Consider the following 67,554-nt stretch of genomic DNA (forward strand, 5'->3'; position numbering starts at 1 on the left):
CTTTTGCCCAAGGTCAGTCTGACTTCAATCCCTGATCCCCAGGAGGCCTTATCTGGGCTGTCCTGGTTCCTGAATAATCAGTGGGTTTTTCAAGCTGCCTGCATACATCTCGTGGGTGTGTCTAGTGGAGAGGCGGTAAGATGAAGGGCTCTGAGGGCCAAGGGCTGGCAGGCAGTTACGTAGCTCATCTCAACCTCATCTTGCCTTCCAGCTTCCTAATCCCAAAGTCCCAGGCCCAGTCTTCCAGACTGGACTTTAACCAGGTGACACAAGCAGTACGTCAGCATCCGTAGATGTCAGCCTGAAACTGGACCTGCGCCTGATTCATCCAGGAAGCTAAACCCAAACAGCAGAATAAACACCCCTAAAGCAGCTCCTGCCAGGCCTGGGGTGAGAGGTTGTCTGGCCAAACAGACAGCAACTTTGTTTGCTTTGTACTCCTCTCTCCCATCCCCACTTGCCAGACTCCCTCATTCCTTTCTCTCTGCCCACCTCTGGGTCAGGAGTTCTGTGGGTTTTTTCCAGATGATGCAAAGAGGCTTATTTATTTATTTATTTATTTATTTATTTATTTATTTATTTATTTATTTATTGGTGAAGGTGATTTCTGAGGAAGAGACTTGGGCGTTGAAAGGGGTCCAGCAGGAGCTTCTGTGAAGGGAAGCCAGAAGTGGGAACGGGTTTGGATGGGGATTACAGGGAACAAAGGGGTCAGAGATTTCTGGGACCACCTCCTTCTTAGGGGTGCCATCTGTCTATAGTTTAGGCAGGTCTTGCTCTTCTGGGACAACTCCAGCTTGTCCTCACTTCCTGCACTCATGACTAGTTTATTGTTTTTGACACTCGTTGGTGGACACTCAAGACCATTAAATTTTGCTTCACATCTCCTCCCCCCTCACTAGTACAAATACACAACAACGTGGGAATCCCCTTTCAGAGGAAGCAACCATGCAGCTTTAAGAGAAAGGGAAGGGAGGGAGAAGGCTCTGACTCAGATCCTCCTGCCATTGGCTGCTGGAGGGGATCCCACCTCAGGGATTGGCTGTGACAGGGTCTGCCTCCTCTTGTCATTGGCTCAACCTGGGATATATAAAGCGGCTGTGCCGGCGTCTCTCTCAGTCGGAGAGAGGCAGGGAGTCCGGCTTCCGTGCGTGCCAAGGCGCTCCTGGCGCAGCCCTCTCCTCTCTGAATCCTAGTGCAGGACCTGCGGAGGCTGCAGCCATGAAGGAGAGACGGGCCCCCCAGCCAGTCGTGGCCAGATGTAAGCTCGTTCTGGTGGGGGATGTGCAGTGCGGGAAGACAGCAATGTTACAGGTGTTGGCGAAGGACTGCTATCCCGAGGTGAGTTCCCCGCCCGCCGTTGGGCAGCTCTGCTCCCTGTCTGCCTGCCTGCCTGCCTGCCTGCCTGCCTGCCTGCCTGCCTGCCGGGGTAGCTTCCCACCTGCCCACCGGCTCTGTCTCACCTCACCCCACCCCACCCTCAGCCGCTTTCTGGCTGGTGGATCGCTTTCTGGCTGGAGGACCGCCCTGCCTTAGCTTCCCCTGAGACCTGTTCCACTTCTGCAGCCCCGCTGGCTCCTCCTTACCTCTTCACCCGTGGGCCTCCGATCAAATCCCCTCCTACCTCCCTTCATCCTGGAGTCAGCTCTTGGGAGAGGGAGGCATTTGAGAGTCTGGGGTTTCTTCTTGACATAATACCTTCCCGTGCCTTCACCCATCCTCAAGGGATCTATGCGCTTGTCCCCAGGCAGGCTTCTGTTGCTCCTTTCTGCTGCCCTGCTGGTCCAAGGGGCTTGTGGGGAGAAGATAAAGAGCTAGAGTTGTCTGTGGCACTGAAACTGGGAGACAGACAAATCTGGGGACAAGAGGAATCTGTGTGTGTGTCCCCAACCATCTAGGATATGGGGGGGCTTGTCCCTGGCAGGAAGTCATTCACATTTCTTACTTCAATGGAGCAAAGTGTGCCTCTACACTCTCCTCCTCCTGTCATATGTGTCCCTCCTCTCCTTATCTCCTGCCACTTTAGTGTACTAGGATGGGTGGCTTCTTGTGTAGACAGCACTAATCGGAGGGTTACAAGTGTTGGCGCATCCAAGGTGTGAGTAGTACCTGTCTTTTCACAGACGTATGTGCCTACTGTGTTCGAGAATTACACAGCCTGCTTGGAGACAGAGGAACAGAGAGTGGAGCTCAGTCTCTGGGACACCTCAGGTAAGGCTGTTGGCTCCAAATGTCCTCTTCTCACCCCCACTGCTCTGCTGTAGCTGCTGTCTTTTAGAAATTGTTTCCCTCTTTGATGAGGAGAAGGAGTATACTGCTTGCCAGGAAACTGAAAGAAGGGGACCCGAAGATTCTTTAGTTGGGGATGGGGGTAGAGTTTGGCCAACTCAGTTGGCTGATCCAAGGGTGCAGAGTGGATGAACTCCAGAAGCCACTCACTTCTCCGAATATAGCTCTGTCCTTCAGAAGGCTGGGATGGTGAGGTGAATGGACCCCAGAATACTACTGGGGAGGCAGTCAGGGTTTCTCTGTTTCCACTCCCTGCCACTCAGCACACTCACGCAGCCTTTACTGCCAGATAAAAGGCAGGAGGGAGTGTTGCTGGAGGCAGTGATGGTTGAGGCAGGGAGACAAGCCTGCTTTGGGGAAATATTGCTCCTGACTCAGTTTTCTCTCCTGCATTCCATCTCGGGCCACTGCTGCCTGTCTGCTTGCCTGCCGCAGCTCAGCCCCACTGTCATACCTCTGCGGCTCAGGGATGAAGCAATGCATCATCGATGTTTTGGAGGGTGGGGGCTTAATATGGGGCACAGTCACATTGTGGATAGTCAGGGAAGCAGCGGTGTTGGCTCTGACCATTCCCCTCTTCCTCAGGACTGGGCTAAGGTAGAAGATGCTCTTGTCTTTCTGGAATGTAGAAAGCAATATGTTTCCAGCCTCTCATCCCTAAACCTTTAGTGCTAGGCTATCCTCTGCTTTGATTCTGACCCCTTCCCATTATCTCTTTACCCTAGCCCTTTTTAAATAGACTGAGCTCAGAGTCATAATTAAGGACTAAAAACCAGGAATAGGAGAAAGAAAATAAAATCTACTCCTCTCCAAAAATGCATATTCAGGCTGAGTTTTGAGAGGAACTATAAATCACTAGAGGTTTCCTGTTACATATAAATATGCCATCCTACTCCTCCAGAGAGCTGTTGCTCCCATGATCCAATCTTGAGGTCTGGAAAGACTGGAGGTAGGGGATGGGTAGACGGAAAACAAGCCTCCCCTTGCTCCCCACCCCCCCAAACAAAACGAAACAAAAATTCCTCAACCTGGTTGGTATGCTTTCCTCCGTTGCAGTTCCAGGGGTGGGGAGGCAGGATTCTGGTTATCCTGGACTGTGCTATGCTGGCTGGATTGGACTGGAATGCAGCTTAGCTGCATGATGTATGGTTTTTCATTTGCTGTACTCAGCTCACCTCTCAGTCTTCCTAGAATCTTACTGCAGCTCATCTCTTTTCACTACCACCGCCCCAGAGAGCCCCCTCCCACCACTGCTGCTGCCTCCCCTCTCCTCCCAGTCAGAATGCAGCCGTTGAATCCCAGTCCAGATAATGGAAAATCAGCAAGGTGGTCTCTGTTCCCTGTGTCGCATCCCCAGCTCCCAAATTCTGAAAGGATGCAGGCTATCAGTCAGCCTCAAACTCCCTCTTTCAAATTAAGTGCCCACAAGGAAGGAGGACTGGCAGGGGTGTGTGGGATGGGGCTTCCCAGCACTGAGGCCAGGGTTGAAGCTGTTCCCATTATTCACTTGCTGGTCTTAGGGGAGGGGGATCGCTTGGAGCCAGAACAGAAGCCTCCTCCCCTCCCCCGTCCCCAGTACTGCAGTGCTCCCTTTGCTCAGCACTGCTGAGATAAGACCCCACCTCAGAGAGGGATGGGGACCGAATGCTGAAGGAGCAGGCAGCTAACCCAACTCCCCTTTACTCCCTTTTGTTTTTACAACCAACCCCCCACCCCCCGCCTCAGCTTGGATTCCCCCCCAGTCTCCATGGCGATTGCGGTGCAGGGAGAGGGGCTGCTTGCTATTCTGAGCACGGATTGTCTGGGTTCCAAATCTGCTACCATTCCTTCTCCAGGGTGGAGGGGGCCAGGCTCAATCCTTAGCTTTCTCCCACATTGGACCACCAGGGTCTGCACTGCCTACTCCCTTCCTAGTGAGGGGCCCTTATTCGAGCCTCTAAATCCCAGCTATAGGTGCTGCTGTCTTTGAGTCAGCCTCCCTGAGATCTCAAGACAGGGGCTACAGCTTTCCTTTTGCTCTTCTCAGGATAAGCTGATTTGGGTGGGAGGAGGAGTGGGACCCTGAATCATTGATGCTCTCCCTCCGCTGCCAGCCTCCAGAACCTCCTAGTTCTGACCCCACGGCAGAGAAGCAGGGCAGCCAGTTATGTAACAGGCAGGTTTGTTTCTTCACTGGGAAGACCCTGGAGCAAAAGAAGGGAGCAGAGGTTGGGCAGCAGGCAGACTCTAGAAAAGAGACCTTAAACAAGCGCTGGTCTTTCTGCAGGGGCTGGGAGCATCTTCCTCTGGGACTCGGAAAACTGGTGGATCTTAAATTAAGCCCACTGTAGGAGACCCAGACAGACAAATTATGCTCCACCACCCTTTTATTTTTCCCCCTTTCCCTTTTTCAGGACAAAAGTAGATGATCTTCGTGCACTGCCTTCTGGTCCCAAGCTTCCAGGTGGCAGCACATTCTCCTGGGAGATGGGTGGGGCCAAGGGACCAACCTCAAGGACCAAGCATGGTAGTCCCAGGACTCTCTAGGTTTGGGCCTGCAGGGGAGGGCAAATGCCATGGCTCAGCATCTGCTCTTCCCCCCACCAGGGTCTCCCTACTATGACAACGTCCGTCCACTCTGCTATAGTGACTCGGATGCAGTATTACTCTGCTTTGACATCAGCCGTCCAGAGACAGTGGACAGTGCACTCAAGAAGGTAAGGCTGGCTAAACTCTGTAGTCTCTAGCTCAACCTGAGAACAAAAAGGAATCTTGGGGACCCTGTCATCTAATCTCATCTTGTGTAAAAGGAAGAGACTGAGGCCAGGGAAGGAAGAGATTTGCCTGAGGCCACACCCTTAGCTACAGCTTTGGGACTAGAATCCAGATCTCCAGTCCCCTCTGCATCCCTGCCTTTCCCCCCATCCCGTACTGCTCTGCCAGATGCCCAGCAAGGAAGGTGGTGCTGGTAAATCAGAAAGTGAAGGATGGAGAGTAGAGAATTTCCTGCTGGTATGGTTTGAGGGTCGGGGATAGGGCCTTTTGGCGATTGCTTTTATAGACCTTGATCCCAGGCCTACTGGGACTGGGCAAGCCAGGCGGGCCTGAGCTGAGCTGCTGGTAGGAAATGCCTTAGTCTGGGTGGCAAGGTTTGTCCATACTGAGGGGTCCCAGGATACCTTGTGGAACTCGCCCAGTTTCTCAGAAGACTCTGGGATTATCTCCTTCCATTAGAGAGACTGGTTGCCCTCTTCCTGGATTTCTGGACTTGTGAAGCCCTGTGACTGGGTTGAGGCAGCAAACCCATACCCTGTGTGCTTGGCAGAGAGAAGGAGATTTGCCCTGTGCTCTCTCTGGTGATTGGGCTGTTGAATGGGAGGACAGACTCTTGGGTCAGCACTCCTGTGGCCCCAAAAGGCCTCATGGGCAGGAAGATGATGTAATTAGTGCAGTGGCGATGCTGTGACTCAGAGGGAGAGCTGGGCTGGTGATAAGCTGGATGGTGTGTTTGATGCTGCCAACTGGGCTTCTCCGGGTGTCCGTCAGCCACTGACTCCCCTTCCTTCCTCCTTCCCATTTTGCATGGCTCTTCAGTGGAGGACGGAAATCCTCGATTATTGTCCCAGCACCCGTGTCTTGCTTATTGGCTGTAAGACAGACCTGCGAACAGACCTGAGCACTCTGATGGAGCTGTCCCACCAGAAGCAGGCACCCATCTCTTATGAGCAGGTGTGTGTGTGGGCGCGGGCACCTGTATGTGTATCGGGGGTGGGTTGGGGAAGGCTACAGGAGAGGGCTTGAAAGGTGGCCCTTGCTCAAACTCCCACTATGGCAAGAGAGAATTGGTATTCTGTGGGGCCATCTATAGTCAGCAAACTAGTTACCTGGATAGACGTGGTGGGTACCAGATTTATGCTGTAGTCTGGCAGGTGAGCCATTCCTGTGCGTGCCAGTGTTTCTCAGGTGGTTGTTTGTTCATCGTGGATCACCTGCATTAGAATCACTAGAGTGCTTGTTAGAATTCTTGACTCCTTCCCTACAGAGTCACTCTAGGAGAAATGTTTGGGAACTGCATTTTAAATTAAATCCCTGGATAATTTCTGATGCACATGGGAGAGTAAGGATCATTTCTTTTAAACCATTGTTTCACATTACAATCATCTGGGGAGCTCTTAAAATACTAATGCCTAGATATACCTCCAGGAATTTGGATTTACTTGGTCTGGCATCAGTATGGTTTTAAAAGTGTTCAGATGATCCCAAGGTGCAGTCAGGCATCACCTTCAGAAAATAATCAGCAGAGTGTGGTGGTGGGAGACTGGCAGTTGGGTCCACTGGAGCTGCCCTGGGGAGGACCACTAACCTCAGAAGGTAGTGTTTCAGAGCCATTTTGGATCGTGGTATTGATGACCTTGCTTCCCCTGCAGGGCTGTGCAATAGCCAAGCAGCTGGGTGCAGAAATCTACCTGGAAGGCTCAGCTTTCACCTCCGAAAAGAGTATCCACAGCATCTTCCGGACAGCGTCCATGGTGTGTCTGAACAAGCCCAGCCCAGTGCCCCCGAAGAGCCCTGTCCGAAGCCTCTCCAAGCGACTGCTCCACCTCCCCAGTCGTTCCGAACTCATCTCTTCTACCTTCAAGAAGGAAAAGGCCAAAAGCTGTTCCATTATGTGAAGTGGGGGTTGGAGAGGGGAGACAGCCTCCCACTTCCTCCCTTGGGTTGCAGAGGCACGGGGAGAGGGAGGAGGAGACAATTTAGGACACTGGACACGAGTTTTTCAGACGGCCACGGTGAGGGCTTGGAAGGAGACAGGAATGGGACAAGGAAAGAGCCAGGCCCGGCTTGAGGACCTGACACTGAGAAAGAACCATCACACCCCAAGCCAGGCACTAGGTGGTGGAAGGGGCGGCTGCCCCAGTGCCCTCCGCTCCAGAGGAAGGAAAGGTGTGGGGGTTTGGGGGGCATGCTGGCCTCTAGGCTTTGGTTGGGGGCCTACAGAAGCCTCACCTTCAGCATCATGCCTCTTCCACACAGTGTTTCCATGCAGGCCGGGGGATGGGAGGGGTCCCTGAGCCCTTCCCTTCCCCTCATAGGAGGCCGCAGAGGAGTGGAGAGTGGGGAAGCCAAGAGGCAGCTCCTTGGGGAGCTGAGCTCAGGTGCTTCGTGACTTAAATCAGAAAGGCAGGGGCTGGTCAGAGCCAATGAGAAGGAAACCTCATCTTTGCATAGCCCATGCCTCATGGAGAGGTGACATCATACATTCACATGCTTCTCACCTAAGTCCCCAGGGTCCAAGGGAGAAGCCCCAGACCCCCTTCTCTTGCAGTGTGGGGGTGGTGGTGCTGCAGGGGGCAGGGCTGGGTGGGGGTCACCAGACTTTCTCTGCCCTTAGGGCAGTATAGCTGGCATTTGTTTTATAGACTCTTGTCTTTGGAATTGGGGGGAGGGGGGAGTGTTTCAATCTGTTATATGTTCTGTGTTTAAAGAAGAAAAAACCTATTTATTAATGAAAAATATGACATATAAAGAAGTTGGCTCCATTTTCTTAGTTTCTTTCTGTTTCCTTTGGTCTTTGTTAATGAGGAAAAAGCTGTCCTGGGGCCCTTTCTGTGGGTTGCAGAGTGGCTGCCTCCATTGTTCCCTGGCACCTCTAACAAGGATCTCCTCCCTCTCCCCCGACCTCCTGTCTCATCCCCTTCCCCACCCAAGTCCTGCTAAGCCAACGAAGATCTCCTCAGCCCTAGAGCAGGGTTTCTCAACCTCAGAACTAACGATATTTTGGACTAGATAACACTTTATTGGGGCTACCTTGTACCTTGGAGGATATTTAGCAGCATCCCTGGCCTCTACCTGCTCAGTGTCAGTAGCATTCCTGAGTTGTCACAACCAAAAATGTCTCCAGATATTGCTAAATGTCCCTGGAGCAAAACTGCCCTAGAGAGTCTAGAGTAGAGAGAAAAGGTAGTGAAATCTCAGGAGGGGATCCAAGCTGCTGAGATCCCAGCCCCAGCAGAAGGTGGACAGACTGAAGCCAAGGTTGGGAGGTTACTGGGGTTCTGGTCTCTGAGTTAAAGGAGAGGTGATGCCTTCTGCTTTCTTGACCTTCCAATTCCACAGCCTGTTGATGGCAGCTTAGCAGCTTAGGGGCCTTAACATCCCTTGTCTTCAGCTGCTATTAGGTCTTTTTTCTAAGTTTCACACTGTGCTGGGAATAGTTCCTGTGTATTGAGTACTTACTATATGCTCAACACTGTGTTGAGTGCCTTACCTACAGTATCACATTTAACCACATAAATTAATAGCTAACATTTGTTAAATGTTTACTATGGGTTGGGGTGTGTACGAGTTTTTTGTATGTTACTTATTCTTGTGATAACCCTATGGGGTACCACCGAACTCATTTTAAAAACAAGAAGACTGAGGTTCAGAGAGATTAATGTGCCTGAGGTCACACAGCTAGAAAATGATAAAACCTGGCAAATCAAGGCAACTTTCACTGCTCTGCTATCCTAGCGTGTGAGACAAATGGTGTTATTATATCCCTATTTTATAAAGAGGAAATAGAAAAGCCAGAGATGCCCTATAACTAGCACAAGGTCATACTCTGGTAAGTAGTAGAGATAGGATTCAAACCCAGTCTCAATGTTAACTATAATTCCATGGGCCCCTTACTGCTAGCCATGTTGTACCTGGATATGAGACTCTATCTCGGGTCCTCACTAGAACATAGTCCCTCTGTTTTTACCTCCAAGGATGCATGTTTGCCAAAGAACTGGCAGGGTAGGACAAACCACACAAGTATCCTTTAAGCTCAATGTCTTACATGTGTCATAAAAGGTGTGCACAAATCATAGGGGAACTCTGCCACTGTGAACTTGGACAAGCTTCATCAACTTTCTGGGTCTCGAATTACTCATCTTTAATGGTGATGGAGAATGGTAGCTTGGAAATAGGGAAAGAGCATGGATTTTGAAGTCAAATGAACCTGAAGTCAAATCCTGGCTCCATTCTTTTCTTAACTACGTGGACTTTGAAGGCATAATTAATCTTTCTGGGCCACAATCTCCTTATCTGTAAAATGGAGATTAATATCCATCTCATACTGTTACAAGAACAAGTAAAATAAGTAATGTAAGTTAAGTGTGTAGCACAGAGTTGGGCACGCAGAAGCTTCAGCTGCAGCTCTTGAAGATTCCAGTCTACACTTTTGGTCTGTTAGTTCTATTCTGTGAGTGGAGAGCCCTCCAGTGTTCACTGGGTGAATTACACCTAGCAGATCTGAGACATCTCCCTTCAGTTCTCTCTCTGGAGTAGAAGTGGGCAGCTCAAAGGCTGCAGAGTTCTAAGAGCCGAAGTGTGTCTCTCCCAGGGTTACTACGTGCCATTGTAGTGATACTCAGAGCCTTAGTACTATTTGGGTCTATCCCCAGGCTCTGCCTCAGTAGAATTGAACACATATTCTGAGAGAAAAACCAGACCTAGAACCATGTGGGACTGGAAGCAAAAGCTGATGATGGTTAAAAGGGAAGGAAGAAGGCATTAGCTACTTCCTGGTAACTAAAACATCCTAGAAGTTGCAAGGGTTTTTGTTTTTGTTTTTGCTTGGGAGTGGATGGGTGTGTAGAATTATGATAAGAACCATAAGACCAAAGAGAAATAAAGTGAAAGTACAATTTGGGGTTTAAAAAAAAAGCTCATTTGAGGACTGAAGAGAGGAAACTAGGAAGAAGAAAAAGTATAAAAGCAGCCCAATAACTGGCCAGATTCTAAAGAGCCAAACAGTGAGGAAGCTAGGTCCTACCTGTAATGTTGAGAAAACCAGGTGCCATAGCCCAGGAGATACTATCTTTCCGGGAGGACTTTGGAATCCATTGTGTGGGCTCATTTCGAGTTGTCACAGTAACTAGGGTGTTGCTGGGCGGGGCGAGGGGGTGGGGTGGACAGGTTTGTTAAAATGTCTTCCTAAACCTGGGATCGTCTCGCACAGTGAACTGTCCCATTCTCATTGAGAAATACTAGGCTGCTCCTGTAACTTAACTTTTAGTTTGTCCACCTGTAAAATGGGGCTAATAATCTATCTCACAGACTTTTTTTTTTTTTTTGTAGAATCGCTTTTCCACAAATGGTAAAATGTTACTGTAGTTGCAAGTTATAATACGTGCTATTGATATCTAAGGAAGGCCTTAAATTACTCCGTTGTAAGCAGTAGGCCATGATAGTCGTTAACTTCAGTTTCTAGGAAGGCCAGCATTATCTAGGAGGATTGCACCCATGGAGAGAAACGCCTTTTGAGGAGAACCGACCCACGAAAAACTCTTCCTCTTGCAGACTCAAATGTTTGGCGAACCACATTGCCCAGCGGCCCCCGCGGCCCGGGACCGACGCTCGCGCCGTGCATTCTGGGATTGGCAGTTCTTCGGCCCCTTTTGTCAGCCTTCGCCACCCAGCACCAGGAACTCGCCTTCCCAGCTTGCCGCGCGGCCGGGGGAGCAGCCCGGCGACCAGGAAACGGGAAAGATGGCGACTGCTCGGCGACGTTGAGGCCGCGTTGGGCGGTTCGGACTCAAGAGTGGTGAGCCCCGGACGGTGGAAGCGGTTCCTACTAGCTTGCAGAGAGGGCAAGAGTGAGGGCACGGCGGTGGCCCCTGCCTCCAGGACGAGGCGGGGAAGAATGCCTCAGGGAAGGGGCACGAGCTTGGAAAGCTCTGGCGGGCTGGAGCGAAGGGGCGCGGGCCCCAGGGGTAGTGTTGGCTCCTGGGGGCACAGGGCAGAACCTTGGACAATGTTCCCTGCCAGACCTTTGCCCATGGGCACAGTACCTGTGATACCCTAAGTCCGACCTTAGTCCTTCATGTTTCAAGTGGCCCTTGCACCAGGCAAACTGGAACTCTGGCTTTTCTCCCAGAACCAGTCATGCTTTCCCGCCTCTGCGCCTCCCGTGTTATTTCTTTTGCCAGGAATGCTTTCTTTCCGGCACCTTCAATTACACATCTTCAAATTCTACCTATACTTAAATGTTCAAGAGTCACTTCCTCTACAGCTCTTTCCAAATTTCCTTTTCCAAAGAAAGGAAAGTTCTTCTTTCAATTCCTGGTATAATTCATCTGAATTTTCATCTTGGTATGTGTTTCATACCCTCTGTTGTTCTCTAAGCTTCCAATGGACAGGATCTTGATTTGCTTTTGTAATGGACACAGCACCAAGCTTGATGCCTTGCATAAAGTGGATGCTTGATAAGTACAAACTTCATTGAATGAAAAAAAGACTCTGCCCCTGCCCTATGAGAACTGAGGAACTCACAGATCTGGAGCTTTGCAAGGGAGGCTGCTGGGAAGCAGTGGCCCGGCCAGGCCTAGTTATCTGCCCCCTGTGATAACTAGAACCTATAATAAAAGTTGCCTGTATTTGCTGTCTTCCTATTCTCACTTATCATTCTCTTCTAAACTTACTCCCCTCAGGCTTCCACTCTCTCTATTCCATTGTAACAGCTGTCAAGGTCACCAACCATTTCCGTTTTTCCAAATGCAAGGGTCACTCCTGTGACTCCTAGTCTTTCTCCACTTGACACAGATAACCACTCTCTCCTTGAAACACATTTTTTGCTTCTGTGATGTCATACTTTACTATTTTTTCCTTCTTTCTCACTGGCTGTTGTTTCTTTCCAGTTTTTAAATCTGGCTCCTCCTGTGCCTGACCTCTAAGTATTATAGTGTTCCAGAGCTCAATCCTGGGTCCTCTTTGATTTTCTTCTTTAACTATAATGGCTACTTAAGTAATATCATTTAATGTCCCATGACTTTAAAAGCTATCTGTACATTGATAACTCAAGTTTTTGTCTTCAGACTCTCTCCTGGGTTCCAGAATTACATTTTAAACGATCTTCTTGGACTCTCCACTTCGTTTTCTTACTGACATCTTAGCATTCAACATGGCCAAAATGAAACATTTGATTTCTTCCTAAATCTTTCCCTTCCTCAGTCTTCTCTGGCTATGAATGGCACCAAGAACTATTTAGGTTGATCAAACCATAAATTAAGGAACTATCTTTGTGTCCTCTTTTTATCAGTAAGTCTTGTCAACTCTGCCTTCAAAATATACCCTGAAGCTATATATCTTTCCACCGCCATTGCCACTTTCCTAGAGCAAGCCACTGTCAGCTCTTGGCTAGACCACCATAATAGCATTTTTAGTCATTCTGCTTCCACTCCTGCCTCCCTACTGTGGATTTCCTTCACATCACCAAAGTAATTCTTTGAAAATTTATAGGATCACACCACTTCCTGCTTAACACCTTTCTAAGGTTCCCACTGCAGTTAGATTAAAATCCATGTTCCTTTATCCTGGCCTAAAACACATTTCCATGATCTGACTTCTGCCTACCTCCCTGAACTCATCTTGAATCACTCTTCCCCCTGGGTCACTGCCACTGAGCCACACAAGTCTCTCTTTAATTGTCAGACATGCTAAGCTAGTTCTTGCCCCAGTGCCTTAGCACTTGCTGTCCCTTTTACCAAATAAGTTCTTTTCCCTGATTTTTACAGGCATTCTTTCCCATCATTCAAGTCTCAGCTCACATGTCATCTAAAAAATTCTTCCCAGAGCCATCTATCTCTTGTTCATACCGCCGCCTGTCACATCAACCTGTTTTAGTCTCCTTATTAGCGCTCATTACTGTTTGAAATTCCCTTATCTTTCTGCCTCACTGTTGGCTACTCCACTGGAATTTAAGCATTATGAGGCCAGAGACTTTGTTTGTTTACTCCTGTATCTCTCATACTAGAACAGTGTCCGGCACCTATGAGGTACTCACTGAATATTTCTTGAAAAGATGATGATGTCCAGGGTTCTATATAGAGAAGATAAAATAAGATCTAAGAAGTAGATCCTGAGGTTTAGGGATGATAATGGTGATGGTGGTATAGAGGCAGATTCATACTTGCTGTCATTTCAGCTCCTGGTTGAAGTATATTTTGTAGTCTGAAGGACAGTTGACTTGTGGCATGGTGTTCAGTGTCTCCCCCAGGCAGGATGGGGACAGAACAGATTCCTGCCCAAACTTTTTATGAGACTGGGTAATGATCAAGGCTACGAAAATCACAGTAGGAAATGTCAGTCAAAATATGTGTGACCTCTAGGTTTTGGTACACTTCTCCTCCCTCCTTCTCTTCCCCCCTCCTTTTTTTCTTTTTTAATTCTAAAATAATTATAGACTCACAGGAAGTTGCATAAACAGAGTGCATGGAGGTCCTGTGTACCCTTCACCAGTTAGAAGCACATTTCATTTAATCTGAGTAAAAGGAGTTTGTTTCTCTATTTGAATTTAGATTTTCCTTAGGGTGCTGATTATAAATTCAAATGTCAAAGTTACACTTTGTTTTTCTCTTTTGAGTTTTCTTTATGAGCTCAAGAGAACTTTCCTCCCTTAGATGTGTATGTGTTGACTGATGCTGGTGGATTGGCAGACCTAATAGACTCCTAAGATAAACACTACAGGATGTTTTTAGAGATAGCTAGTACACTATCATTCACTAACATTTTTTTCATACTCTTGCAGTCTAATTATAAAAATAAGGTGTACTCATTGACTCATTGTATACTTTTAGAAATGAATATATACAAAAGAAGAATCCCAGAGAGACAGTATAGTATTAATGAATAAGAATGGGTCTCTGGAGCCGGACTGCCTGAAACTCTGACACTTAACACCCGCACGTCTGTAGGCAAGTTACCGGAGCTTCAGTTTGTTCATCTGTAAAGCAGACATACCAGCATAGCTACCTCAGAGGGTTGTTTTGAGATTAAGTAAATTACATGTAAATCCTTTAGAGCAGTACCTAGTACATAATAAATACTTCTTTTTCCCATGACAGATGGCAGGAGAGCTGGCTGATAAGAAGGACCGTGATGCATCACCTTCCAAGGAGGAAAGGAAGCGATCTCGGACTCCTGACAGAGAACGGGATAGAGACCGGGACCGGAAGTCTTCCCCATCTAAAGATAGGAAACGGCATCGTTCCAGGGACAGGCGTCGAGGAGGCAGCCGTTCTCGCTCCCGTTCCCGCTCCAAGTCTACAGAAAGGTAAAGTGACTTTCTATGTTTGTTACAGTTACATGGGAAGGGAGTGTACATTTCGAACTTCTTCATTCTTGGTTCCTCTGATGCCTCCACTATTAGAACATTAGTCTTTCATACATTTCTCTACACCTAGTGACCCAGTAGCTCTTAAAGGTTAAGGGGAACTTATAAGGGGAGGAGGGGATAGCTCAAGTGGTAGAGCACATGCTTAGCATGCATGAGTTCCTGGGTTCAATCCCCAGTACCTCCTCCAAATATAAATAAATAAATAAACCTAATTATCTCCCCCTCATTAAACAAAAAAAAAAAAAAAAAAAAAAAGAGGGAACTTGTAAGATGAAGGTCCAGATGAAGGGAAGATGATTGAAAAAGAGAATTTATCTGTTCATGTGGTTTATGACCTGTGATTGCCATTAATACTTAGCAGTACAACTCTGAGCTGTAAGACCTTCGTAGAATTCCCTCATAACTTCCCCGGGAAGCAACATTTTCCAATTTGTAAGATATTACTTTGGGGAGAAAAGCGCATTGGAACCTTCTTAGGGTTGCAGTGAAGCCAGGTACTCAGAAAGTATCAAGTAATTTTTTTTTTCGAGGAGATAAACCAATTTTACTGTCCATCCTTATGTTATACAAAAATCTAGAAACAGGTTTGTAGAAGAATTAAATGAGAGGTAAATAAGGCAGCAGAAATAAGTTAAAATGGAATTATTTTCCATGTTATTGGGATGAAACAAGTGATTCCTTAAATGTCCTGTTTTCAGAGAACGCCGGCACAAAGAGCGAGAACGAGATAAAGAACGTGATCGGAATAAGAAGGACCGGGATCGGGATAAGGATGGGCACAGACGGGACAAGGACCGGAAGCGATCCAGGTACCTGAGGGAGTGGGAATGAGCTTTAGGGCAGCGCTCCCATCTCTTCCTCTCTGCATCTCTGCTGGGTCAGCTTCGTGGCAAAGTAAATTTTCCATAATGAACCCTGTTGGCAGTTACTGCAGGGCTGTCTTCTAGAAGGCGCTTTAGAAAGTATAATCGGTTAGTGATGTCACAGCCCCCTGAAGGTCAACTTGTTCTTAGAATTTAGAAATTAGTTTGAGGGAGGGAGGGTATAGCTCAGTGGCAGAGCGCATGCTTAGCATGCATGAGGTCCTGGGTTCAATCCCCAGTACCTCTTCTAAGAATAAATAAATAAATAAACCTAATCACCTCCCCACAAAAAGTAAAGGAAAAAAAGTTGAAACTAGTCTGATAAAGGTTGCCAGTCTACAAAACATCCCTTTAGCTCCATCAGACCATTCAGTTTTCTACTCAGAATGTACGACATATATTTGTTGAGATAGCTTAATGTCCTAGTATCTTGATTTCTTTGTTCTGGAAACTCTCTATGCAAAGTTTTTTTTTAGGCCCTGAGTGTGTAGCTTAGGATTCAGGCCAAAGGATAGAATTCTCGTAATAGATACAGTGGGGTTGTTTGAGAGTTCTCGTGGGTTAAGCTTATAGCAGGTGTGGGGAAAAGATTGCTGGGACTGGTAGGAAGGCGAAATGAGGGGACATATATAGTAATACCTGGGAAGGGGGGTGTGGGTGGCCATGTCAGCTAAATTCACTGTGTATTATAAAATAATGCAGATTTTTTTTCTTCTGAAATGTATATGCTATTTGGAGGATTTTTTTTTTAATTGAAGCATAGTTGATGTACAATATTGTGTTAGTTTCAGGTATACAGCAGAGTGATTCAGTTATATGTATTTTTTTTCCAGATTCTTTTCCATTATAGGCTATTATAAGATTTTGAATATAGCTCTCTGCTACACAGTAAATCCTCGTTGTTACCTATTCTATATGTAGTGGTGTGTATCTGTTAATCCCAAACTCCTTATTTATAACCATAAGTTTGTTTTCTATATCTGTGAGTCTGTTTCTGTTTTGTAAGTAAGTTCATTTGTGTTATTTTTTAGATTCCACATATAAGTGATACCATATATTTTTCTTTGTTTGACTTACTTCACTCAGTATGATAATCTCTGGGTTTATCCATGTTCCTGAAAATGGTAATACTTCATTCTTTTTTATAGTTGAGTAATATTTGGAGGAAATATATTTGATATCAGTATTGAAGACCCACTTCCCAGGAGAGATTAGTCTCAGAAAAGGAGATTCAGGTAGAATGGGGCCAAGATAGGGCCGTCATTAGGTTTCAGAGAAGGTGGAGTGACCAGGCCTGCAAAGGGAGCTTCAGGACATGTTGGATGACCATGGGCCAGTCTTGTAGAGTCGTGGGGAAACGTCCATCCTCCCTTTGGGGGCTCAGTCTGAACCTCATCCAGGGGCTAGAAGAAGACTGATAAGGAATTTTCTTCCTTTGCTTTCAAGTTTATCTCCTGGCCGAGGAAAAGATTTTAAGTCTCGGAAAGACAGAGACTCTAAGAAAGATGACGAGGATGAACATGGTGATAAGAAGCCTAAGGTAAAAAGAGGAAGGATTTTTTTTTCCTCATCTTCCTCTTCAGTTTAAGCCTAATTTTGTTGTTCTTCAAAGGGAGATAGCCTCTATGGACTGAAGTCCTGTGTTTTATCTTCAGGCCCAGCCATTATCCCTGGAGGAACTTCTGGCCAAGAAAAAGGCTGAGGAAGAAGCTGAGGCTAAGGTAAGAGCTTGAGGGGCTGTACTGGTTGGCTAGGGCTGCTATAACAGAACACCACAGACGGAGTGATGTAAGAAACAGAAATTAATTTTTCTCACAGTTCTGGAGGCTAGAAGACCGAGATCAAGTGAGGTGGTTTCTTCTGAGTCTTCTCTTCTTGGCTTATAGATGGATGTCTTTTCTGTCTTCATAGATCTTCCCTCTGTGTGCATGTGCCCCTGGTGTCTCTGTGTGTCCCCATTTTCTCTTCTTATAAGGACACAGTCACATTGGTTTAGGGCCCACCCATAGAGTCTCATTTTACCTCAGTCACCTCTTTAAAGGCTTTTTCTCCAAATACAGTCACATTCTGAGATACTGGGAGTTAGGGCTTCAACATCTGAATTTTGAGGGGAACACAGTTTAGCCCATAACAGGGTCCTAGGTCTATTTGTGTTTTCCTTAACAGGTTTATTGCCTGAGCAATTATTTGTGGGCCCCTTGCCATCTCCTCATCTGTGATGTGATTTATACCCTCCTCCCAGAACTTTTGAATACAGTTGCAATCTATTTTGTAGCCGAAGTTCCTCTCCAAAGCAGAACGAGAGGCTGAAGCCCTAAAGCGACGGCAACAGGAGGTGGAAGAGCGGCAGAGGATGCTTGAAGAAGAGAGGAAGAAAAGGAAACAGTTCCAAGACTTGGGCAGGAAAATGTTGGGTTCGTTTACTTACCCTGTGTAGCCCCTAGATGGGGGGGGGGGCAAGGACACACAACTGTGGGATGGGATTGTACTGTCATTCAGGAGAGCTGAAACCTGTTTGCTCTGAATTTGGAAGAGGGAAGGGTGGGGCAAGTGTATGAGAAAATTATCTGTTAGGTCTCCATTTCCCTATCCTAAATCTGCCCCTCTCCTTTTTTCTTTTTATTCTTTCTACTCACCTGGTATCTGTTGTCTGGATTTCCTCCATGTCCTCTCTTTTCTTCCATTGAGTTCGTCTGCAGCTCTGCTCTCTTTGGTCTGCAGAAGACCCTCAGGAGCGGGAGCGGCGGGAACGCAGGGAGAGGATGGAGCGGGAGACAAATGGAAATGAGGACGAGGAGGGGCGGCAGAAGATCCGGGAGGAGAAGGATAAGAGCAAGGAACTGCATGCCATTAAGGTGCAGGCCTCGGCTGTCCTCACGGTCCCCCTCCGTACACACGGGTGAGATCTGGCCATTCTAATCTCTGCATGTGAGATCTGGGCCTCCCCCTTGATAGGCTTTGTGTTCTGTCCCTGGGCAGGAGCGTTACCTGGGTGGCATCAAGAAGCGGCGCCGAACAAGGCATCTCAATGACCGCAAGTTTGTCTTTGAGTGGGATGCCTCTGAGGACACATCCATTGACTACAACCCCTTGTGAGTGGCTTGGGCCTAAGTGCTGGGTCTTTTAAACTAGGCAGTTTAGGAACCAGAGAGAACCAGTGACTACAGAGATAGAAGCACGATACGCCGGGATGGGGAGATGGGTGAACTGGTATAGTAGTCAGCCAGCCCTCTGGGTGAGGAAAGACTGTGGCTGGAAGGGGAACCACTACATGTTGGTTATTTGCCCTTCCATCCTTGTGCCGTAGCAGCCCCTTCCCTTTTCTTCCTCCTCTGTCTTGATCCCAGGTACAAAGAACGGCACCAAGTGCAGTTGTTGGGGCGAGGTTTCATTGCCGGCATCGACCTAAAGCAGCAAAAACGAGAGCAGTCGCGTTTCTATGGCGACCTAATGGAGAAGAGGCGGACGCTTGAAGAAAAGGAGCAGGAGGAGTGAGTGGTCAGGGCCACGGTGGTTGGACAGAGCCAAGTCTACAGAAAGGGGCTGAAGGACATGGACCCCACTTATTCCTCATGTCCTATTCCAGGGCAAGACTCCGCAAACTTCGTAAGAAGGAAGCCAAGCAACGCTGGGACGATCGGCATTGGTCCCAGAAGAAGTTGGATGAGATGACAGACAGGGACTGGCGGATCTTCCGTGAGGACTACAGCATCACCACCAAAGGTGGCAAGATCCCCAATCCCATCCGATCCTGGAAGGACTCTTCTCTGCCCCCACACATCTTGGAGGTCATCGATAAGTGTGGCTATAAGGTAAGAAGGAGCAGATTGGCCCAGAAGACCTGACACGTTCTCCCATTTTAGGGGATACAAAGTTAATTTGAGAACAGAATACTTTGTTCCTATACTGGTGCCTTCTCTGCCAGTGGGCACCAAGGTTACATTGTCTCTTGATTTCTTGGGTATGTATCGTCTGTTGATTGTGTTTCTTCCCAGGTCCCATTCCTGTGAATTGTGCTTGGTGTCTTCCCCTTGTGCTCAACTATGTGCCCACTCTGTCAGCAGTAGCCCGAGTAGTATAATTCTGCCTGTACCCATGACTTTCTCTGGGTCACTGCAGGAACCAACACCTATCCAGCGTCAGGCAATTCCCATTGGGCTACAGAATCGTGACATCATTGGAGTAGCTGAGACGGGCAGCGGCAAGACAGCAGCCTTCCTCATCCCGTTGCTGGTCTGGATAACCACTCTCCCCAAAATTGACAGGTGAGTCAGCTGACACCAGTTGGAGTGGGTTTGACTGGGTAAGAAAGGTAAAAGTGGCAAATGAGTGCTTGGTTTTCTTTAAAGTCTATAATCAGAAGCCCCCTTCTTTAGTCTGGGTCACATTCTAGGGAATAACTGGATCATAATATCAAAGAAGTGTACGATTTTATTGCTGGCAGGAACCACTCCCTGGAGAACTTGGCTATACCAGAGTCTGATTTTTAAGGGCAATCATTGCATTCTTTTCCCACCACCCTCCCCGTTCCCATAGCTGCCCTTAAGAGTGACTGTCTTGCTCCTGTTTGTGGTTGGATGGGAGCCAAAGCTCATGAAACTGTTGGATGCCCCTTTACCATAGGATCGAAGAGTCAGACCAGGGCCCTTATGCCATCATCCTGGCCCCTACTCGTGAGCTGGCTCAGCAGATTGAGGAAGAGACCATCAAGTTTGGGAAGCCACTGGGCATCCGCACTGTGGCTGTCATTGGCGGCATCTCCAGAGAAGACCAGGGCTTCAGGCTGCGCATGGGTTGTGAGGTTTGTTCACCTAGCCAGCAGCCGGCCTGCCATTTGGGAAGGCTCTCTGTTTTGGGACTTTGTTTCTATTTTCTGCCATAGATCTACAGTAAGTGAAGAGGGCTGGTTTATTTATATACACTGTTATTTATGGAGGACTTTGCACTGGGGATTATACTCCACGTGTCGTTAATTCTCACAACGACCATGTGAGAATAAATAATGGTATCTCCATTTTATAGATGAAACTGAGGCTCAGGTTAATAACTTGTCCAAAATCACAGCTGGCGATAGGCAGAGCTGAGATTCCTGTGTGAAGGCTGCGCTCTTAATCACTCTGCCAGACCACGTCATTGATTTTGTGTGTTGCCTCCTTCTTAGGGTAGGGGAGGAGAGCTTTTTACAAGAAGTCTGCTGCAGGAGTTGTCTTCTGCAGGCTTCTTAGTGGAATCCGTTTATACAACCCCTTCCATAGTATCCCTTAGTCTCTCTTTCATTTAAGAAAGTTCCTGTCAGTTTTGCCTTCTCTATCTAACCCCTGGACCTTACTCAAAGACCCCATTCATTCCTGAAAAAAGTCCGAAGTAGCAACAAGTGATTTCATGTCAATTCTCAGGAACTTTCACTGCCAAATGTAACTGGAGGTTGGGGTCCAAGTTCCTTAGCATTGGGGGGGGGGGTCTGTTGCCCAAGTGGGTGGATAGTTCACAGGAGGAAGAAAGGAGTACCTGCTGGGGCCACATATGATTCCATTGTACCTCCCAGATAGTGATCGCTACCCCGGGACGTCTGATTGATGTGCTAGAGAACCGCTACCTGGTGCTGAGCCGCTGTACCTACGTGGTTCTGGATGAGGCAGATAGGATGATTGACATGGGCTTTGAACCCGACGTCCAGAAGATCCTGGAGCACATGCCTGTCAGCAACCAGAAGCCAGACACAGATGAGGCTGAGGACCCTGAGAAGATGTTGGCCAACTTTGAGTCAGGAAAACATAAGTACCGCCAAGTAAGGCTGCTTCCCTTGCCTGGGAAAAGTTGGGCAAGTTGCCAAACCTCCTCTAGAGTCCTTCTTGCCCTCAAGCCCAGAGTACATGTTTCCAGAATGGTGAGGCATGGCTAGGTACCATCCTCCCACAGTCCTAGCAGTGTGGCCTCTTAGCTGAGCTCTGGAAAAATGATTCCAAAGTCACGCTGCTGTCCACCACAGATGCCGGCGAAGGCTCTCAGGCCTTCCTGTTATCGTAAGGTACAAAGTACCCTGCTGCACAGGCACTGAGGAAAGAAGTAGGAAGGCAAAGGGCAGTTTCCCGAGGCCCTATTTCCTCTCAAAACTTGCACCATGGCTCATTTTCGATTCTTTAGCTTGGGCTGTGCCGCCTGTGCTGATGGTGGGATCTGTAACGTGTCTGCCTGGGCCCAGGGCTGAACCTCCTGTTTTCACAGACAGTCATGTTCACGGCCACCATGCCCCCAGCGGTGGAGCGTCTGGCCCGGAGCTATCTTCGGCGGCCTGCTGTGGTGTACATTGGCTCTGCAGGCAAGCCCCATGAACGTGTGGAACAGAAGGTCTTCCTCATGTCAGAGTCAGAAAAGAGGTACGGGGGCAGCTGAGCCAGTGGGATGGAGAAGGGGCTTTTTTTAGAGTGAGTGGTGGCTGGAGGGTGATTGTTCTGCCATGTCAAAGAGCGCTATTTTCTTGTTCAGAATTCCATGGGCACTGGGGATCCTGGAATTGGTGTTCATAGACCAGGGTTGGGCGTTTCCCTTGGAGTGGAAGGTAGTGTGTGTCTCATTTTTCTCTTCCTCTTCTCCCCAGGAAAAAGCTGCTGGCAATCTTGGAGCAAGGCTTCGATCCACCCATCATCATTTTTGTCAACCAGAAGAAGGGCTGTGATGTTTTGGCCAAATCCCTGGAGAAGATGGGGGTGTGTCTGGCAGGGGAGAGCAAAGCCTGGTCTCTTTGGTGTTGCTTTCTGAAACTGCATGGGCCCCCTAGGCTCCTGCTTTCATCGATCACCCATTCTTGAACCTCTCTAGTATTTAACAAGTCAGGGTCAAGGGGGAAAGGGAGGTTGATGAGGACTGGGTCAATTGCTACGACTCCCTGTCCATTCCAGCAGTGCCAGCCTCAGCTACCTTGGGTCTTCCCCTAAGTGGGCTGGGGCCAGGAAGAGGTTTCGAGACATATATCCTGACAGGATCTGAGAATGTGAAATAGAGTGGGTTGAAGTTTCTCATGTTTATGTATGTTTGGAGAGCGGGTGGTGTGGTCAAGAGGGAGATGTTAGTGATCATTGTTCTTTGCCCCGATACTGTGAGGGGAAGGGTGTGACCTCTCCACTCAATGCTTAAATCTCCTTAAACTTCTTGGTCCCTGCTTTCCACCCTCATCCCTCACCTTCATTCTCTCTCACTACTTCTCATCTGTCTGCTCCACATCTCACTCGATTGCTTTACCTTTGACCTTGCCCTGTCTGTCCCCCATCTCTCCCATCCCTTTCTTCAGCTCATCTGTTCTCTTCTTACCTTCAATTGCCCTCATTCTGTCTCCTGCCTCCTTCCCCTTCTTCTCCCCTGCTGCTCTCTGCAACCCTCCCTCCCTGTCCCCCTCCCTCTTAACTTCTGTGTCTCTCCGTGATCCCACTGCTCTTTCATCACCTCACCATTCTTCCAACAGTACAATGCTTGTACACTGCATGGTGGGAAGGGCCAGGAGCAGCGAGAGTTTGCACTATCCAACCTCAAGGCTGGGGCCAAGGATATTTTGGTGGCTACAGACGTGGCGGGTCGTGGTATCGACATCCAAGATGTGTCTATGGTTGTCAACTATGACATGGCCAAAAACATTGAAGGTAAGTGCAGGGGAAAGCAGCTTTGATCCAGGAAAAGGGAGACTCCTTGCATGTTTCCCCTTGAAGCCAGGGTGTTGCACCAAGGATTGCTTGTCCCGGTGAGAAGAAAAGCTCGCCTGGTTGTGTCGTCCCAGCACTTAGGATAGCGCTGTCTTCAGGGTGGAGGAGAATGGAGCTGGGTCACTCGGTCTTAGTGTGGTGGGATGACCACTGTCAGCAGGGCTAGTGGGGAGAGCACCCGCTGTGTTTACTGCCCTCAGAGGTGCAGTGGGAAGGACGATGCCTTGAGAAGTGAAGGTTTCAGACACTGCTCGCCAGGGCGTCTGGTTTGGCACACTGAGTGACATTTGTCTCCCTCCCCAGATTATATCCACCGCATTGGCCGCACAGGACGAGCAGGCAAGAGTGGTGTGGCCATCACCTTCCTCACCAAAGAGGACTCTGCTGTGTTCTATGAGCTGAAGCAAGCCATCCTGGAGAGCCCAGTGTCATCCTGCCCCCCAGAGCTAGCCAACCACCCAGATGCCCAGCACAAGCCAGGCACCATCCTCACCAAGAAGCGCCGGGAAGAGACCATCTTCGCCTGACACAGCACCCTTCCCGTGGTTTCAGGCCATGCTCTGGAGCCTGTTCTTCAGGACCCTCACATCTCTTTCCAGGTCCTCACTCTTTCGGGGGCTTAGGAAACACTCAGACTCCCTGGCCTAGACCCTCAGGTCTGAAGGCCTGGCGTGGGCTGTAAAAGGAGAGGAGACTGCTCTGGGAGGCGAGAGAACAGATCACCATGGCTTGTGGCCCAGCTCTGCCCCTCTGGCGTGCTCTGGGATTGCATTGGGCCATCAGCTCTTGCCAGTTACAGGGGCAGCCAGTTGGCATTGCCTCCCAGACTGAACAAAAACCTGGCTGCCAGGCTGGGACTTCTTCGGCACAGACTTGACTGCGTGATCTGCAGCACTGTCGTTGCCCTAGATGACCCAGGGGATCTGGCACTGAGGATTATGGACCTTGGACTCTGACTGTCACTTTGACAGCTGTTTGCCCTTTTGGATTATAAAACAAGTTGAGAGCCTTGTTTAGAGATGTGCACGGTCCCTGTGCCAAGGGGTGCTGTGCACTCTAGGCATCCCTCACCCAGGGAATTTTTTTAGTCAATGTGGGGACAGGGTGAGCTGGCTTGAGTCCATCTTGAAGTCAGAGTGAAATTTCTGTTTTCTATTCTCTGAGAAGATGAGTTTGTATGTTCTGAGAATAAATACACGAATATTAAGGCTTTGTCTAGTTCTAGCTAAACTCATCTCCCAGGTTCTCCCTGGCACCACAGAGGTCAGGAGCCCAGCATTGGGCACGATAGGTTGACTTGGGAGATGAAAGAAAACCACTCTGGAGAAGAGCTTGGGGTCTAAGCTGATAGTCTGAGCCTATAGGAGGCACTTGAAGAGAGATGGAAAAGCCACTGACAGCAGGATCGGAGTGTGTCTTCCCTCCCCCGCTCTGGCCTCACAGAACTTGCAGCTCTGGCCTGGGCACCCTCTAGGGAACTTTGCACAAGGGTGAGGAAGGAAAGCAGCTGTGAAACTTTGGCAGGAGAGGCAGTCAGAACTCTCCCGCCCTGTTGCTGTGTGCTTGACATCAAGTCTTCAGACCCTTGCCTGTGGCTCCCTAATTGCTGAGCCCACTGCTCTGCTCATGGAGGGGCATGGAGACGGGCACCAGAGGCACCAAGGAGTGATGAGCTGGGCCCGGCTGAGTTTAGGTTGCAGGGAGAGGGCTAGAGAGCTGCCCAGCCTGGGTCCTCCCCCAGTATTTTTATTCACACATTCTTCCTTAACCCTTAGAGAGCTGGGCAAGTATATGGAGTTAAAAATTGCAACAAATTCTGGACCTTTTGGGCCTGAGGCAGGGACGGTATAAGGCTGTGACTAAGCCTCTTCTCCACCTCCCTAAACAATTCCCTTCTGTGCTGCTGAAAGTTTCCCTCCAGGCCCTGGGCATGAGGGGGTGGGTGAAGGGGTGCCTGGAAGTGTGGTGCCTCTCCCAACTCTGTCCTTTTCCCTTCCCACTCAGTGGGTCCTTTGTGACAGAAAGGAGGCCAGGATACTTCTTTACCTCCTCCAGACTCGGGCCATCCAGTGAGGAGTTTGGCTGCTTAAGCCAACAGACAGAGAACAGGAGCCTGAGGGACTGTGGATGGTGTTTATTAGTGATGACAGTGAGGTGGGGCAGGGTCTTGGGGAGCATGCTCTGTAGGTCACACACTAGAGCCGTAAGTCAAGGGTAGCCGGGTAGATGGGCCTCTGGGGACTGTCCACGGGATCCTATCTCTCCCCGGGATCCTATCTCTCCCCATCTAACCCTAACTTAACAAGCAGCAGCTATGGATCAGGGAATAAAGTCAGGCCCATATTCCCCAGGAGGCATGAGAGCCAAGAACAGAAATGACAGGATGCAAGAGCAAAAGAATGAGGGGGGCAAGGAGGCCCCCGAAGCTGTCCATACATTCTCCGCTACACACGCCTTCCCTTCCCAAACCCCTAATCCAGGCTGGCTCCCTTCCGCCATTTGGCTTGACCCTGTTCCTGGTCCCTGGTCCTTTCAGGTGTTAAGAAGCTTCCTGGCAGGTGAGGAGAGCCCTTCCCTTCAAGAGCTTCAGCTGTAAGGCCTTTGGCCCTAGCCTAGCCTGCCTGTGCTCCAGCCTGTGTGGATGTCCCACCCCAGCTGATGGATGGGAGTGCCACCCTGTTGGGCTTTGATTGTCTCATTTCTAATGTGTGGCAGTGAGGTGAGTGGAGGCCCTCAGACCCCAAAGCACAACCCCTGAGTCTCTTGACTGTTAGGATTACACCTGCTCAGGGACCTTGTTTCTTCCTCAGGCCGTGCTGCCCACACCCCCACCCTCTAGTCACTTTGAGGGGGCATCCCTTCCCTGAGTCTGGTGGGAAGGCCCCTGCTAAGGGGATCCTGGCCTGAGGGCACTGCCCAGTGGGGCAGCTTCTTGTGCAGGAGGAGAGGAAGGTGCCAGGGGTGCAGCACACACAGCTAGTACCTGGAATGGGAGGCTTGGGGGGGTCACTGCTTCTCCCAGACTGCAGGCAGCCCTGGAGCTGGGGCCGGGCAGGGGGTTTTAGGGGCTGAGCCTAGTGCCAGCCTAATGCCAGTCTAACTCCAACCTGCCTGGAGCGGGCGCCCCAGCCAGCTGTGCCTGTGCCTGCCAGGGTAGGGCAGCCGGAGGCTGTCAGTAGCTATCCTTGGGCCAGGGCCGGTTGCGCTGCCAGTTCCGGTCACTGTGGTTGTGCTCCGAGTCCTGGGCGAGGAGCCGGTCTTGGGGGTCGTGTCCATTTGCACTAGGCAGCCCGGAGGTGTGCTGGCGGTGAGGCTGGTACAGGTCCTGGTAGGCATCTGCATAGTCCTCCTCCAGGTGGCGGGAGCTACGCTGTGAAGATCCTGTCCAGGCTTGGCGGGAGCTCTCGCTGGCCTCATCTGAGGGCATCAAGCTGTCCCGCTCAAGGGGTGAGTGCTCCTCACCACGCTCCCCTAGCAGCTGCTGGTTCTGGGGGCAACAACAGCTTGAAGTGAGGCAGTGCAGACCTCGCCCTGGCCTCCCTTCCACCTCTAATAGGGTGGGGGATACTCCCCCTCAACTCAGTCCCTGGGTACAGCAAATAGTGCAAGGAAGGAGAAGCATACAGGAGCATTCTTCCACCTCAGACGTGGAAAACTGGTGCTTTTGACTCTTGCAAAATTCAGGCTCTGACTTCAAGACAGGCTAGGAGAACGGTTTGGAGAGTGTGTCTCTTTTGAGTCCTAGAAAGGTGGCCTCTGATGACCCATCTCATTGCTTTATTCCCCTCTCATCAGGAAGTGCCTTCGCCCATCTGCTCTAGCTCTGCACAGCAGAGCTGAGTTCTCTGATCCTTTGGCCTTCAAACTGGAGGCCAAGGATGATGCTCTGGGCAGGGAGGGGCGCTGCCTTGGCTGGCTTAGCCTGAGCATCTGTGCCTATTGGAAATGGTTACCTGAAGTCCAGGTATGGCACTGGGAGGGCCCAGAAGTCCAGGGCTGGGGGCTGGGTGGTGGGTAGCCCTCCAGTAAACCTCCAGGTACTCAGCCAGGTGCTCACAGGCATCCTCCAGCTGGTTCTCATCCAGAATTACATCAAATGACTCCTGCAGGGAGGGGAAAGGGGAAATGTTGGCTTTTTCTCAGCAGCAGTCCCCCATCTATCTCCGTCACTTCCCCAACCCTGGGAGAGCAAGAGTTGGGCACAGGAGTAGCTGCCCAGGCACTCACTGGTGGGCACTGAACAAGTTTATCATATGCCATCATCTGTACAGTCAGGTGCTTCATCTGTGACTTCCCCCGGGAGCGGATGAGACGCTGGAGTACCTGAGGGAAAAGGGCAGAGCTGGGCCTAGAAAGAACTGTGCTTGTGGTACAGCATGAGGAGCAGGCGACGATGACTCAGAGTTGTGCTAAGTAAGGGGTAGGCAGGGAAAGGGAATCGGTCCCTGCGGGCAGGAACCAAGCAGAGTTGTACTGCATTCTAGGAGGGTAGCCTTCTCCATCACCGCTGCTGACTTACCTTCGGTGACGATACTTTGACAAAGACGATGATGGGGGCCAGTGAGGTCTTGGCCAGCTGTGCTGGGTGGTTGATGGTGTCAGCATCCAACACTACTAGCTGCAGGGATTTGGCCAGCTCGAAAATGCGCTCGATCTCACTCTGTACTTCAGCTATGGAGGGAGCCAGCGAGCCGCAATGCTCACCAGTGGCTCCACCCACTTCTTACTCTGACAGGGTTTTGGGGCCTCCCAAATGTGGATGGGAAGGAACTGGAGGGAGAGGGTGTTCATCAGGGCCTGGGCAGGCAGAGGGAATTGAGGAGACTGGGGTCGGTTCTTGCCAATCCTGGGGCAAGTGGAAGGGGTTGGGCAGGAATGCAGGTTGTTGGAGGATGGTCTCACTAATGCTCGAGTAGGCAGAGGAGAAGGAGATGGGGGCTCCTCACCAATGCTGGAGCGGGCAGAGGAACGCTCAATGATGGTCCTCTTGCCAGGATTATTGAGCACAGATCTCTTTGCCAGTGAGAGGTCGGCTGTGACTCGGGTGATGGAGATCCTGGGTCGGGGTGGAGGAGCACAGCCCACCTCTAAATTTCAAGCCTAGCCCCCTCCTTACCCAGGTCCTGCCAACTTTCACTTTAGAGAAGACTTTGCTACAGGCATCTGGAAGAAGGCAATGGTTTCTCCTTGGTTCTCATGCCACCCCAGGTCAGGGCAGCTTACCTGCCATCAAACCTATGTTTGAGGAAGTCAAAGAGGGCCTTCTGCATCATGTCTGTGACCTAGGTGGGAGGGGTGAGAGGAAAGGCGTGGAACTGACTGAGGCCCCTCTTGGAGGGAAGCAGCATCCTGTGGAGCCCACCCGCTCCACATGAAGACCTTGATGAGGGGGCCTGTGGGGAGGGACATCCCCTCCCACCGTTCCTGGGCCCCTCCTGTGGTGGGCTTGGTGGAGGTGACTCTGGGGTCAGGGACTTCCTCTTACCTCATAACCTTTGAGAGAGGGTCCCACCAGCACCACAGGCCGCATGGAGGGCACCACATCATATGGGGGAACATGTTCCGCCTGCAGAATTGACCTGAGGTCAGGCAAAGTCATGGCTGTGTGTCCTGCCCTTCACCTGACTGGGGGTGGGGCAGATTCAGAAGTTCTAGGCTCCCTCCCCTCTGTGTTCTCCTGCCCCTCCAACAATGACTGCCCAGAAACCTGTCCCCAAGGCCAGAGCCATGAGCCCCCCAAGCCCAGGTCCCTTCCTTGACTCACCTGCTTTTGCTTCTGCTTGGCTTTTTGGAAAAGGAAATAAAAGATTAAAGTTGGTGAAGAGGGGAAAGGCCCTGCGGGCACGGTATTCCCTTCCCCAGAGGAGACCCTGGGCTTCTCCCAGCTCCAACCCCTTCCCACACTGTTCACCTGGGAGACTCTCCCTTCCCCTGTGTCTCAGTTTCCCACCTACCCAAGATGGGTGGGTTGAGGGGAGGCTACCTAGAGATGGAGGAGGGGAGCGTCGGTTGCCAATGTCACTCAGGCTGGAGGGGTTCCCAGATCTCCTGAGAGCAGAAAGAGAGGTCAGTAAGTGTCTGTGTGTCTGTGCTACACATCATTTAATAGCTGGATACATTTCCTTATCTTTTAGCTAGTGAGGGAAGTATGTGTGACATATGAGCATTTGCGTGTATGCATTTGTATCTGTGCGGTGAAAATGTGCACACTGCGTGTATTTGTGGGGGGATAACGTGTTGCCTGTGTGGTGATGTGGACCATGGGTAAAGTGCATGCACACCTCTGGGGTGTGTGTTTCTTGAGTCACAGCCCTGTGCTTACCTGGCCTTCTGCTCCTGCTTGAGCCGGATGCTCTCCAGACGTTGGGGGCTGGGGATGAAGGCGATGTCTCCACCCTCTTTCACCAGCCGCCCGATCCACCAGTCATTACTGTACTTCTAGGGGTGGGGTGGAGCAAAAGAGGTGGTGAGAGGAGGCCGCCCAGGCCCAGGCCTCAGTCCCGGCTTTTTGGTGTGAAGGAGTCAGGGAGCCATTCAGAGAGCTGATCTGAGGAAGGCAGCACAAGCGGCAGAGTCAGGGTCGGGGGCAGAAGGTGCCCGAAGGCAGAGCAGCCAGGTTTGAGGCCCCCAAGATTTCGGTGTGAGGCATCATGGCTGTCACAAGGAACCTAAGAGGCAACTAATCTCACTGCTTCCTTTACAGATCTGGAGATTGAGGCCCAAGCCAGGTCTCAGGAAGATGGAGACCCTGGGGATTAGGTCTTGCATGTGAGGGGTGTGCCGGGGTGTGTTAAGGATTAGAGTTGAGGAATTTGGGGAACTGTTTATAACTGAGGACTGAAGCAAGAGGCATGGGAACTGGGTCAAGAGTGGAGAAATAGACATTAAATGCTTTCTATTTGGAGGGAATTGCTCACCTCTTTAATGTGAAGAAAGTCTTTGGCCTCAAAGTTGACTCCAGAGCCCTGGACTGGGCACTCCTCGTCCAGTACGCCACAGTAGCTGACATTGGTCCTCACAGCAAATGCCACGGGTTTGTGCTAGAGAAGTTGACCATAGGTGCAAATGAGGGGCGCTTCAGAGTTCCCCTTCCAGTGCCCCATCAGCCTGCCCATCACACACATGCTCTTGCACACTCATGCACATCCTGCCCGTTGACCCCTTGAGACTTAGGACCTAGCACAAGTTTCCACCCAGCCTGGCCTGGCCTGCCCCCAGCCCGCAAGATGATACCTTGGCCCTTTCAAGCTGCTGCTGAGCCTGGCTCTCCACTTCACGCCGGGCACTCTCCCGGTCCTCCTCCAGGGAGACGTCTGAGTCCAGAGATGGGCGGCTGGTATAGGAGTCAGCTGAACCCTGGCATAGGGGAGACGCTGTGACCCCTGGGCTCAGGTGTGAAGGGCACTACAGAGGCACCTCCAAACCCTACAGTGGTGTCTCCACTAACCTTGGCCTCTCCATCTCCACGGGGGCAGCTGACCCCACCAGTTCCTCCTATCTCCCCGAGAAACATCCCAGTGCCTCTAGGGCTGCAGAAAAGCCAGCCTAACCCATGTGTGCTACGATCTGGACCCTTCCTCCCTAAACCTATTAATACTGCACCTTTGAACACAGCCTTCACTTCCCTCCTTCCTCCCTTTTCTCCCCTTGACCATGTCCTCCAAGACAGAGGGAAGGGAGATGTGTTGAAGATGATATATTGGAGATGATTTGGAATCTTGCGAGTCCAGAAGACCTAGCCCTCTTGTTCACAACAGCCTGCAAAGCAGCCTGGATGTTATCCCTTTAAAATGCCTGACAGGAGCACAGCCAGCCAGGTACGGTCAAGAAACATTGGTTGGCATGACACTAGCCCTGAGTGTCAGGATACAGCTACCCACCCTCTTCGATCTCATCTCCCCCAGGCCCTACCCTTCCAGGGTGAAGAGGAGGACACAGGGCTCCCAACTCCTGAAAGTTACTTCCTCCCTACTCTCCCCGCCTCCACCTACTTCTTTCCTCTCACACCTGCTGGAACAACTAGCAGCAAACAAGACAAACTGAGAAGGCAACACAAAGCTATCTCCTTGGGCCCAGGTGAGGCTGGACCACGCCTACCACCTGGCCTATGTCTCCCCACCCCTTGCCCAAGGGGATATCAGCCCTGGAGGAAGGCCACGTGGGTCCCTGGCAACCCAGCCAGGAGCAACCCTGGGGATGCTGGGGTGGGTCTTTGGTAACCTTAGCCAGGAGAGTGAGTCTGCTCACAGCAAGGATCTTTGGGCAATGAGGGTACATTTGGAGGGTCACAGAGCTCACCTTTAAGGCCATGAGGGAGATGCGAAACTGAACAAGGGAAGCTGGACCTTAGGACAGGAGGACAGAAGGCAGGATATCTGTGCTTCCCCCTCAGTCTAGGGAAAAGGGAGTCTTTTGTTTCCTGCTTTAGTTTCCCCTCTTTATGGGCAGAAGCCTGAAGTGATCCTTCCAGCAATTCTGAGATGCAGGTGGCACAGGTAAGGCAGGAGCCTAGATAAAGGGTCCACTTGGTAATGTGTGCATGTGTGTTTAGGAAAGGGAGTTTAGTAGAATGTTCTCTGAGGAACATGCCTTCAAGCCCACTGTGCATGACCACCTACAGAAGGCAGCAGAGGCCAGGCTCCGGGTGGGGAAGACAAACTCACACACCTGCTGTTGGCCACGCCCTCTGGCCCAGCCCCACCATGGGCTAGAGGGCTGGTCAGCCTGATGGCAGCCCATGTCCTAGAGCGTAAGCGCAACACAATTGTCTGTGGGAGACCAAAGGCATGAAGATAGCACAAGGTGGGGGGGGGTGTCTTCCATTATTATATAGAGAATGTTCCCCATCTCTCTTGAGAACTTGAGGCTAGCTTGGCAGCAGGATAATGAGCAACTGAACCCCAGGAAGAACCTTTGCACCATCAGTAGAGTGGGGTCCTCCTTCCAGGGTCTTGGGGACAAGAGATACCTCTGTGGCAAATGGCTGGCTGAAGTGAATAGGGGCCAACAGGCTGGGAGGCAGGAGGCCAAGTAGAATGACCACTCACTTTAATACGTAATATCAGATGCTTCCTAGATGTCCAGACCCGTACTGGGAGAGGAGTCTGACCTTTACTCTCTGTTCTCCAGGCTCTCAGCCTAATTTAGTAACCTTCATGTCCTTGCCTGGGACACCTGGGTTACCTGGCCTCTCCCCCTAGGATGTGAATGATGGGATCTCTTCCTAAATGTCTAATGAGTGTGCTCGGAATGGAATCCCCTCTCCATTACGCCGGAGTCTCTCAAGCTCTGGTATCACTCAGGGAAGCCAGTCAGGGCTGCCCTGCCAAACGTACTCTGGGGTCTCACCTCTCCCACCTCCTGTTATGCCAAAACAGCTAGAGGCTCAGTACTCTGGAGCTGCCAGGAGTTGGCACCGTGCCCTGGTGGTGCCCCCCTCGCCTGGTGAGTGTGTGGGCAGGCTGCAGCTCCACTCTTGCCTGGCACGGGGGAAGGAGAGGAGGGAGATGAGCCGTTGGATTTATTTAGAGCCTGATTTCCCTCCTACTGCTTCAGAGGGGGCCTCAGGGAGAGCAAGGAGCCAGCTGAGAGAAGGGGAAGTGGGGGAGGGTGATCCAGGAACCAGAGGGGCTGGGGGGTGAGTGATGGGTTAGCAGGCTGCCCCCTCACACCATCCACATGTCGATCTTTACCTTCCAACAACCCCTGCTTTCTCAACCAGGGACAGGAAGAACCTTCTAGGGCCCTCCAGCCCCACAGAGAGGTTCATTTTCCAGCTCACCTTGGCACCCTGGGCCGTGCCAGCTGTCCCTTCAACTGTCAGAAAGCGGTGTCCACCAGAGCCTTGAAAATCATCTGCTCTAGCAGCAGTGTAATTAGCCCCAGAGGCCCAATGGGGAACTGGGCCCAGCAGGAGCCCAGTCCGGAGAAGGACTGACAGCGGCCTATTCGCCGGAGAACTCATCTATCCTGGGCTTGGCAGCAGGAGAGGGGAGAAGACTCAAACACTCCCCTCTAGGCCCTGGAGTACTCCTCCCTCCTTACCTATCAGGGACCCCTTCAAGCCATCTCGTTGCTCTCATAAGGAGACATTCTTGCCTCCTTAAATGTTTGAGAGAAGGGACTAAGAAGCTGCTGCCCATCCTTGCCCCATCTTTCCAGGCACTCTCCCTGCTCTCTGAGCTCCGGGAATCACTGCCTAATGAGCTGATTTGTCTCAGTGGGTCAGGAGATAAAAGGAAAGAGGAGAATTAAATATTTATCAGTTGCCTGGTTCTCTGAGCAAAGAGCTTCCTCTCCATCCCCAGGCTCTCAGTTCCTCTGGCCTCACCTCCAGGTCCTCCATGCTGAGCAGGAGCTCAGGATGCCTGCTGCTCTGAAGATGCCTCAGCAGGAGGAGTGGAATGGATGGGGCTCAGTCAGCTGGCCCACCCATGTGCAGGGTGCCCAGTTTTCAGCCTAGGGGAGAAGCCGGGCTAAAGACACGGTGAGGAGATAAGGCAACGCTCAGATGGACAGCAGAAGGGGATAATGGAGGTCCTCAAGTTTTATGATCCTTCTTTCCGAAGAGGCTGGGATCGGATTTTCTGCTGTTCTCCAGGCTCCCTAATTTGTCCTTTACTTGAGGCACAGGAGGTCTGGATTGGCTCCCTCTGCAAGAGCCCCAGCTTCCGCTATAGCTGTCGTGTTCAGACCCCACAAATCCTCCCTTGGGAACTCCGGGCATTGAGGGAGGCCTCTCTAAAGCCTCTGTGCCCTCAGCCTCGAGCCCCTCCTCCCTCTACCCTTCTGTCTTGGGCTGTGGAGCCACCTGCTCCGAGCTCTTTCGCTACGCTAGCCCCTCTTTGCACACCCGAAGCCCCCTGCTCTAGGGCTGGGGCGATGGGGACCCTCTAGCATGAAAAACCCATCTCCCCACTTTCCTGGAGCGCCCCCCTACACGCCTGCCCCGTCACAGAGGCGTTTTTCAAAGTCCTGAACTGGGGGAAGGGTCCGAGGGAGAGGATGTCACCCCAACTTCCCCACCCCCACCCTCCCCGTGGGCACTCACCGCCTCCGAGTCCTCAAACCCGGGCACGTAGGAGTCGTCATACATGGGGGAGTCCAGGTGGGGGGAAGCGAGCGGCGCCGGGGGCGGGAGCGGCCCGGAGGCAGAGGCGAGGACAGCGGGCCGCGCCCGGGAGATGCCACTGAGCCCCGCAGCCCTGCGGGCGGCGGCGGAGAGCGAGAGAGCGCGAAGGAGCGAGCGAGCCGCGAAGACCAGCTGCTCCGAGCTCAAATCACCGCTCCCCCCCCACCCCGCAAACCCTGCCGGTCCCACCCCGAGCGCGGCTGAGGAATCTGGCGCCGGCTCCTACAACAATAGTGCCCGCCCACCTGACCCCCCCTCTCCCTGCGAGCGGGCGGGGGCGGCGGCGGGGGGCGCCGGCCACGGGGGGAGCCGGAGACCCGGCCGGGAGAGGGTGGCCGACGGGCGCTGGGTATAAGGTGGGTCCCCAGGCACCTATAGGGCAGAGGGGCGGCGGGAAGGAAGGGGAGAAGAGACTGCGGGCGGGGCGGATCCAGGCTTGAAGGAGGCGGGGCGAGGAGAGATGCGGAGACAGAGACGCTCGGCAACCCAGGAAATACTCCGCCGGGAAACAAAGGGCTGGAGCGGGGGAGGGGAGGGGGCGCCGCGGAGACGAGACCCAGCGGAGGAAGGAGAGGGCGCAGGTTACGCGAAGGCGGGGGCCAGAGAAAGGAGGGACGGAGACAGAGGGAGGAAGGGGGGAGGCAGGAAAGTGGGGAGATTTGGGGATACCGAGGAGGCGGGGCGGGGGCGAGCGGCAGACGGGGGAGGGGCGGCAGGTGTGAGGACGGCGTGTCTGGGCCCTGGCGGCCCGGGAGACTCCAAAATCAAACCCCGCTGTGGTAGTGGAGAGAAATGGGTTTAGGGACCCCAGGCCAATGCCAAGAAAGTAGCCCCTGCTCCCCCCTCCCCCGGCTCTCGGCCCCCTCACTCCTGGGACCCTTGCAGCAAAGGGCCTTGTTGCCCAACCCGTGCGAAGGGTGAGGTTTTGGGTCCGGCCACCCCACACCTGTTGCGCGGGCAGATTTCATCCTAGTCTGGCCAGGATGGGGGTTCCCTTCCTCACTTCTTTGCCAAGGACTGTGCCAGGCATTGCCAAGGCATCCGTGGAAACCGGCGGAGGGAGGGGCTGTTTTAGGCAAGCCTAAAAGGAGGAGGAAAGGAACCAGAGAGCGGAGGTAAGGGGATTGTTGTGTCTGGGACAGAAGGTGCGATCCTGGCCACACGGGTTGGGAGAGGAAGAGCAAGTCTCCGCAGAGTCACTATTGTAAGGCAAGATGCCCTCTTTAGCAAAAGGATGGGGGTGGGGTGGGATGGCCGGTATCCCGATTGGAGCCACCTGTACCAATCAGTCTCTTTCAAAGGGGCACTAACGTTTGAGATTAGAGACGGAGAAGCAGTACTTATCTTCAGGAAACTTTCTCAGAGAACCACCTATCTGAGCTCCCTCCTTTTTTCATGTCCTGAGCAAAATTATTCCTTTGAATTTTGATTGCCTACCTACCTTCTTTCCCTCTCACCCCCAGGGGGATGTGAGATACACAGAGGGTTACACTTGGAGAGCTTCGGAGCTCAGTCCTTCGCCGTTCCCAGTGTCTCACACTCAGGAGGGTGAATCAGAAATTTGCTCATCCCCTTACCTTCCTGGGCTACAAGGGAATTAGAAAACCAAAACTTTGACAGGGTTTGATGAGATCTGTAGTAGGGAAGCACTCTGTACGGGAGAGAGGAAGACCACCCAAACCACCTGGCTCCCACTTCTTTCACTGGTTCGTGTTCCCTTGGCAAGAGAAAGAGAAGGGGCCTCATCTTAAGACCGTCTTTAGTCTGCCTTTAGTCTGCCACCACCCTGTTTGAGTGGTGCAGTCCAGCCCTGCCCAAATTCATCCTCCTGCTGAATTTGGCAAACAACTTTGTTGGAGCCCTGTGGCTCACTATTGAGGGAGACAGTCCTTTTTCACAGTTCCCACTCCTGAGTCCAGCACCATTTGGGAGTTGGTTATATGTTGGATTCCTCTGTATTGGAAGATCCCAGACACTCTGTCGTCTCACTTTGTGCCCTCTCCCAGTCTCTTAGTATTCCTTATATCATATTATTCTGTCTCTTTGTCCTGTTCAGTCATTCTGTCTCTTATGCTATTCAGTTCCTTCTGTCCTTCCAGAGAAGCAGAAAGAAGGCATGAAATGTGAAAGAATAAGACCCTCAGGGTGCTCTCTCTTGGGAGATGATTCTAAACAAGACAGCTGCTGGGGCATCTACTTCTCTCCCCATCTGAATTTACTCCCCTGGCCTCTCCTTTTGGGACTCCCTCCACCATCAGGGTGTCCTGGGGACTGTAGGTAACAGTGGATCTGCCATCAACTTCACTCATTAGTCACACACCTTGTTCTCTTCATCCCCATCTGGGATGGTAGTGCCTAAGTCTGCTCATGAAGCAAGCATTGCCATGCCAACCACCTCCAGGAGACGTGTACAAGTTTCTCATACCTGGGCCCATCGCCTGGGTCTTTCAGAAGCTTCACAGCCTCTCTCCCTCATTCCCTTATCTCTGCCCCCTTCCATTTCCTGCCTCACCCACCACCTGCCCGCTCCAGTTCTCATGGCAACCTATTGACTTCCTGTCCTGTAACAAGACGTGTGCCTGTCAATCTACACATGGTCCCTAACCCTTTGTTTTTCCCAGGAGGAGCATAGAGAGCTGAGGGCGGGGCGCGGGGGAGAGGGGGATAAAGATTGGAGGAGAGGATTCCTCCTGTTCTCTTTCTAGGAGAGAGCAGTTAGACTGGCAGCTGGCAGATACCCAAGGCATGGAAGCAGGACATGTGGTGGGGGGCGAGCCTGAATAACCAGGTTTGGGAGTTGGAATTCTTGGGAGCTTCTGGAATACATTCTAGCTTCTCCTAAAAGTGCACTTAGGAAGCTAGGAAGATCTCAATCTCTGAGCATCAAATGGGGAAACTGAGGCAGGAACTAGGATCTCTGGGAAGTCCTCCCCAGCAGTATTTAAGATCTGGATAAAACCAAAGCCCCTAGCATCCTAGCTGCTGGGCTGCCCCAGGGAGTGGCATCAGGGGAGGTTGGCAGAGCACCACCCCCCATATCTAGCCTCTTTTCTGGTTCCTCAGACAGCCCTCCGCTCCCATTTCCCAGTCCCAGTGCTTAGAAGCTGCTAGCTCTGGCTGCTCCCTCCTTTCCTACCTGCCTCATCTACCCTTAGCCTCACCTCCTTGGCCTCCCTCCCTCCCCATCACTGCAGTCTCCCCCAAATGCCAGCCCTCTTCCTAGCTCTCCTCCGACCCACTGGGGTGTGTTAACGGGATTTTCTCCCACCCACTGGGGAGGGGGCCCCCGCGTTTACCTCATTCAGCAGGAAGGTTGCACTGGAGTCAGAAAAAGACATAGACCGGGCTGGCGGCCTCTCCCCCTTCCCCGGGCCAGGGGCTCCGAGGCGGGAACAGGACCCAGCCGCTGCTCTGCACACTGGCTCCCGCCTGCACGCCTGGTCTCGCCCCACGCCCGCCGGGCTCCAACGCCTGCTCCCTTCCCTCTCTCCGGGTTCCCTCCCCCTTCCTCCCTCCCTCCCTCTCTCCCTCCCTCTCTCTCTCTCTCTCTCTCTCCCCCCCTCTCTCTCCTTCCCTCCCCCTCCCCCTCCCTTTCTCGCCGCCTCTGTCATTCTCTCCCTCCTCTGTCGCCTTTCAGTCCTGCTCTCTACGTTTCCATCTCTGCCTCCTCTCTACGGTTCCTTTTCCCTGTTTATCTGGGTGCCTTCCACTGTCCTTCCATCCCCATATCTTGCCTACCTTCTCCGACACCCCCCGCCTCCCTTCCTCCTCAACCCGCTCCCCAGAAAAGGGACTCTGGAGCTCCCACCGCCGCAGGCAGAAGGCGGGAGTAGCTCAAGGGCTGCCCAGGCTCCAGAGCTTTAAGGCGGAAGGTTCCGCTCCCTCCTGGCCCCAGCTCTGTGCGCCCGGCGCCCATCCTCCAGCGCCCGAGGAAGAAAGGCGCTTCGGTCCCAGCGACGGCTTCGACCCGTCCTCAGCAGAGGAAAGGATCGAAAAGGACTATTGCTCGTGTACGCCTCGCTTGCCCCAGCGTCAAGCCCTCCTTCTGGGTTCCGGGGAAACCACGCCCACGCACCCGCCCCAGGCCCAGACCCGGTGGCTCCTACGGGATCCAACTGGAGAGAACCCAGCCGGGATGCACCCGGCGCCTGGGGAGCCTCTTCTGTAATTCCTCTCTTCTGGGTTCTGGGGCCGCGGGACTCCGCCCGCGAAGGCGAAGCGCGAGGTGAAGCGAGGTGGCTCCCCCACCCGCTGCAGCGCCCCCTGGGCTCACTCGCCGGCGGCCGCACACACCCTCCAGGAGGCGGCACCCGTCCCGGGGTCCCGTCTGTTGACCAGCAGGGGTCCGGCCCTGCCAGCAGGAGGCGCTGTCTTGGTCAGAGCAGAGGCGGCGCAACCCAGACCCCCGCCGAAGCCCAAGACAAATCTCTCTCCCCTATCCTCTTCGTGGTCCCACCTCCATACCCCTAGTATGGGACTCCCCACCGGGGCTCCTTTGAGATCTTTGGCCATTCTGGAGCCTTTGGCCGCTCCTACCTCCATCCTGGTTTCCAGGGGCGCCCCCGCCGAGCCCGGCAGCGTCCCGGCCCGGCCTAGGCAGCGGGGAGTACGAAGTCGCGGGGCTGTTCCTCGGGTCAGTACCCTCTCCCGTCCCCTTCGGCAGGCACGTCAAATAGGACAAGCCCAAGTTCTGGCGGGGGAAGGGGGGTGCGGGGGTGTAGACCCAGCCAGCTCTCTCCCTGAACCTTTCTGAGCGGATCAGCTTCTCATTGGTCCCTCCACACCCCCAATTTCCTCAGTCTGGACTCTTCGCTATACTAAAGACGGAGGCTGGAGGGGAGGGAGGGGGTGGCTGACCCCCTTGCGGAGACAGACACACCCTGAGGCGAGACGACCGGAGTCCCCAACTTCCCCCTCGGCATCACTTTAGAACTCTTCCCTTTCAAATCAAGGGCATTCCACCGTCCCCCCAAGGCCCTTCTTTTAATTCCCTTCCCCTGGGGGTTCCCAGAACCCCTCCCCTCAATCCTCAGTCCCTAAGGATCTTGGAAGACTTCCCTCCCTCTCTGTTCAGCTGACCCTGCTCTTGCCCCTATTCCAGAGGGAGCTAAATTGGGGGAGAATCAGTTCTCCTCTCTCCACCCCCAGCTCCTCCTCAGGCTTAACCTGGAAAGTGCTTTGGAAGGGCGCCTCCTCCACTCCATCTGTGGTCTAGTCCAGTGGGCCCTGGATCCTCTACCACCCACTTACCCCCAAGTTACTCAGCTTCAACTATTCAGAGGAGATAAAGAGGCTGTGTGTGTGTGTGTGTGTGTGTTTAAAATGTGCATAGAGGTTTTTATGTTTTTTGTTTTGTTTTGGCTCTAATAGAGGGAGCAGAAGCTTTGCTTTTCATTTGGCCATAAGACCTGGAGGGTGAGAGGCCCCTCCCTACACCCCCGCTGACCACAGCTAATGGACTAGCTCCTCTGGGCCTTGGGGCAGCTTAAGTTTCCATAGGAGAAGGGTGGGGGCGGGGGTGATGGCCAAGGCAAGCAATTGTCCCTGGCTTCCCTCTCCCTCCCTCCCTTCTTCCCTCCCTCCTACCCAAGAACCTATAGCCTAGAACACCACCTCTCTCTCCATCCCTTACTTTAAAATAGAAATATCAATGACTTCTCTCTGAGCCTATCAGAGGGAACCTAGGTGCACAGGGGCAGCTCAGCACCCTTCACTTTTTCTCATTTCCACTCCAGCTGCTGGAGCATGCAGCCCTCTCTTCTGTCACAAAGAGAAGGTAGAACCTCAGAGCTAGAGCTGGAAAGCCCAGACCCCAGGTCCCCAGAGCTGTCCTCTCCCAGCTGCCTCGGTGTGAGGTGACTGGCAGGATTATCCCTCTTGGGCCCTGTCCAGGACCCACACAGTCTTCCTCCCCGCTTTACCCCTGGGTACCCCATCTATGATTCTGACCTCACCGTATCTGGCACCCTGTTAAGAGGGGCCTCTAGCCTGGGTGCACTTCTGTGAGCCATGCTTAGCCTGGCCCCTTCAGGTCCTCAGCTGCAGCCTTCATCCCTGCTCCCTGGAGTCAACTGACCCTCTTCTCTGACCTCCAGGTTGTCAGGACCTCAAGATATTTGGCAGGGTCTCTGCTGGCTCTTTTGACTAGCCTTGTGCAGATACAGCTCTGCACAGGAGGTTGCCCTACTAATCTGGAGTTGGATTTCAGTCCCCACTTGCCTCCCCAGCAAGGCATACCCCACACAACTGTACTTGGTGGTCCTGGCATTGGAAAATCTGTGTACCACAAAAGACAGAGAACAAAGATCACCGTGTCCATCCCTTTGTATCTACTGTACTGAGAGCTTCAGAGAAAGCTCTGTGGAAGTGGTTTCCACAGGGAATCCCCATTGCCAAGTCCAGATATTCCTCTGAGGAAGTTCCTCTAACATCAAACCTCAGTCCCTCCTGCTGCAATCTCTGTCTTCTCTTTCTGGGCTCTGCCTTTGGGCCCATGGTGATATTTGATGCTTTGAGGCACTTTCACGCTCCATCCCCTGACACAGCATTTGCTATAAATATGTCTGAAGAGTTTTTTGCTGACAGTGCCCGGCAAGACTGCACCTTCCTTCCCACATCAGGCCTCTCTAGAGGGACTGGGCTCTCGGCTATGGGCTTCAAGACCCAGCTCTCACCTGCTCTGGGGCCGGCAGTGTGACTGCTCTGTGGACTTGGGGATGCCTTTTCATACCTGAGAAAGAGGGAAGGAAAGAAGGCTGAGCTTCTTCACCCTCATTCTCTTGCTGCCTAGAGTCTGGCTCAGCCTGGCACATAGTAGGTGCTTGATATATGTTTATTTTAGTCTTAGGTCTCAGTTTCCATTGCATGTGATTGGTGATTCCAATTCCACAAAATAAACTAGGGAGAGGAACAAGGCTGGGACATGAGCAGAACTCTAGGGCTGTCCTGGGTGGAGGAAGGGGTGTGAGAGGCAGACTCCCAGGATGGCCTAGGGAATGGGGTGCTGGTCTAGACTTGACCACCTTCTCTCCTTGCTCCTCCCAAACTCTTAACACTTTAGGACTCTGAATCACAGCACTGCCCAAGGGGTCAAATCCTTCGTCCACTCCCACATATTTACAAGCTTTGAAAACATCAGAGGTTTGCCAGAGAAGCTGAGGTTGAAAAGAGATGGGGTGGGGTGGGGAATCCCTGGGAAAAGTCCAGAGACTCAGATTCCAGGCAGGGTGGGAAAAGAGTTCTTCCAGTGGGAGCAGTGGAAGCATCCCAGGGCTTCCAAAAGTTGAAACAGAAGGCCTGGGGCATCCTAATTTAGGGGGTGGGGATGCTGACAAGAGACTGGGGGTGGCCGCAAGAAGGCTCAGGGCCATGAGGGGTAAGGCTGACCCTGATATACAGCTGGAGTGAGTGGGATGTTTGGATGCTTCCTCTCTGCCCCTCTGGCTCAATGTCATTCCTGGGCCCCTTTATCTCTCATAGGACCCCTGAATCAGCCCACATCAGAGCCCCTCTCTAACAAGAAGTAAGGGGGAGAGGTACCAGTGATGGGCCAGAGGCTGGGTACTCTCCTACTTGCTTGCAGTAGCCCTCTGGCCCACCCCCAGCTCCCACCCCTCTCAATGTAAGGATATGAGCTGTGGTAGTCATCTCCAGCTCAGAATGAGGGCACAGTGCCTGCAGCCTCCCCAGGAATGAATTATTGAAGAGAACATAGTGCTGGCTGCTGATGGCAGCTGCCCCTGGGGTCCACTGTTGCCTCTCACTCTGCTTCTCAGGCTCCTTCACCAGCTCCAAGGGGGATGGGGGCTGGGAGCCTGGGAAGGGAGAAAAAGGACTGGTGGGGAGTTGCAGCCCCTTGTTATGGACCATGAGGGTGGAGGGGGCTGGTATCTACCCTGGAGCCAGGTTGGGAAGTGAGCCTGGAAGACCCTTGACAGAGGGACTGCCCATTGTTGGAGGTGTGGACTCCTACATGGAGTAACACAGAGCCAGGAGCCGGATCCTTCTTTGACCTGGAGTCAGCACCAGTAAGGATCATTAGGTCATTCAGGGATGCTCTGTGCAGAGCACTCTGTCCCTCCCTGGGGAACAAGGCTCTGCTGGGAAGGCAGGAGATCCACAGAGCTGGAAACGTGTGTCAGCTGACAGGGGTACAGTTAAGTGTCAGAGTCCTAGGTAGGCCACCCAGCCTGGTGGAAAGAAACACAGGATTTGGAGTCTGAAAACCAGACGGCAAATTCTTGCAGGCTGGTGACTTAGAAATAGTTTCCTTACCTTTAAAAGGGGGAAAGAACAGTGCTTGCTTAAGAGGTTCTGTGAGAATTTAACAGGAACCTTTGTATTTCATAAACTGTAAATTTCTGTGTAGAAGTTGGTTGTCATTATAAACACAGCACATAGTGGAGAGAATCTGTACGGAGTCCTGATCTGGGTTGCAGTCTATGCCCTTTGACGAACCCTTAGTCCATCCACTTCTGCGGTTAAATGACTTTTCAGAGGCCACTATCAATGGTTGGATCTGGATTCAGACCCAGATCTTCAGATTCTACCACCTGGGTTCTTTCCATTACACCATGTGGGCTGGATACTTTGGTCCACTCTGACCTTCCACGGCCCACTCAGCACTGGGGACCTCCCTGAAAAGTCCCCCACACCCGGATGCCACAGCGATTAGGACTTCATTCCTTTGCGTTATGTGTGGCCACACCCCTCTCTCCTGCAGGAATAATGCTGCAAGTACATTTCTTGACTTTCCCCTGAGGCAGCAGAAATGATATTATTGGGTATTAGAATGAAGTTTAAAAAATGACTTCTTATTATTACAGAAGCAGAGTACTTATATATGGTAGAAAATTAGAAAATACAGACAAGCAACGAGAGAAAACAAATCAAAACAGACAATTCCCACCACCCAGAAATGACCATGCTTAATGCTTTTGGTGTAATCCTTCTGGGTTTTTTCCCTTAAAATTAAAAAAAAATTGAGATAACTCAATTGTATAAAATGCACAAATGTTAAATGTACAGTTTGATAAATTTTTGCATGTATGTATATCAATATATCTGTATAAACACATCCAAGTCAAAGTTTATATTATCCTCACTCCAGAATATTCCTCATGCCCCTGCACGGTCAGTATCCAGCCTCTTGTGGTAATGGTTATTTAAACTCTTATCACCATAGATTAGATTTGCTGCTTTCTTTGTGTAAAAAATTTTTTCCCATTTATGGTATGTTTATTTATTTAAACATTTTTTATTGATGTATAATCAGTTTACAATGTTGTGTTAACTGATTTGCTTATTCTTGAACTTCATATAAAAAGGATCATACAGCATGTACTCTTTTGTATTGGGTATCTTTCCCACAGCATTATATATATTTTTCTTTTTTTTGGTGGGAGGTGACGTAATCAGGTTTATTTATTTAGTGAAGGTACTGGGGCTTGAACCCAGGATCTCATGCATGCTAGGCATGCACTCTACCACTGAGCTACACCCTCCCCCTCAGCATTGTATTTTTGAGATTCATCCTTGTTGCATTTATTAGCAGTTTGCTCTTTTTTTTTTTTTTTTTTTTGGTGTAGTATTCCACTGTTAGAATATACCAAAACTTATTTATCATTTCTCCTGTTGGTGAACATTTAGGATGATTCCAATTTTGTCTATAATGAACAAAATTGCTATGAACATTCTATATTCATTACTATGAACATGTGTCTTTGATAGACTATGAACTCATTTCTCTTGGATATGTATATACCAAGAAATGGAATTACTGAGATACAGGGTAGACTGTATCCTTTTTTATTCACACATGCACACACACACACACACACACACACACACACACACACACACACACACACACACACACACACAATGAATGCTTTTTTATAACCTACTTTTTTTCAGTCAATGTTCTCCACTTTTCCATTTCATTAATTTTCATTCTATCTAATCCCAGTCAATATTCAGATCTCTCCCATTGGCCCGCCAAATGTTTTCTATAGCTGATATGCCGTAATCAGTATGCAATCAAGGACCACACATTACATCCTGTAAGACCTCGCGGTAGGCTCTTGCTGGCTGTTGGCTGGGTACGTGAATCAGTTCCTTGTCATGTGGCCCTCTACCTAGGTCTACACGCAACATGGCAGCTTACTTCTAAGAGACAGAGAAAGAAAGAGAGAGAGAGACTAGAAGTTGCAGTCTTTTTGTACCTTAATTTTGGAAATGACTTTGCATCATTCTTGCTGCATTTTATTGCTTAAAAGCAAGTCACTAGAACCAGCCTACACTCAGAGGGTGGGGTTCCACAAGGACTTGAACACCAGAAGGCAGGGATTATTGGGAGCCATTTCAGAGCTGCCTACCAATACATTGTAACTGGGAAAATGTGTAGTAATTTAAAGGGCACTGTGTTTATATATATATATATATGCAAATACTTCCATCTCCATTTTATGGATGAGGAAACTGAGTCTAAGAGAGAGCTTCCTTTTTTATCCTGTCTAACGCAGATCCCTCCAGTTACTTTTTATTACATGTTAATTTCCCATAACACACTTTAAAAAAGAACTTCATTTGTAGAGCAGTTTTCAGTTCACAGCAAAACTGAGCAGAAAGTACAGATTTCCCATATACACCCTGCCCCTACACATGCATGGCCTCTCCCACAATTAACATCCCACACCAGAGGAGTACGCTTGAAATCAATGGAGTCTGATTCTGATGCATCATTATCACTCAAAGTCCATAGTTTACACTAGGGTTCACTCTTGGTATAGCACATTCTTTGGGTTTTGACAAACGTGTAATGACATATATCCACCATTGTCGCATCCTACAGAAGAGTTTCACTACCCAAAAATCCTCTGTGCTCTGAATGTCTGTTCATTCATCTCTCCCTGCAAGCCTTGGAAACCACTGATCTTTTCACTGTCTCCATGGTTTTACCTTTTCCAGATGGTCATCTAGTTGGATTCATGCAGTATGCAGCTAGATTCTGCAGTACACCTTTCACGATATCTAATTTTCTTATTCATTTGTCTTCTTGTTTACGCTCTGCCTGCCTGGACTCGAATACAAGTTGCATGAGGGCAGGAACCTTGTCTGTCCTCTTTGCTTTATCCCAGGACTGACCTAGAATTGTTCCTGCTACCTAGTAGGCATTCACGGATAATTGTTAAAAGGAAGAGTACGTTTTGAGATTTGTCTGTGTCACATTTTAACTGATTGGAATTCAAGTCTCCCTGACTTCACAACCCAAATGGATTTGTTCATGACACCACATTGGGAAGGGAAGAAGGTGATGGTGTGTGGGATAGGGAAGAGGAAGAGCAGGGGAGGAAAGAGAGTAGGAGGCTAGGGGGCAAATAGCTTGTCTACAAAATGCACTTAGCCGAGGAGGCAGCTCAGGAGCTTTCCCCAGAGAGCTCTGCCCCAGCAAGAACCTTTGTTCTGGTTCTTCTCGACATGGTTGACAGAAGCTCACATTTGTTTTAAGCAAACAAAAAATTTTACCTAATATTAAGGAAGGCCAAAAAGAAAACAAACAATGAAAATGCATGAGCTGTGACATACTCCAGGAGAGACTGAAGTAGAAAGTTTCCATTCTCACTACAGCTTGCTTTAACCTCAGACTCCCAGACGTGGGCTCTTTGTGTATCTTGCCCCCCAGAAACTGCTACCCAATTCCAAAGATTTTTTATTTATTTATTTATTTTTTTATGGTTCTGCAGTCCCCTTGTATGCCTTCCGGGTTTCCCTGCCTTCCAGCTCCCTTCCTGTGCAGTGAAAAACAACTCAGCTGAAAAAAAAAATCAGTTTAACAAAATTCTGAATATTTCCATGATAAATTTGATGTCTAGGGGAAAATGTCAGCTATCAAATTATTTCTAAATAAATCTTCTTTCAGTGCCCTTGTTTTGCTGGCACCTAGCATTCAGCACACCTATTGAGTGAACAGTCAACTGTTACACCCCTGAGACCCCACCTCTGGGGGAAATGTGAAATTCAGGGGAATCACAGTATATTGTCAACTTTCCTCATATGAAGTATATTCCTGTTGGCATTAAAACTCTGAATGGACCTTTCCCCTAATTTTTATTTTGAAAAAAAAAAATGTAAACTGTTGTCATTAAAACTCTGAATGGACCTTTCCCCTAATTTTTATTTTGAAAAAAAAAATGTAAACTTTTCTGTAGGTTTAAAGTTGGAAGAATAATATAACTATATATACTTTTCACCTAAATTCACTGGTTGGTAGTGTTTCCCCACATTTACTATGTAGATGTGTGTTTTTGCTGAACCATTTGAGAGTCAGTTCCAGACATCAACTGCATTCCTGAATACTTGATCACGTGTTTACCAAGAACAGAGACATTTCTCCATGACCACAAAACATTATCACTCTCAGGAAATTTAACTTTGTTAGAGTGTTATCTAACATATAGTCTGTTTCCAATTTCCCCAACTGCCCCAACAATGTCCTTAGGACTAGAAAATAAAAACAAAATCTGGGATCCAATCAAGCATCATAGATTACATTAGTTATGTCTCTTTATTTATTTGTTTGTTTGTTTGTTTGTTTGTTTATTTATTTATTTATTTATTGGAGGTACTGAGGATTGAACCCATGACTGTGCATTCTAAGCACATACTCTACCACTGAGCTGTACCCTCTCCCCTAGTTATAACCTTTCCATAAAACTATAATATTTCCTCAGCTATTTTTTTTCTTCCATAACATTGTTAATTTTGAATTGTTCAGGCCCCTTGTTTTAGAAATATACCTCAATTTGTCTCCTTGGGATCAGATTCCGTTTAAAGATTTTTGGTAGGAAGACGAGAGAGGTGACATGGTGTCCTTCTCAGTGCATCCCATGGGAGATGTATGATGTCAGTCTGTCCCATTTTTGGTGATGTTAAATTTGGTCACCTGGTTAAGGTGGCGCTCATGGCATTTTTCTTCATTGGGGAGGATGTTACCTTAAGAGGAGAGAAATGAGGAGAGCTGGAAGGAAGAGTGAGGACCAAAGAGAAGAGGCCCAGAAAGGAAGGGCTAAGGATGTTCATCATTTTTCCTGGGGCCAAGACTGTACAAAGTGACGAGGTGCTTCCTGTTCTCTGCCACACAGCCTTGGAGCCAGCCTGAGCCAAGCCAGCAGCGACTGAAGTATCTTTCTCCCCTCCCCTCCTCTTCCCTTGAGCCCAAGTCCTGGACTAAGTAAGGGCTGAAATCCACCTGGGTCAAAATCCAGTTAGAAAGGACTCCTTGTCTTGCGTGTCTGCTACCCACATCTGTCTGATGGTGCCGGCAAGGAGCAGGGTAATAACTAATTCCTGGGAGCTGGTTCTCCACCCCAGGCTTTCTCTAGGATCCTTTCTCTTGATCATGATCTTCTGTGAAGGATCAATCAAGAACACCACGGAAGGGGAAACGCTATATGCTGAACACCACTTTTTTTTTTTATTAACGACAATATCTATAAGTCAATGACAACCATCTCCATCCCTCATCCTTCTGTTCAGGGTTGATGGAAGAGTTTTAGTGAATTTGTGTGTATATATTTACTGCCCTAAAATGGGAGCCCTCTGAGACTTATGGGATGAGGAAGTTTGATATTTATTAAATATTATTCCTTTTAGTCCCCGTCACCTCCTACACACACACACACACACACACACACACACACACACACACACACACACACAAAGCTGACTTCCTGGACATTTTTGGCAAAAGCAAATGCAACTTTTTGCCAGGGAGATTGGGAAACAATGGGAGGATGGCTTCATGACTCTCTCCTTGCTACTCTAAAGTATTTTAAAGAAAAGTGTGGGCATAATGCTATTCTACCACTAGAAACTTCAACAGTATTTCTCAAAAAGAATATTTTCTTAGAACACTGAGATAACACTATTCCCTTCAATGCAATTAAAAATAATTCCTTCTAATACTCAGTACATCAAGCTTCTCATTTCCAAGAAGGGTTGATTTCGAGGAATGGGTTGAGGAGGGACTTGAAAAGCCCTTAAGAAGGAGGTGGGATACTGAACAAGGTCTTGAATGATAACTAACAGCTACCTCATTGTGGCGGGCTGACTCCAAACTGGCCCCAAATGATCCCTGTCTTCTGGTATTCATTCCCTTGGATAATCCACTTCTCTGACATGTGGGCTGGCCTAGTGACTTACTTCTCATTCCTAGAACACAAGTGATGAGATGGCACTTCTACCATTAGGCTACTGGAGACGGTGACTTCCATCTTGCTAGCAGACTTTCTCCCTCAGGCTTTGATGAAGCAAGCAGCCAAATGGCAAGGAGCTGAGACCCTCAGCTGGACAACCTGCAGGAACTGCGTCCTGTCAAAACCACCTGAACTTAGAATTGGATTCTTCCTCATTAAAGCCTCAGATGGGACTGTAGCCCTGGCTGACACGTTGATTGCAGCTCAGAGCACCAGCTAAGCCATGGCCAGAGTCCTGATCTACAGAAACTGTGAGATAATAAATGTGTGCTGTTGTAAGATGTTAAATGTATGGTAGTTTGTTATGCAGCAATAGATAACTAATACACTCAATTAGTAAAACGGCCTTGCATATGGAGTTCATTGTTATCATCCCTTTTTAACGTGGAGGACACTAAAGTTCAGAAAGCCTTGAGCCAATGTACCAGTCAACCAGTTGGCTGCAAAAGCAGAAGCAGACTCCAACTAATGTGAGCAGAAGAGACATTTCTTGGCAAGGTAGGGAATAACTTGCTCATAGAATTTATGAAAGGGCCAGAGTACCAAGCTTAAAAACCAGGCAGGAACAAGGGGAAATTAAGCAGTAGGAACCATGAAAGAGTCTGGTTACAGGGCTCCTGCCACTGTCACTGGATGCACTGCCACTGACAGCAGAACGAATTCTAAATTGCTCTCTCTTCTTCACATCACCAGCTCCAGACCCCAAGCCCTTGGTGTGAGAACCTGATCATCTGAGTTTTGGTCAGCGTTGCACATGTTGGTGCCTGAGATAAGCTCACGGTAGGTGCTCAAAAATAATTTACTCAACTCATAAACAAAAGATGAATCTGGCAATAGGTGGAGAGCTAGCTCGAAGGCTCAGATACGGACCTTTGCCTTAATGCAATGACATTCCCAGCACTTCCCAGAACTTCTGCATTTCCCATACTACACCCCCACCCGCAGCACGCAGCCGGAGGAAAAGGTTGTAGATTCCACGGTGAAAAGCTGGAAAGATTAACCATGGGCGGCAGTGTCAGAAATTCGCCACCAGAGGGCAGAAGAGACTCAGAAAGCTAAGGGAGTCTGACTGGGGCAGCGGAACCGGCTGGTAGAGAAGGCTGAAGAAGTCCGGCTTGTCTGGGGCCCTGGTAGGCTGGGCTCTGGGGACTCAGAGAAGGAGAGAAGGACGAGCAGTGGTGTGGGCACCAAGAGGTTTCTCTCGCCCTCATGGCCCGTGCTGCACCCTCTCCCCATTGTTGGAGATTTGGGTTCCACTGGTCTTTGCTCTGAGATCTTGGGAGGACTTTGGACTTTTTTTTTTTTTTTATGGCATCAATTCTCCAACTGTAAATCTTCCTCCCCACCCCATCAACCCCAGCTCAGCATTGGAGTAGAGTGCAGGGGTGGGGTGAGGGGTGTGCCTCTGGCCCTGAAAATGGGGCAGGGTTGGGATGGGCAGCAGCTTCCCCAATTTGGAACTTGCTATGGCAGAAGGGCAGGAGGAGGTGGGTTTGTCTTTCTGCTCTGGACTAGTGCCTGGCAGATAGAAGCCTCTCGCTAAATGTTTGTCAGTTTTTGACTATTCTTTGATACAGATAAACCACGTGGAGGGAATCAAGGCAGGTCCTTAGGGTACTCCAACTCCACATCTCCTGAGTCCTTCCACTTCTCAGTAGCCCACTATTACCAGCCTTGTCTAAGGATGTTTCTTTTCCACCTGAATCACTATAATAGCTCCCTAAGTGGTTTCCCTTGCATCTCTTGATCCCTCGAGGTATTCTCCACCCAGCAGCAACATGATCTTTTAAAACCATAAATCAGATCATGCTGCTTCCGAGCTTAACATCTTCCAAAGGCTTCTCATTATACTTTGAATGAAATCCAAACTCCTTATGCTGGCCTGTGAGCTTCTCCACTAGCTGAGGCATGCCTCCCTCTCTGGCCTCATCTTTACTCCCTTCCTCCAACACACTGGGCTTCAGCCTCACTGACTTTGTTTCTTGAACACGGTGAGCTTGCTATTGCTTTAGGACTTTTGCATTAGTTGTTGTCCCCTCTGCCTAGAGGCTCTTACTCAGGTTCTTTGCATGACTGATGCCTTGTCATTTCAGGTCTTTACATAAATGTCACTTCCTCAGAGAGGAAGTTATGTCCTACCTACCCCCAATTCTACTGGTCATGGTGGCACTTGTCACCATCAACTCTCTTCTCATCTATTCATCTGTTTCTTGTCTCCTCCCACTAGAAGGAAAGCTCCATAAGATTAGGGACCCAGTCTGCTGAGTGCAATCACTGTATCCCCAGCACCTATTAATAGACAGTACCTGGCCATAGGAGGCACTTGATAAATGTTTGTGGAAAGAAGGAAGGAATGAATGGATGAATGAATGAATGACAGGGAGATAAGTAAGGAGGAAGGAAAGTTTGTATGGATCTGGAATTCACAGTCAATCAATCATTTCATTCCCACGGGTGGTAGTGATTGTGAGACTGGTGGTGGCCAAGACCTGGGACCTAGAGAAAGCCAAGAGTCTCTGGGGTGGGGGAGAGGTGGCAGTGGCCATGTTAGGGGTGGTGAAGTGGACAGGATATATGCAAATGTGGGTTTTCCTTATATATCTTTCTTGCTTCCGAAAAATGTGATGTACAGAAATCTGATCGTTAAGACAGAAAAGTCAGGGAATGGTTATTTGCACTGTAAAAGGAATCCTTGCTTTTTAAGAGGGAATAGGCAGAGGTTGGGTTAGCTCTTTCCCAAGCAATCCCGGGAAAGCTCAAGGGACTCAAGCCCATCAGTTAGTTATGTTACAGGGTGTTTCCAACATGGGATATTTATAGGGTTGTCCAGATGCACTTACAGCTGTATGGAACTTGCATTTACATATACTTTCCTCGTAGGAATTTCCTCTTTCTGAAAATGAGAGGTTGAGAATACATCACTCTGTGACTGTGGTCTGTATTAGAAAAACCACAGTCATTGAGACCAAGCTAGACTTGGAGCAATAGAAATAGCTCATGCCAGCTGCCTCTCTCTCTCTCTTTTTTTCCCTTTCTTTATCAGGATTAGAACCTTCCAATTGATCCCTGACTTGCCATTTATTTTCCACCCTGGGAGAGGGAGGTCCTTTCTGAATATCTCATTCATTATAGTGGTTCTCAAACCAGGCTGAGCAGGACTGGTGTTCCACAAGCTGGATCAAGGTGTTCTGCCCTGAAAATTGAGTACTAGCTATCTCATTCTGATTTAAAGAAAAAATTCATAGAATTTTATCAATTTTAGGTTTTTCCAATTTTTTTTTCTAAAACACTGGTGCCTGTGATTCTGGACTGTTAGATCTGGCATAGAACAACATTATGTATTTCATTATTTTAATATATTAATATTTCATAGCATTCTGCAAAGAGTACCATTTCCTCTAGGGTCTAAGGGTAAGTCTGAGACCCACTGCCTCAGAGACTCCATGTTTCCTACTAAGCTTCTCACCTGCAAGCTCTTTTAAACAGCCTTGGTGTATTTCAGACAGAGGTGATTTGACTGAAATATGTCCCGCACATGCAGTCTTCTGTCACGGAGGGGCTGGTGGACCATCCAGACCCTAACCCGCAGTCCCCCTTTGCAGTTGGTCAGTAGCAGCAGTTCTTTTTGGGTCGCAAAGCAAGAGGTCGGGGCCCCACTGTCCCCATCCTTCATGCACTCCCCACAGCCAAAGGGGGACAAAGCGAATCCGCCAGAAGAACAGTATCTGTGCTTCTGAGGGAACATCAGGGAAGGGCTGACACGGCTCACGTCTGCGATCCATACAGACGGAACCGTCGTGAAGCTGAGTGGAGAGAGAAACGAATGAGGTCAGTGGCTCTCAGTTCTGGTCCTACTTCTGTCACCCACCAGCTGTGTGATCAGGGGCAAGTCACTTCCCAGCTCAGGGGCGTGGTTTTCTGTAGTCAGTAGAGCACAGTGGTTACAAACACAGACGCTGAAGCCAGACAGCAAGTGTTCAGAATCTGGACCTACCGCTTTCTGACCTTGGAATTACTGAACCTCTCTGTGCCTCACTGTTCATGAGGAAAGTGACAGATACCCTCACTCCGAGGTGAGGATGATCATAATAGCATCATGGAGTTATGAGGATTCAATGAATTATTTTATATCAAGGGCTTAGGAGATGACTCAGCACACAGTAAATGATATATAAGTGCTTGCTGTTTTAATTACTAAAAGTATAGCTGCTGAATTAGATAATCTTTAAGATTTCTTCCTGCTTTAATGTCCTACAAATTTATAAAACTTAATAATTGAGTATTTCCTGTGTGCCTAGTGCAAGCTAATGTTTCCTAGCTGTAAAATAAAGGACAGGAATCATTTTTAAGGCCTCAACAATCTATAGTGCTAGAAGCAGATCCTCTGTGAAAGGTGCTGATGGCACCTGCCCTCCAGGAACTGGAAATGAAATTCAGGAGGCCAGGCTAACACACCAGCCATACACTAGGGTAGAGGAGGCCAATATGACTTAAAGCACTCAGAAATGGACCCCTCCTATATTTCTCCAGCTTCTTTGGTTGGTGTCCAAATTTTTTTCTTACTTCCAAAATAAAATGAAGGACAAAGCCTTCCATTCTAAAATATAAAATTTCATAATGCATACACTTCTTTCTCTGAATTTTCTTTTGCATTTTCCCCCAGACAGCCCATAAACATATTATTCTAAGAGATAAATTGCAGATACTGGATTCAGGTTGGAGAGGAAATTTTGATAGTGGTGAGAACACTGGCTAAGTGTTCTTGAAGGGAGAAGTCAGGCAAAGAGGCCCCAGAGGTCAAATTACAGGCCAGGCCTGCACAATTGAGACTCATACATGGCAGAATAAACTATCCCTTTCTCATTTTCATTTCCCATTTTTGAACATTTTTAACCAACACTTTTCTAGCTGATCCTCAAGGTCCTGTGAGAAAGACAAGGCAAAGTTTCCTCCCCATTTTATACAGATGAAATTCCAAAAGAATGAGTGATGATTTGCCCCAGTTGTGTAGTTTACAATTTTATACACCTGATAAGCGATTGAAATGTAATTTTTTTAAAAACATTTTTATTGAAGTTTAGTTGATTTACAGTTTTGTTAGTCTCTGGTGTACATCAGAGTGATTCAGTTATACATATATTTTTTTTCATATTTTTTCCATTATGGTTCATTATAGGATATTGAATATTGAAATGGATTTGCTTAATTCTTCCCCTCTCTTCCTTGCCTCAAGCTCTGTCCTGGTCCTAGGAATCCCAGTAGGGACTTGATGTGGCCAAGAGTTGGGCCTTCAAGGACAAGAATATAGAGACAGAGGAGGGTGTAGTTCAGTTGTAGAGCATGTACTTAGCATGCAGGAGGTCATGGGTTCAATCCTCAGTACCTCCTTTGAAAAAAACTGATAATAAATAAATACAACTAATTACCCCCCCCCCCCCAATCAACAAAATAAATAAAAAAGAATACAGGGAGGGCTGGGTCTGAGGAGAGAGAAGCTTCAGATATCTGAGTTGTGGGACCCTGGGTGGGGAAGGAGCTGCCAAAGGAGCTACAAGTCTGGTTGAGGCAACCAGGAGACCCCCTCCAAGGGACGCCAGTCAAGCTGCCCTCTTCCCAGCTCTAGAGGAATGGCATTCCGTCTAAAATCAGACTCATCTACATCCTGGATGAGTTAATTAACCCTTTTCCCCTTTCTGACTACACCATCTTTCTAACCCTCAAAGGGTTAAAGTAGCTTCCACGTGATTTTCCCATCTCCCAGGTAGGGGCGGCAACTCCGTGCTTGAAAAACGTGGAAAATAAATAAAAGTCCCAAACAATTTATCAGTACGTGTACCTAGAAATACACCCCCTCTCCACCCCCCTACACTCCGCGGGAGAGCACAACCCTTTGGGTGAAAGGGGGCGGGGGACCCTGCACTTTGATAGGTACTGGGGAGGGACACCCCAGAGAGAGTGGGGCCGGTGGGCAGCGTGAAGAGTGCCCCTTCCCCTCTTTCCTCATTCCCCCTCTGGGCTCTGGGTGCAGCAGATTAGCGTATCGGGGCCAGCGCCCCTGAGGATTGGAGGAGGAAGCAAAAAGTGGTGTGCGGAGAAGCAGGCCGCACACACCTGGCGCCTTGTGGAATGAAATCTTAATTAATTATTAAACTGAGTTCCCTCGGGAGGGAGCAGGGCCTTGGCAGGCGGGGCGGGAATGGCAGGGAGGGGGCTGGAGGAGGGAGGAAGGGAGGAGGGATAAGGGATGAGGGATGAGGAGTGGGTGCTGGGCACCAGTTCAACCCCAGGGGACCCTGACAGGAAGGAAGCCGACCCTCCGTGTGCGGGGTGGGGGGCGGGTAATCGCTGCTAGAGGGTGGGTTTACCCGCGCGCTTGGGGACCCCTAGGGTGAGGGTGGGAAGAGAATGCAGGAGGATGCGGCCCGGGGGTGGAGCGAAGGGGGAGCGGGCTGGACGGCCCCGCTCCTCCCCGGGGTCTTGATCCCAGAACAGTAGCCGCTTGTTTTCCCAAGACTGGGGGAGGGAGCGGCCGGAGGAGAGGAGGGGGCTCGCAGAGGGAGGGGTCTTATTCTTCGGGCTGTCCCACCCCTACCCGGTTCCTCCGAAGGGGAGCGGGCCACCCTGCCCGGCGTCCGGGGAGGGGGAGGGGGTGCCCAGACAAAAGGAGCTTGTGCCTTTAAGGCGGGGAGTCCGGGAGCCGGCGGGGAGGGGACTTCTGGATCCGGGGTAGAGGGCGGCTGCGCTGGACAACAAGGGAGGGGGCGAGGGCCGGGCGGACTGCGGACGGCGGGAGGGACGGCCGGGACGCGCGGGCACGGAGCAGGACCGCGGGACGGCCGGCCGGCCGGCCGGAGCCCGCGGGGGTGGCGGGGCGGGGGCCCGGGGGAAGCACCGACCCCGGCGGGCAGGTGAGACCGCGCGGAGCAGTGTCGGGGGAGGCGGCGGCGCCGGGCGCTCGGGGCTCCGTGCGGCTCGCAGACTCCCGCGCGCCTCCGGAGAGTTTTTCGGTCGGGGCGCGGATGCCGGGGCGCGCGGGAGCCCGAGGCTGGCGGAGGGAAGCCCGGGAGGAGATGGAGGATAGAGGACTCCTGGGTCCGGGACTCAAGGCTCCCACCCTCACTCCCAGCCGTACGCTTCCCTTCCTCCACCCGGAGCGAGTTCCCAGCTTGCTGGGAAGAGGGAGAGATGCATGTACTGGGGGAGGGGCTGTCCTGAGGTTTTTGCAGCCGGGCTGTGGGTGAGCCTCCGAGTCTGAGGTAGAGTGTGATTGTGCTTAGAGGCAGGGGAGGTAGCTTGGGCGGAGGGAGGGATGCCTTCTGCCTGCAGGAGCCCCCTTCTCCTCACTCCAGACCTTGGGAATGAAAGGGCTGATGTCAAGGCCTGCTGCAGGATGGGCTAGGGGGCCAGACTTTATTCAGAAAGGGCTCTTGGGCATGCCTCAAAAGCTACAGGTGGGAGCGGGCGGTGGACTCTTTCCCCATACCCTCCCCTTACTAGATACCCGTGTGAGTTGGAGGACTCTGGTGGGGATTGTATGGTTGGAATGGAGGTGAGAGCTCAGTGCAGTCTTAGGGAGACCAAGGGCTGGGAAAGGGAGGAGAAGGATTGCTGGACCTCCATATACAGGCCCTGGGGAGGCTCCTCTACATCTGGAAAGGCCTGGAATTGAGGCCCACATCGCAGCATAGTGGGTGGTGCTGGCAATGAAGTGCCCTGCCTGGGCAGCGCCTTCTGCCACGAACTTTCTGAAGTCATTTAAAATCCCCTGGAGCCTCCTTTTGCCAAGGAAGGCAGGGGCAGAGGGGCCCTGGGGACAGGATTGACGGGTGGTGGCCAGGAAGAGGGTTTGGGCGAAGCAGTGGGCAGAGCCATCCTTGGGGCTGGGCCTTGGCCTGCTTCAGGCTCTAGGTCTTAGGCTGGAGAATCCGGGTTTGGGGCGGACTTGGGCTCTGGGAGGCACTGGGCCTCCATCTGCCAGGGTGAACAGACATGGCTTCTGAATGATGCGTGGAGTAGTAGCAGATCTGTGAGAAGAGCAGAGAGATCAGGACCCAGTGGAGGGGGTCGGAGGCACAGGCTCAGGAGCCTGTCTCTGGGGAAGAGGGAGGTGGTCTGTGGTTCATAGTGAGAGGTTTCTGGACAAGGAAGGTTGGGGGACCATATAGGGAAGTTTTGTGGCTTTGAACAGTGCCCTCCCCTGTTCCCTGCCCTACCAGCCTGGCGTGGGCTGCCAGGAGTGCTGGGAGCCTGGCGAGTTCTCCAGGATGGGCAGTGCCTGGAGTTGAGCCCAGGGTGGGATGGTGGCAGTTGGTTGGACAAATTACAGATCTGTGAAACTATCCGCTTGTGGGGTCAGGGTGTTCTTGCGAGGGTCATGTGTTCCCCTGGACAGTGTCTGCCCCTTCCTCCATGGGTATAAGCCAGATGCTGGGATATGCTTCCAGGGGGCTGGGAACACAGCCAGAAACAGGTCCTTTAGGAACAGAGGTCTGGCCGGTGGGGGTGGTAAGGACAGGTCAGGGGACTGGCGAGTGGGCAGAGGCTGAAGCACAATGTCAGGGGGAGTCAGAAATCTGCTCACTCTGGGCTCTGTCTCACGCAGCTCTGGGGACTGACAGCTGAGGACACAAGGACTGATAGGACCTGGCTTCTGACTGGCTGGGGAGATACAAGTTCTTGCTCATGACTTTCTGGTCTTTCAGTCTTTTGGACACTGGCAGAGTTTTGGGCTCAAAGTGGTATAAGGCAGGGAGAAGAGCTACCGCTTATTGAGTGTGTAGTGCATGGCAGGCACTGTTAGACTCCTTCCTCACAACTATTACTATTCCCATTTTACAGATGAAAAAACTGATACCAGGAGGTTGTCACTTGTCCAAGGCTGTGAAGCTAGCAAATAATCACAATAAGGTTTGAAACCTGGTCTCACTCCAAAGATCACGTTTCAAATGAAATATTTTGAAGAGCCAGGCTTTCTTTGGTGACCTTTTCCAAATGCCAGCCTAATGAAAAGTCTTCGGTTTTTGATCTGTCCCTCCAGATGGTGCTGTTGGTGATGTTAGGGGGTTGAAGGGCCTGCTGCCCTGTGGGATATGGGAGAAGGGATGCCGAGAGAATGTGGCGGAGGGTGAACCAGGGAGTGGGGTTTCTGGTATGCAGAGAGGTCCCCGGATGGTCTTCTGCTTTGTGGGCCCCTGGCTGTCTGCCCGGAGCGTCGCTTCTGTGGCATGAGCATCTGGTCCTGTGGCCACCTGGGGCCAGTGCTGGGTACTCTCCCCCTTGTCCCCTGGTGAGTACAAATGTCAGTGCTGCTAGCTCTGCAGGTTAAAGTACAAGGAGCCCCTCAGGGTGCCCTGTGGGCATGGAGGTATGTGGCCCTGGTGGGGACGCAGGCATCCATTAATGGCAGTGCCCATGTCTTTACCCTCTCCTGAGCTGGGCTCAGCTAGGGGACACACTGAGGGTGTTGTCATGAGCACCCCTCCTCTTCCGCCAGATCAAGACATTTCCCTCCTGGAGACGTGAGACCTGGAGCTGACTTGGTTATTTGTGATCTCTAGAACTTGGGCCAGCCATATAAAACTGCTGGGAACCTTGGTTCTTTTTTTTTTTTTTTTCTTCCCTGTCAAATCTATCCTGTGCCCCAGGTGGCTGCAGGACCAGCTTCACAGGGTTTGGGTGAAGATCAGATGGAATTCGGTATGTGGAAGGATCCTGAACAGTTTAAAGCAGAGAGCTAGTGTGTAAGAGTGTTACCATCCATCCACCCATCAACTCAACGAACATTTATTTAGACCCTACTAGATGTCGTAGATATAGCAGTGAGCAAAACCGGCCCAAATCCTTGCACTCATGAAGTTCACATTCCAGTTAGGAGAGACAGACAATGAACAAATGAGAAAAATATATAGAATGGCAGTTGCTGATAAGAGCTGTGGTGAAAATAAAGCATAAAGCTCGGAAGAGAGATAGGGAGCTCCAGGAAAGGGGGTTGCTATTTTAATAGAGTGGTCAGGGAAAACTCACTGATAAGGGGATGTTCGAGCTATGACCCGGAGGAGCTCTCGTTCCAGGCAGAGGGAACAGTAAGCACCACGGTCCCAGGCTGGCCTGTGCATGGCGTGTTGGGAAACAGCAAAGAGGCTAAAAGGACCAGAGTGCAGTGAGAAGGTGAAGGATCAGAGGATTATCATCTCTAGTTGTTATTTCACATTGGCTGCTCTACACCAGTGCCCTTGAGCTTGCTTGCTTTCTGTGTTTTCAGCATATCAATTTATTGAGTTTCTACTATGAGCCAGGTTCAGTACTCGGGGTACTTGAGTGAGGATAAAGCACTGAGCAAAATAGACATAATACCTTATAAAGTTTATAGTCGGGGGCAGAGTCACACATTAAACAAGGGGCCATTTAATTGTAATTGTGGTAAATAGGAAATGTGCAGGGAGTAAACGAACAGGAGACCAAACTTGGTCTGAGGAGGGGAACTGGGACATCTTCCATGAGGAAGTTAACATTTAAGCTGTCACCTGAGAAGTTGAATTTCACTTGGTAAAGTGTGCACAGTGTGTGAGTGTGATGGGGAAGGATGTGGAAAGAGACTCCCTTGTGTACAAAGGTCACCGACTGGCAGCTCACAGGCTGAATTCATTCTGTAGATGTGATTTATTTGCTTTGCAGTGTTGAAAAACATGAATGACTTGCCAGTGTTTAAAAATCAGGAGATGTCGTGTAAAGCCTACTTTTTTTTTTTAAGCTTCTGTTGAAAAAAGTCAAGATCAGGCTCCACTGGGACACCAGTGGCAACAATCTCCTGGTGCAGGACGGTACTTGCCCCCTGCTTAGGGTGTGCCCTCTCCTGAATCAGGTGGCTTTTCTCATTGGTGTGTCCACCACTAAGGAATCAGAGCCTTTCAGAGAAGAGGTGAAGGTCTAAGTATGTTGCTTTGGAGTCAGACAGATCTGGGTTAGAATCTTGGTTTTCACACTTGTGTGGCTGCTTGATCTTGGACAAGTGACTTCCCCTCCCTCTGCTTCAGTTGTCTCACCTGTTGAATGGGGGTACCATGGTCTTCTTCAAAGTCATTTTATTTTATTTTTTTCTTTTTTTGCAGGGAGGTAATTAGGTTTATTGATTGATTGAGTGAGTGAGGTACTGGGGATTGAACTCAGGATTTTGTGCATGCTAAGCAGGCACTCTACCACTGGGCTATAGCCTCCCACCCCCAGCAAGAGTCATTTTAAGAGGATAACATGTCTGAAGTGCTCAGCTTGGCAATGGGAAGCGCTCAGTTAACGACAGCTACTGGTGGTGGCAGGTGGTGATGATGGTATTAACACCGTCTCATCCTTTTCCTCCCAGCAGCATGTCGTGGTTTAGTGGCCTCCTGGTCCCCAAAGTAGATGAACGGAAGACAGCCTGGGGCGAACGCAATGGGCAGAAGCGGCCGCGCCGTGGGACTCGGACCAGTGGCTTCTGCACACCCCGTTATATGAGCTGTCTCCGGGATGCCCAGCCACCCAGCCCGACCCCTGCAGCTGCCCCTCGGTGCCCCTGGCAGGATGAGGCCTTCATCCGGAGAGGTGGCCCAGGCAAGGGCACGGAGCTGGGGCTGCGGGCTGTGGCTCTGGGCTTTGAGGACACCGAGGTGACGGTGGCGGGCGGGATGGCTGAGGTGGCCCCCGACCTTGCCCCCAGGAGCAGGCGAGCTTGCTGGCGCCGGCTGGCGCAGGTGTTCCAGTCGAAGCAGTTCCGCTCGGCCAAGCTGGAGCGCTTGTACCAGCGGTACTTCTTTCAGATGAACCAGAGCAGCCTGACGCTGCTGATGGCGGTGCTCGTGCTGCTCACCGTCGTGCTGCTGGCCTTCCACGCCGCGCCCGCCCGCCCTCAGCCTGCCTACGTGGCCCTGCTGGCCTGTGCCGCCGCCCTCTTCGTGGCTCTCATGGTGGTGTGCAACCGGCACAGCTTCCGCCAGGACTCCATGTGGGTGGTGAGCTACGTGGTGCTGGTTATCCTGGTAGCCGTGCAGGTTGGGGGCGCCCTTGCAGCCAACCCCCACAGCCCTTCTGAAGGCCTCTGGTGCCCTGTGTTCTTCGTCTACATCACCTACACACTCCTCCCCATCCGCATGCGGGCGGCTGTCTTCAGTGGCCTGGGCCTCTCCACCCTGCACTTGATCTTGGCCTGGCAACTCAACAGTGGTGATGCCTTCCTCTGGAAGCAGGTGAGTGGTCGGGGAGGCAAGCAGGGAGGGACACCAGGCTGGGAATGAGGAGGGGTTCTGGTTATTGAGGGTGGGTGAGTGGCGGGGTGGATACTGGGTGAGGGGTGTCTGGATGTGTCTGGGAGGAGGGACAGGTGTTGGGAGGCCAAGTTCCAGGGGTCGGTCTACATTTGGGATCTGGGGCAGAAAGCACTGCTGAGAGGAGGGAAGGCTCCAGGACCCAAGCCTGTACTCTGTCCCCATGGGTCACAGTCTATAGCTCTTTAGCCAGAGGCCCTTGAAATAGTGTAGCCTGTAGAGACACACTGTTGTGCTGGAGCTGGGAATGTGATATTTAGCCCCGGGGCCGGGCCAAGATAGGCTCCATCCAGACCTTGGCATCTCTGGCCCCAGGTTGACATCCGAGACTCAGGCCCTGGTACCTTCCCTGAAAGGCAGCTCTAGATGGTGATCTGAAGGGACTGAGTAGGTTTCGGGTGGAGTTATCGAGTCGCCTCTCTGCTGGACCAAGGCCAGCTCCGAGAGGACAGGGAAGGTGATGAGTGAGTCATTTCTCTTCAGGGCGTAGGGTTGGACTGTAGATGAGAGGGGCGTTAGGCTCCTACCTTATCTGCCCTCTTCCCACCGGGCACCAGGACTCTGGCAGCTGGCCTTGATGAGGTTCTCTGCCCGTGTCGGCTACTCCTCTGGCTTCTGAGTGGTGTATGAGTTGAGAAGTAAAGGCTTGGCTGCAGGCAGACCTGGTTTTCCAATGGGCCACATTCTTCTCTGTAGATCGCAGACAATTAACCTCACCTCTCCCAGCCTTAGTTTCCCAGTCTGTAAAACTGAGATAAAAATAGTATCTTCCTTCGTGGTGTTGCAGTTAGGGCCCCACCCTTTCCCAGAGTGGAGCCGAACCAACAGGGCAGGTTCTCACCTGGAGGCAGGGAGGTGTGGGGATGCTGTAGGCAGTGAAGGGGCCTCCAGGATGTCCCTTGCAGAGAGACTTGAGCTGGTGGAGCCAGCCATCTCGTGTCATCCCCTGGACCAGGGACGAGGGGGCCTTGCCTAGCTGATCCTTCAGGGGCTGCCGTAGGCATAGCCCCCTAGCCAACACACCTCTTGATCCCTCCATTGGCACCCTTATTTAGACAGTGCCGTCCTCTGTTTTGCTCAAGGTTTGAGAGAGTGCTACCTTGCCCAGGTCTTGTGGCCTGTAGCCCACCCTAGCCCCACCCACAAAGAGGAAGTTGCCTGGGGCTCCCAGAGTGAGAAGCTGGGTGCTCTGGCATGATGCCCTTCCCTGCCCAGCCTGTGCTGTGGAACAGAATGTACCTTTTTAAGAGTAACCTTATAGCCAGTTTGTTTGTGGAGCACACGCCTGCAGGGCACCGTCAGATCTCTTAAAGGGCCAGGGTCTTCCTGCTGCTCCTAGCACCCCCTTCCCACTTCTCTCCAGGGTAGCTGTCACACTGGGCTTTGGAATGGGACTGCCCTCTTGGGGGAGGAGGAGCTTGGAGGTGGTGCCTCCCTTCCCCCATCCTCTCTGGCTGGCCAGGGGTAGGTGGGTGTCTCTTCCCTGCTTTCAGCGGGCATGGTGCCCAGAGCCAAGCCCAGGGCCTGACTGGGGAGGCACAGCCCCATTGGAGGCCAGGACTATGCCAGTCTCGCCTCCCCAGGGCCCCCAGCTGCAGCCTCACCCAGTGGGGCTCGGCTGGCACATCCTTGGGGCACGTGGAGAAAGCTGCCCCTGCCCCGTGCCAGTCCTTGGGGCCAGGGCTGTCCAGAACCCTTCTCTGAGCTGAGAAAGATTCCCTGCGCCCAATTGGCCTATAGGTTTCTGGATGGGGTGGGGCTGTGGCCTCATTTGTAGGCTTTGTGGGCAGCCCCTTCCCAGATCCAGTCCCTTCGTCCTAGGATCTGCTCACTCAGACACACTGAGCAGTTCCACTTGGTGACCTGGCCCAGACTGGAGTCTCATCCTGTTCCCTGGCATCCATTTTTTCTCACAGTCAGATAGGGGTCTGTGTACAGATCTATTTCGGTCTCTTTTCCCCCTTCCCCTTCCCTCTGCCATGACTCACATTTTCCTCTTGGGCTCCTGGGGCCAGGAAGGGAAGTTGCCTGGTTTGCCCCCCTTTCATTCTCCCCCACTGGGGGCTATTCTTAGAAACCCCCGAGGGAGATAGTGTGCCCCCCTCTTCACCCCTGCTACTGGGAGGGGGGCCTTGTGAGCTGGACTGGGAAGGGAAGTTGGGAGGCCAATCCTAGAGGGTGAGAGCTGGAAATGCTCGGGGGTTAGCCGTTCCAACCCCTCCGTCTTACACAGGAAAAATGAAACCGAGGTCCCAGAGACAGTGACATGCCCAAGTTTGCGGGATCAGTTCTGGTTCTGGGCAGAGCCCAGAACTCCTGGCTTCCAGTCGGTGCTCTTTCCCTCCCTTCTCCCCAAACCAGAGCCCTGCCCCAGCCAGCTCTGGGGTGGAGCCACAGTGCCAGGTTAACCCCTGAACTTCCAGAAACACGGAGGCCGGCCTCCCTTAGACTGGCTCTCCAGTCAGTGCTGCTGCTGAGGGCTGAGGGCTGAGGGCTGAGGGCCGAACACCCTAGGATTGGGGTCCTGGAGCGTGGGGCCTGGCTGGGCCAGGTGTTGGAATAGCCAGGCCTGGTGGCACCCCATCCCTGTCAGGAAGGGTTCTTTGTGTCAGTGGAGTTGATGATTTGCAAGCCTTGGTTCTGAGGCTGGGCCTCAAGAGCTTGGGTGAGTGGGATCTTGGAGACTTGGAATGTACTATGCAATAGGCTTGGGAGTCTGACTGTCCTGGACTCAAGTCCCGTACCAGCTACTACTAGCTGTGCGGTCTTGGGCAACTTACTTAGCTTTTCTGTGCCTGAGTCCCTCACCTTTAAAAGGAGATAGTGTTACCCATTTCATAGAGTCGTAAGAAATACATTCAGTAACATATAGTGGACACCTGTAGAGTCCAGGCACATTGTAGGTAGCCAACAAATTACCTTCAGTAATAATAACTATAGTAATTATTATGAAGTTACGTCAGGGCAGAGAGGGACCTTAGAGGTCTTATTCTTTCTCTCTGGGTTCTAGACGAGCAAAAAGAGGCCCCAGCAAGATGAGGTGACTTGTCCTAGGCATTCACAGGAGGACGCAGAGCTCAGCTCTCCTGGGTGTGGTTCTGTAAGGAGAAGCACGTGCAGAAGGAGCAGCATTTGTCCTTTGTTTGGGGTCTTTGTGGGGCAGGAAATCATAGTGTGCTGGGCCCAGGCCCTGTGACCTACCTGGCTCTGGTTGGTGCTTCTGCTCCCAGGAACTGTGAAAAGATCACATTTCTAGCTGTGGGTGATCCATCCAGGCAGGAGGCTGGAGTTCTGTGGGGAGTGAGGCGGCATATTGCAGGCTTGCGGAAGACAAGGCACAGGATCCTGGCTTCCTCCCCAGAGGAGTGCATCTACAGAGCCCAGAGAATTGCACCTGTGTGTGTTGGGGGTGGTCACCCATCTGCCCCTGCCACCCTTTTGCAGCTCGGTGCCAACATGCTGCTGTTCCTCTGCACCAATGTCATTGGCATCTGCACACACTACCCGGCTGAGGTGTCTCAGCGCCAGGCCTTTCAGGAAACCCGTGGTTACATCCAGGCCCGGCTGCACCTGCAGCATGAAAATCGGCAGCAGGTGGGGTTGTTTTCCCTGATCGTGGCCTTCCCCCACCTCACCTGCAAATAACTTGCAGGTTGGATCCACTGCCGCATGCAACTCTGTGGAATAAGTGTGAATGCTTCCCCCTGACTGTGCATCACAGAGGCCCTTTGACACTGGGGTTCCTGTCCTGTCCGAGGGTAGGAGGGAGTAGATAGGAGTGCATCTGAAGGGTTGAATGGGGGAGGGTGGTCCAAGAAGGCTGGGATGTATTTCTGCTGAGGGCTCTAATGGAGGAGGGTCAAGCCATGGTCCAGAAGGGAAGTTTAGGGTCTCCAGGAAGGTTTGGGAGGGTTCTGGTGATGTGGAGGGACCAGGAGGGATTAAAATGTGAGGCCAGGAAGATAGTAATGCTCTGTTGAAACTACTGGTCCAGGAGCGGCTGCTGCTGTCAGTGTTGCCCCAGCATGTTGCTATGGAGATGAAAGAAGACATCAACACAAAGAAAGAAGATATGATGTTTCACAAGATCTACATCCAGAAGCATGACAATGTCAGGTAGGGTCGGGGTGGGAGGGTACCAGGAGGGGCTGGGGATCGGGGAGTCTTTGAGGGCCACATGGCCCTTCCATCTTCTGCCATTGTCCACAGCATCCTGTTTGCAGACATTGAAGGCTTCACCAGCCTGGCATCCCAGTGCACTGCGCAGGAGCTAGTCATGACCCTGAACGAGCTCTTTGCCCGGTTTGACAAGCTGGCTGCGGTGAGGGTGCTGGGGCTTGTGGGCGGGGCCGAAAGAGTGAGAGCACAGCCTCACTGGGAGGGAGGGGTGGATGGCGTCCACAGTGAGGGTCGTGGGCTAGGCAGGCTCGGTGAGCAAGAGAGTGAAGGTGACTGTTCCCCAACTCTTTCTCCTTTAGGAAAATCACTGCCTGAGGATCAAGATCTTAGGAGACTGTTACTACTGTGTGTCAGGGCTGCCAGAGGCCCGGGCAGACCATGCCCACTGCTGCGTGGAGATGGGGGTGGACATGATCGAGGCCATCTCGTAAGCACTGTCCCCTTTGGGGAACTGAGGGAACCCCAGCCTGCTCCTGCCCTTTGATGTGTCCCCAGGATTTTTCTTTAGTCTTACGGCTTCTGTCTTTAAGATCCATCACTGGGGCGGGGAATGTACTTTTCTTCAGCCCGTGTGAAGACCACGTGCCCTTAGACTCCAGCTATTAGGATGGGGTGGTGGGGCCAGGGTGAGGTGGGTTTGGGCTGCAGAGAGTGCCAGTTGAGCAGGCCTGAAGGAAGGACAGTTGTTCCTCCTCTTCTAGCTCAGTTTCACAAGATGCTTCCGGGCCCCTGCTGGTGAACATAGTTCTCAAACTTTTGCCCTTGAGCCCCTTGCAGACTCAGGTGTGTCCCGCCCAGGCAGTACTTCTAAGCCCTGCCACGAGGTCTGTCCTCGACCCTCTTGTCTCCAAGGAGAGCACAGGGCCTGGGCTCTGGGCTGGGACTGGGGAGGACGGTTCCAGGAGCTAAGCCAGAGCCGCCTCCTCCCAGGCTGGTGCGTGAGGTGACAGGCGTGAACGTGAACATGCGCGTGGGCATCCACAGCGGGCGCGTGCACTGCGGTGTCCTTGGCCTGCGGAAATGGCAGTTCGATGTGTGGTCCAATGACGTGACTCTGGCCAACCACATGGAGGCTGGCGGCCGGGCCGGGTGAGTGTGGGTCCAGGCAGTGAGCAGGGGGAGCCGAGTGGGAGTGCCAGGTCTCACCGCCCTGTTCCCGCACAGCCGCATCCACATCACTCGGGCCACGCTGCAGTACCTAAACGGGGACTATGAGGTGGAGCCAGGCCGTGGCGGGGAGCGCAACGCCTACCTCAAGGAGCAGCACATTGAGACCTTCCTCATCCTGGGAGCCAGCCAGAAACGGGTCAGGGTTGGGGTGGGGCTGGGGTGGGGCAGGCAGACAGGGCAGATAGGGGAGCCGGCAGAGGCCTTCTCTGGACCCCTCTCTGAGCCTGTATCCGTGCTGCCCACACAGAAAGAGGAGAAGGCCATGCTGGCCAAGCTGCAGCGGACGCGGGCCAACTCCATGGAAGGGCTGATGCCACGCTGGGTGCCTGACCGCACCTTCTCCCGGACCAAGGACTCCAAGGCTTTCCGCCAGATGGTGAGGGGCCCACAGCACCGGGACCTGGGACCTCACTTTGTCTCCCTTAACAGTCTGTGTCCCCCTTCCCTCTTCTGCCTTCCTTGTTGTGGCTCCATCTTCATAGATAGTTTCTGGTATTGGGGTCCCAAGCCCCCCCCCCCAGCCTATGGGGAGAACCCTCAGCACAGTGTTGGGAGTGGGAAGGGGTTGTAGAGGTGAAGGTGGCCTGCCCTCCACCTCACACACACACCCTCTGTCCCTTTCTCCAGGGCATTGATGATTCCAGCAAAGACAAGTAAGTCAGGTTACTGAGGAGGGAGGCACGGGAGGGGAAGGCACTTACATCCTGGGATGAAGTTGCGGGTAGCTGAGGTCCCCCTCTTCCCTGGACCTTAGATGTGTCATGTGGGAGCAGATGCCACACACCCGGCTTACACTCCCCCTCTGAGTGCTGCCTGTGCCCTTCCCTTCTCATGGCCTGTCACATGGCCGTGCTTGTGCACCTGGTGAAGCCATGTCCCCTGCCCTCAGCCGGGGTGCCCAGGATGCCCTGAACCCTGAGGATGAGGTAGATGAGTTCCTGGGCCGAGCCATTGACGCCCGCAGCATCGATCAGCTGCGCAAGGACCATGTGCGTCGGTTCCTGCTCACCTTCCAGAGAGAGGATCTTGAAAAGAAGGTTTGGGGGATGCGAGGGCAGGAGGAGGAAGGCTGGGAAACGAGGGGAGGTCCCAGGAGGGAGGTCTGAGCACAGGTGAGGGAACAGGGGAGTTTCTGGGGAATGGGGAGGCCACCTCAGGGCACAGTGGGGATTCGTATCAACTGGGCCAACTGGTAGTGCCCTGCCTCCCCCAGGGCGGAGCCAGTGCCCAGCTCAGTCTCCCCTCCCTCAGTACTCGCGAAAGGTGGACCCCCGCTTCGGAGCCTACGTGGCCTGTGCCCTGTTGGTCTTCTGCTTCATCAGCTTCATCCAACTCCTCGTCTTCCCACAGTGAGAGCCTTGCCCCTTCTCGTTTGGCGTCTCTTCCCTCTGTCACTTCCCAGAACCTTCCTAAACATTTGTGCAAGCACACAGCCCCTAGAGCCTTCACCCTGCCCGCCTGGGGAGGGGGACGAGGATGCCCAGATCTCCCAGAGTAACGTTTTCCCTGGCCCTCTTCCACCCCAGCTCAGCCCTGATGCTTGGGATCTATGCCAG

The 67,554-nt window shown here is 51.3% G+C and overlaps 4 protein-coding genes across 16 annotated transcripts in view; 3 read left to right on the forward strand and 1 right to left on the reverse strand.

The window, feature by feature from the left end:
- Positions 1-1,099: 1,099 nt before the first annotated feature.
- RND1 (Rho family GTPase 1) lies at positions 1,100-7,802 on the forward strand. Its single transcript, XM_010964229.3, has 5 exons — positions 1,100-1,341; positions 2,124-2,211; positions 4,876-4,985; positions 5,863-5,997; positions 6,696-7,802. The coding sequence occupies exons 1-5, from the start codon at positions 1,222-1,224 to the stop codon at positions 6,939-6,941; spliced, it is 699 nt and encodes a 232-aa protein (XP_010962531.2). The 5' UTR covers positions 1,100-1,221; the 3' UTR covers positions 6,942-7,802.
- Positions 7,803-10,683: 2,881 nt separating this feature from the next.
- Positions 10,684-24,174, forward strand: DDX23 (DEAD-box helicase 23). Its single transcript, XM_010964228.3, has 17 exons — positions 10,684-10,840; positions 14,139-14,347; positions 15,109-15,219; positions 16,720-16,813; positions 16,929-16,994; positions 17,549-17,687; positions 17,995-18,128; positions 18,253-18,365; positions 18,621-18,764; positions 18,860-19,085; positions 19,393-19,538; positions 19,897-20,074; positions 20,819-21,061; positions 21,499-21,650; positions 21,872-21,980; positions 22,733-22,907; positions 23,271-24,174. Exons 2-17 carry the CDS (start codon positions 14,139-14,141, stop codon positions 23,492-23,494), a joined length of 2,463 nt encoding a protein of 820 aa, XP_010962530.1. The 5' UTR covers positions 10,684-10,840; the 3' UTR covers positions 23,495-24,174.
- Positions 24,175-25,086: 912 nt separating this feature from the next.
- Positions 25,087-38,778, reverse strand: CACNB3 (calcium voltage-gated channel auxiliary subunit beta 3). Of its 8 annotated transcripts, none has more exons than XM_074374948.1 (14): positions 37,395-38,532; positions 34,018-35,179; positions 30,201-30,323; positions 29,885-30,007; positions 29,290-29,405; positions 28,951-29,015; positions 28,732-28,751; positions 28,453-28,533; positions 28,191-28,249; positions 27,914-28,023; positions 27,487-27,638; positions 27,195-27,290; positions 26,921-27,070; positions 25,087-26,454 (listed from the first exon to the last, which is right to left on the reverse strand). In XM_074374948.1, exons 2-14 carry the CDS (start codon positions 34,060-34,062, stop codon positions 26,140-26,142), a joined length of 1,455 nt encoding a protein of 484 aa, XP_074231049.1. In that variant the 5' UTR covers positions 34,063-35,179; positions 37,395-38,532; the 3' UTR covers positions 25,087-26,139. The 8 variants fall into 8 exon arrangements, with proteins under 8 accessions (XP_074231049.1, XP_074231047.1, XP_074231048.1 ...); XM_074374946.1 differs by having other exon boundaries at positions 34,018-35,684; XM_074374947.1 differs by lacking the exon at positions 37,395-38,532 and adding an exon at positions 35,540-37,388.
- Positions 38,779-55,104: 16,326 nt separating this feature from the next.
- ADCY6 (adenylate cyclase 6) overlaps positions 55,105-67,554 on the forward strand; it is a 19,969-nt gene continuing 7,519 nt past the window's right edge. The window contains exons 1-13 of one of the 6 annotated variants that reach the window (XM_074374951.1): positions 55,105-55,261; positions 59,713-60,571; positions 64,094-64,243; positions 64,644-64,765; positions 64,859-64,970; positions 65,128-65,255; positions 65,759-65,917; positions 65,993-66,134; positions 66,246-66,374; positions 66,626-66,651; positions 66,888-67,035; positions 67,250-67,347; positions 67,525-67,554. The exon at positions 67,525-67,554 is cut by the window's right edge and continues 58 nt beyond it. In XM_074374951.1, the coding sequence (XP_074231052.1) occupies positions 59,714-60,571; positions 64,094-64,243; positions 64,644-64,765; positions 64,859-64,970; positions 65,128-65,255; positions 65,759-65,917; positions 65,993-66,134; positions 66,246-66,374; positions 66,626-66,651; positions 66,888-67,035; positions 67,250-67,347; positions 67,525-67,554 (2,102 nt within the window). In that variant the 5' untranslated portion in view covers positions 55,105-55,261; position 59,713. Of the gene's footprint in view, positions 55,262-59,709; positions 60,572-64,093; positions 64,244-64,301; positions 64,408-64,643; positions 64,766-64,858; positions 64,971-65,127; positions 65,256-65,758; positions 65,918-65,992; positions 66,135-66,245; positions 66,375-66,625; positions 66,652-66,887; positions 67,036-67,249; positions 67,348-67,524 lie in introns of those variants that run through there. The other 5 variants (XR_012510613.1, XM_074374950.1, XM_074374952.1 and 2 more) reach the window with 5 other exon arrangements.

The sequence above is a fragment of the Camelus bactrianus genome, chromosome 12 (genome assembly GCF_048773025.1).
Source record: "Camelus bactrianus isolate YW-2024 breed Bactrian camel chromosome 12, ASM4877302v1, whole genome shotgun sequence".
NCBI lineage: Eukaryota > Metazoa > Chordata > Mammalia > Artiodactyla > Camelidae > Camelus > Camelus bactrianus.

What these genes read in the sequence shown, in the direction of transcription:
- CACNB3 (XM_074374945.1), bottom strand. Translation starts at nt 37,709, where the DNA reads ATGACAGAGGCGGCGAGAAAGGGAGGGGGAGGGGGAGGGAAGGAGAGA. An exon ending in CAACCTTCCTGCTGAATGAG is followed by an intron (nt 30,324 to 37,394) that starts GTAAACGCGGGG and finishes CCCCTATGCCAG; the next exon opens with GGTTCAGCTGACTCCTATAC. An exon ending in CCTCTCTCAAAGGTTATGAG is followed by an intron (nt 28,250 to 28,452) that starts GTAAGAGGAAGT and finishes CCTCCCACCTAG; the next exon opens with GTCACAGACATGATGCAGAA.
- DDX23 (XM_010964228.3), top strand. Translation starts at nt 14,139, where the DNA reads ATGGCAGGAGAGCTGGCTGATAAGAAGGACCGTGATGCATCACCTTCC. An exon ending in AGGAAGAAGCTGAGGCTAAG is followed by an intron (nt 16,995 to 17,548) that starts GTAAGAGCTTGA and finishes TCTATTTTGTAG; the next exon opens with CCGAAGTTCCTCTCCAAAGC. An exon ending in AGGAACTGCATGCCATTAAG is followed by an intron (nt 18,129 to 18,252) that starts GTGCAGGCCTCG and finishes GTCCCTGGGCAG; the next exon opens with GAGCGTTACCTGGGTGGCAT.
- RND1 (XM_010964229.3), top strand. Translation starts at nt 1,222, where the DNA reads ATGAAGGAGAGACGGGCCCCCCAGCCAGTCGTGGCCAGATGTAAGCTC. An exon ending in CGAAGGACTGCTATCCCGAG is followed by an intron (nt 1,342 to 2,123) that starts GTGAGTTCCCCG and finishes GTCTTTTCACAG; the next exon opens with ACGTATGTGCCTACTGTGTT. An exon ending in CACCCATCTCTTATGAGCAG is followed by an intron (nt 5,998 to 6,695) that starts GTGTGTGTGTGG and finishes CTTCCCCTGCAG; the next exon opens with GGCTGTGCAATAGCCAAGCA.